We start from the raw sequence: 72089 nt of genomic DNA, 5'->3' as shown, positions 1-72089 counted from the left end.
CGCAGCTTTTTCAGTCCATTTGATAACAAAACCTTCATTTAATTTAGCGGATACAACATTTTAGGCGTAGAATTTCATTTAAAAGAAATGCAGTTCAGTCATTTAATTTAGAGTATCAGGCACTGGAATATGCACTTTTATCATTTAAATTAATTTCTACAGGCGCGTGTGCCACGATTTATTTAAATTTATTGGCAATTGCCGAAAGGTTAACTCAGGCATTCAAATTTGCGAATAGGCAGTCGATTTGGTAACATGTTCATTCAAATTATCATGGTTACTGTTTATGTAGGCATAAACATGTCTTTTCTCGATTCCCTTAAATGTAATGATTTATATTCATTCAGTTCCATTGTCAATATCGGACGCACTTTGTGATATATATGTTAAATTTCCCTTTCTTCTTCACTTCTCATAACTAAATAAGGGGCGGGGGGAGAGGGAGGAGCTCAATCGAATTGGCAAAGTTGCAAAATTGGCAGGGAAAATGTACAATATCAAGAAATCTTTGGAAGCGCCTTTGGACATTTTATCATAATGTGATATGCGCAATTCAAGAACGGTTTACTCCGTGTGCCTATATCATGTTTTAACTAATTGACAATTACAAATAACACACACATTTTGGTTTCCTAACATTTCCATCGAAAAGATTACAGGGAAAGAGCGGGACTATTCCTTGCTCAATTAAGAACTTTGTATAAAGTTTACATTCCACTTTTCAATTGAAATGGCTCTCACCATGTGTGCATTTGAAAAGTTATTGTGATCATTAATTAGCCAATGGTTTCTTAGTAACAAAAGTAATCTGATAGGTTCATTGAAATAGATAAAATTTCGGTTCACATTACATGTTGAAATATCCCCCCCCCTCTCTCTCTCTCTCTCTGCTGTCTCCCCCCCCCCCCCCCATTGTTGTCGCTCGCTCCCTCTTACTATTTCCCTCTTTTTCATCTTAGTTTGCAATGTAAATGCAGCAGTTCTACTCACTCTGTCTCAGCTTGTGTATCTGACATTGCCATCATATTTTGCAGGAACGGATATCGGGTTATTCGCTCACAAACACACACATAAATAGTAATAATAATATTTTTTTTTAAAAGAATCACTCCCGCAGTTGTAGCCAATAAATATCTTCGGGTTTCGACATTCAGGGGCGGATGTCGCGGGGGTGCCCTAGTTTTAACCCGTTTAAGAGATAGAGAGAGAGAGCGAGAGAGAGAGAGAGAGAGAGAGAGAGAGAGAGAGAGAGAGAGAGAGAGAGTGGGGGAGGGGGAGGGGGAGGAAGGGAGAGAGAGAGAGAGAGAGAGAGAGAGAGAGAGAGAGAGAGAGAGAGAGAGAGGTGGGATGGACAAAACACAAAAACGGGGCAGAATCACAACCTATCAAATCCGCTAGATGACGCTGTTCATGAAATCATGACGCCCCCGTTCACTTTTCCTACAACATGTTGGTATAATCTTGAACGTATATGCAGCAAAGCTAGTTCAACGCCAATCCAACCTATAGGTATATATAGTTATAGTTATTAGTATACAAGCAGAAAAATAACATAAATTGAATGTCAACAGTTTGAAATAATTTGGATAGATAATAAGAAAGTTAGGAATGTCTGAAAATATGAGATCACTTTATATATTCGAATCTTAAATAGACCGGTTGGGGTCAGTGGATTGTGATGTTTGTCGTTTAAAAAAAAATCATGATATTTGCTTAAAGGTAAAGACCAGTTATGGTCATGCGATTGCATTGTGAAAGAAACGTTGTGGAATCGATCAGAAAATGTTGATCATCTAGCATCTAGCATCTACAAGGTTCTGGAATCATCAAAATAATAAGAAATTTGGCCCATTCTTCGTAAAGTTACAAGCACTATACACAGAAAGATGTATATGGGACTACCCTATATCTCTCACAGACCATGAGAGAAACACATTTACCAATTATATGAATTAGTAGGCGGTTTCCCGGCAAATTTTTTATCATCATGTATAGGATTTCCCGGCCAAATTCGCGTGTTTGTCATTCGAATTCATTTACTTTGCATTTAAGTTAGCGCAGATCGGCTTTGCCATGCCAATTATCATTCAATTTCCCAGTTTTTGTTTTTAATTTAGGATTTTGGTCAAAGGGTTTCATAGATCTGTCATTCAATTTAGAAACTGCTCAACTAGCATTCAAATTAATATTCACTTGTCGAAGCGTAATTTTTATCATTCAAATTAACACCTGTCATTCGTATTCGAAATATTTTTATTCAAGTTAGGAATGTTAGGGGGAAGAATTGCAACAAACTTTTACAATTTTTAAATAATGCAGTTAAAATGCATGATTTGCTATTGGGGTCTAAGCTGTTATTCCATTTATTTATTTTCAGGACAATGCAGATGGGTGTAGTCAGACATAAAGTAAAGAAGGGGCGAAATCAAGGGATATGGCATTTCTGCACGGACATGTTCATAAACATGTACCCGGGAAAGGTGGGGGTACCCTCGATCGCCCCTTTTTACTACAGACTCGGAATTTTACGAAAGTAATTCACATCGTCTCTTATACCCAGGACACCCCTCTGTTTTTCTTAAAGAGTTTCATAGTTTGCTTGCCCGCCGGCAGATCGATGGCTAAAGACATGGCTAAATAATGAATCATGTTCAAATTGTTGACTCTAGTCTCTACCCCAGTCACAATATTGTACCCTTCTTCCATAATGAAATTATGATGAAATTATGATAGATTTATGATGAAACATAAGAGAAACAACTTCCTTACATGAACATTTACAAATATACTGAGACCATCAGGTCCGTAGATGCAAGTCGTTTTTTCCTCTTAACAATCAAACTTAAATGCTGATGAATATCAAATAAATATAATAAGTATAGGGGATAAATGCAAGTAAATAAAATATGATGAACAAAAATTAATACACATGACAAAACAATCTTGAAAGAAAAAGAATCTTGAAAGAAAAAGAATGAGCTATAAAAAGTGTGTAATAAACGAGAAATGTATATTGACCATCAATCTAAGTGCACAAAGTGCTAATTTAAATGCTACAAATGAAATAGAATGCTAAAAGTACACCGTCGTGTTGTCAGAAAATCGTGTTGCGCCAAATCGAATGACCAAATAGCGAAAGAAGCACTTTGTTCATTAATTTGAATGAAACATACGTAGATTCTAACGAAAATTCCATAGATTTGAAAACTAGAAAAGGAAATATGAACCCGAGATATACCTGACTGCACTAAAACCGTCGAATTTGAACGCAATACAAATTAATTTGAATGACAAACTCGCGAATTTGGCCGGGAAATCCTATATTAGTCAAAACAAATATTGACCCGATTCCCTTTCGCCCAAGGGGCGTGACCCGATTCCCGAAAGATCCGGGCCGACGCCTCCGCTCTCTCCGCTCTTCTCTCTCTAGGATTTCACTGTCTCTCTCTCTCTCTCTCTCTCTCTCTCTCTCTCTCTCTCTCTCTCTCTCTCATTCTCTCTGTCCCACTGGCTGTCTGTCTGTCAGTCTCCCCCTCTCTTTCTCTCTAAATTCTTTCTCTCTATGCCATCACCATATTTCATACTTCTCCTTGAATTGAATGTTTTTCTATTACATATTACCTGTTTCATTTTTCTTCTTCCTCTTCTTCTTCTTCTTCTTCTTCCACTGGCTGTCTGTCTGTCAGTCTCCCCCTCTCTTTCTCTCTAAATTCTTTCTCTCTATGCCATCACCATATTTCATACTTCTCCTTGAATTGAATGTTTTTCTATTACATATTACCTGTTTCATTTTTCTTCTTCCTCTTCTTCTTCTTCTTCTTCTTCTTCTTCTTCTTCTTTTTCTTCTTCTTCTTCTTCTTCTTCTTCTTCTTCTTCTTCTTCTTCTTCTTCTTTCTTCTTCTTCTTCTTCTTCTTCTTCTTCTTCTTCTTCTTCTTCTTCTTCTTCTTCTTCTTATATCCCTTCATCTTCCCCTTTCATTACTACTTCTTCTTCCTATTCTTATATCTCTTCATCTTCCATTCTTTTGTGTTCGTCTTTTCATTCTTCTCATTTTTTTTCTCCTTCGGCTTCTATTTCATTTTTTATCGGGGTTCATGTTCATTTGTTTTACATTATCAAACAAATTTGAATACAATATAAAACGACTATATATTTGCACAAGATGGAAGATAATGTAATTATATGTGGTAAAGGTCATTAACGTTCAATAATAATGATAATGTTTGCAAAGGAGATGAAGTAGGTAAAGAAAGCTTATCAACACATGAGGATCTTATCATAAAACCGGTAGATACCAAACCCATTAAAATTAAACTTTATCATTTCTATAAATTGACGAATATAACAAACACAACAAAATGTCATCCCGCAATTTGTCCTGTTTTCAACTCTGTGTTTTCAGGTTTCACGTGCCACAGGCAAACAAAGTATAAAATATTAATGTTTTCAAATATAAAGAGACTATTCCAATACAATAAAACAATGTAAACACGGATGTAAAATTTGTCATAATTTTGTTATTTTGCTGACTCGGTTTAAGGTGTTAAGGTGAGGCACTAGGGGTTAACTTAATAAAGCCAGGGTAGCATAAGTTTCCCCCGCCAATTTCGCAGCTTTTTCAGTTCATTTGATAACAAAACCTTCATTTAATTTAGCGGATACAACATTTTAGGCGTAGACTTTCATTTAAAAGAAATGCAGTTCAGTCATTTAATTTAGAGTATCAGGCACTGGAATATGCACTTTTATCATATAAATTAATTTCTACAGGCGCGTGTGCCACGATTTTTTAAAATTTATTGGCAATTGCCGAAAGGTTAACTCAGGCATTCAAATTTGCGAATAGGCAGTCGATTTGGTAACATGTTCATTCAAATTATCATGGTTACTGTTTATGTAGGCATAAACATGTCTTTTCTCGATTCCCTTAAATGTAATGATTTATATTCATTCAGTTCCATTGTCAATATCGGACGCACTTTGTGATATATATGTTAAATTTCCCTTTCTTCTTCACTTCTCATAACTAAATAAGGGGCGGGGGGAGAGGGAGGAGCTCAATCGAATTGGCAAAGTTGCAAAATTGGCAGGGAAAATGTACAATATCAAGAAATCTTTGGAAGCGCCTTTGGACATTTTATCATAATGTGATATGCGCAATTCAAGAACGGTTTACTCCGTGTGCCTATATCATGTTTTAACTAATTGACAATTACAAATAACACACACATTTTGGTTTCCTAACATTTCCATCGAAAAGATTACAGAAAGAGCGGGACTATTCCTTGCTCAATTAAGAACTTTGTATAAAGTTTACATTCCACTTTTCAATTGAAATGGCTCTCACCATGTGTGCATTTGAAAAGTTATTGTGATCATTAATTAGCCAATGGTTTCTTAGTAACAAAAGTAATCTGATAGGTTCATTGAAATAGATAAAATTTTGGTTCACATTACATGTTGAAATATCCCCCCCCCTCTCTCTCTCTTTCTCTGCTGTCTCCCCCCCCCCCCCTTGTCGCTCGCTCCCTCTTACTATTTCCCTCTTTTTCATCTTAGTTTGCAATGTAAATGCAGCAGTTCTACTCACTCTGTCTCAGCTTGTGTATCTGACATTGCCATCATATTTTGCAGGAACGGATATCGGGTTATTCGCTCACAAACACACACATAAATAGTAATAATAATATTTAAAAAAAAAGAATCACTCCCGCAGTTGTAGCCAATAAATATCTTCGGGTTTCGACATTCAGGGGCGGATGTCGCGGGGGTGCCCCAGTTTTAACCCGTCTAAGAGATAGAGAGAGAGAGAGAGGGGGAGAGAGAGAGAGAGAGTGGGGGAGGGGGAGGGGGAGGAAGGGAGAGAGAGAGAGAGAGAGAGAGAGAGAGAGAGAGAGAGAGAGAGGTGGGATGGACAAAACACAAAAACGGGGCAGAATCACAACCTATCAAATCCGCTAGATGACGCTGTTCATGAAATCATGCCGCCCCCGTTCACTTTTCCTACAACATGTTGGTATAATCTTGAACGTATATGCAGCAAAGCTAGTTTAACGCCAATCCAACCTATAGTTATATATAGTTATAGTTATTAGTATACAAGCAGAAAAATAACATAAATTGAATGTCAACAGTTTGAAATAATTTGGATAGATAATAAGAAAGTTAGGAATGTCTGAAAATATGAGATCACTTTATATATACGAATATTAAATAGACCGGTTGGGGTCAGTGGATTGTGATGTTTGTCGTTTAAAAAAAAATCATGATATTTGCTTAAAGGTAAAGACCAGTTATGGTCATGCGATTGCATTGTGAAAGAAACGTTGTGGAATCGATCAGAAAAGGTTGATAATCTAGCATTTAGCATCTGCAAGGTTCTGGAATCATCAAAATAATAAGAAATTTGGCCCATTCTTCGTAAAGTTACAAGAACTATACACAGAAAGATGTATATGGGACTACCCTATATCTCTCACAGACCATGAGAGAAACAAATTTACCAATTATATGAATTAGTAGGCGGTTTCCCGGCAAATTTTTTATCATCATGTATTAGTCAAAACATATTCTTTCACATGATTGGTAATGAGAGCTTCCATTTCATTTTTTGAAATTGCGGCGTTTCCAATACTGGTCTTTACCTATAAGCCTAGCTAAGTGTCTTTTACACCAGGGTACTACTAAACATATATTATGGATAGCCTTTTATTATAGAAAGTTGATTTTTTTTTTTCTTCCTCCTTGAAAATTAATCATGTTATATATCGGTGATTCATCACATATTATTGTGTCATTTCCATTATGAAGTTATACAGATGTTTTCTCTAGATATCACATAAAGTTGGGCACCTCGATTCTATGTATGTATGTTGCTGAACATTGTACATATAATAGCACTCAAAGTTCTCAAAGTCTATTTTGAAATAGCGCCACCATTTGCCGGACTCATCATGTGAAGAAATGGGACTGATCTCAGGCGCGGATCCAGGATTTTCCAATAAGGGGGGGGGCTCGGAAATTCGAAATTCGCGCAGACCGTTATTTAAACTTACCAATACTGACAAGGTCATATTAGAAGCACTGTACTTTAATAGTGTACTGGTACCTACAAACGGGCACAATTATTTTGAAAAGGGGACATGCTCACGTCACATCTCTTGTCCGATATCAACATTCCCCGTTTTCAAGTTATGCTCGCGCGCAATTTTTTTGACATTTCCATCAGTGGGGGCTGAAGCCTCTTGCCCCAATATTTATTTCCTGGTTTAATAATTTGGCGAGTGAGCGAAGCGAGTGAGCCGAAATTTGAGCTTTTGTATGTTGTGAAAAGTGTTAATTGTCACCAAAATATACGAGATAAGATATAACAAATGCATATTGGTAGTTTTTAAATTTTTCGAGGAAAGAGAGGCTGCAACCCCATCCCGCATTAACTGCAGGTGTTTTGAAATGAAATCAGACTCCCAAAAAAAGTATTAACCAAAACGCACGAATCCAGTTTCAAAAATCCGAAAAATGTCAGCTTCAGAGGGGGGCACATCACCCCTCAGACTCCCTCTAAAAGTATTAACCGAATCGCACAAATCCAGGTTTTAAAAAAAAATCAGCTTCAGAGCTAGAGAGGACCCTCCCCGCCCCCCCCCCCCACACACACACCCTGTGCGCGCACGCGTGAAATTAACGCTGGCGCTAATGCGTAAGCAGGGGGCGGCGGAGCTATTTCCAAAGTGGAAAGCACCAACAAAAAAGGGCACCTACAAAGCGAAATCTCAAAGCGAAAATATACATTTTTTTAGACATTGGTATATACCCTTTCATTGTGATTCCATTATCAGGGACGATTTCAATATTTGATTTTCTTTACATAAATAATCATACAAGATATTGCTTAAGCATCACACTTTGGGCTGGGTGTGATTGTCTGAATATTCTTTTGCGAGAGAGCAAAGCGAGCGGGAAAAAATGTAAGATCTGTGAGGTTGCAGAGTGAAAAATTACATCTTATAAAGAGGAAAAAACCAAATCATGATGGGGTTACAGTGTATAAGCATCACGGAAGACTGAAAAAAACATTTGTTTTAAAGTGACATGTAATTGTATCATCTATAAATGCGATCGAGCGAGCGAGCTTTAGGGGAAATTACTCTTAGTCGCTTTAAATTAGGTGCAAGACTAATGATGAGCAGGTTAGGAGGGCACGTGCCCCCCCCCCCCCCCCGTGCCTACGTGCCTGATGATGAGAGGTTAAGGGGACACATATCGAAAGGGATAAAGACACTTATTAGAAAAGAGAAGGAGCATGTGTCAAGGTACAAAGAGTAATTATCAAATTATCTTCTTACACCTGAAAGGGGGCACTCACCAGAAATGAGATAGGGCACTTATGAGTATGGGAAATGGGCATTTGTCGACGGAAAAGGGGCATCCATCAGAAATTGATTTATCAGAGGTGAACAGGGGCATTTATGAAAAGGGGATAGGTCCCTTATTAGAAAGGAAAAGGGGCACGATTCAAAATAAAAGGGCAGTTAGCAAAGGTGAAAATGGGCACCCATCATACATGTAGATGAAAAGAGTACTTATCAGGAGGGGAAGGGGTACTTTTCAAAGTAAAACGAGCATCTCTCAGATTTGAATAGGGGCAATTATCGGAGGTGAAGAGCGCACTGAAGTGAAAAGAATTAACTTCTCATATATGAAAATGGTCATTTACCAGAGATGAAAAGGGATACTTTTTATTTATGAAGGGCCTCATTTTTCTAAATAGCCCTTATCAGATAGGAAAGGGGCATATGTGTTGATGAAATGTGCGCTTATCCGAGTTAAAAAGGGGAAGGGGCACTTATTTACAAAGTAAAAGTGGCCCTTTTTTTTGGGGGGGGGGGGTACTTGAAGAGTGGGGTGAACTTTGTCCCCTACCCCTGCCACCCGCCCCATCATCTGAAAATCCAAAATAATGTTGTAGGGGCCGGGCGCGGCTTTATCATGAGTGATTTTATGTGAACCTCTTTTTTATAAATATATTATGCTGGATTCCGACCCAGATTGCACACTCTAAAATGATAGTATGATCATCCCCAATACGCTTGTAGTTCACGTATGCACCCCTTCCTCCTAATCCGTCGTTACCGTCACTGCCATTTACGTATGGCCGGCCGGCGTATTTTTTATTTACACGCTAGCGAGGGGAATTTCTCGATTAATTCCAATGAAACCGCTGAAAATTCCAATGAAACCGCTCGCGAAGAGTCTAGCCTGGATCGGAGAGCTCGCTAGTGCTATACGCTAGTGTGAATTAACATCCAGGATAAAGTTGCTTAACTTTTTCTTGAAACACTTGAACGGTTATGGAAACTGTTTGTGTTTCTAATCTCCAAATATTGATATTGTTCTGCATTAAATATAAAACATTGATTTCTACTGTGATATGTAAAGGCACGAACTTACGTTAATACATACACATATTTTTTTTTGTAACCAAGAAGGTACACCATGGTAATACATTTTAACATACACATCAACATGTTACCTAGACAACTCATCACCATAGCCATTGTAAAACCATATATTAATGATACATGTAAAATATAGATTGAAGCAATTCTCGTCAATTGGCTGTATCCTGAGTGTGATTTATATAATGGATTTTGAGTAACATTTGCATCTACCTGTAGTTGAAGAATAGATACAGTGTATAACAACAATTAAGTTGGAGTTCAATTGGAAGGAAGTAACGGGGAATATTAAAGCAAGGTAGACTGGGAGATGAGGAAAGCAGGAAGTTAGAAATTGAGAGATTACTCGCGAGATAGCCTTGCATTAATGAATCCTTTATATAAAGTTGTCTTGAGAGAAAGTAGACGATTTTTTTTAAATTGGAGATTAGTGCAAGTATTGAATATATTGGAAATAGAATTAATGAGAAAGTTATTTTTTATCGAGATCAATACATGGGGGGGGGCACCATAAAAAAGGGCACTTTCTGAAATATAAGGTGCACCTACAAAGGGAAACATCAAAATATAAATCTACCATATTAAGACATTGATAGACGTACGCGTAACGCATGTCACACACAGAAAAATGAGAAGAAAAGAAAGAATAATGTTTTTAAAAAAAGAAGATCGAGGAAAAGGAGAGAAACAGAGAGAGGGAGAGAAAGAAAGAAAGAAAGAAAAAAGGAAGAACATGAAACTTAACTTTACACTTACGCCTACATATTACATTTCCGACTGAGTTGGCTCGACATGTGCTTAAGTAGTCTGCGGACGAAAGTACAACAATACGAAAACAGAAGTTATATGAAATTGTCTTTAAGAAAGAAAGAGAGGTTAAATTCTAAAATGAAATGAAAGGGGTTATGTGATTCTCAAGGAGGAAATTACAATTTTTATCGCTCATGACGACTATTTGGAATTTCCTAATTTTTTTTTAAAGTTCAAGAACTTCCTTGGGCTCCGCCTCATGCAAGACACCCGGCAACAGCAAATTATTTACACAATTTCTTGCTGTCTGCTGCCTCGAGATCACTGGAGCGAAGAAAGGTTACATATAGCAAGAATCCCTATTCAGTGAAGGATTTATCCCTTTTATTATTAAAGACTCCCGACAAAGGCTCTCCCCCTGCAAAATTGGAGAGAGTTTTATGTAGTTTAAGCTTCTAACAACCACGCCCGTGGACCTTTTATTATTTACACAAAGGTAAAAGTGTATAGCAAGAATCCCTATTCAGTGAAGGATTCATCCTTTTTATGCAGATGCTTCTTCTACCATTCTTGACCAGAAGTGCGTTTCAAACTCATCATCCCATTGAATGTTGTATTCGGTGTTACGGGTTTGTTTTGCTACTTGCTGCCTAATCTGAGGGCTCTGTTGTGCTCTTTAAAAAGAGGACACAATAGGGGCAGCGCAATTTAAATATATCAAGGAATGTATTAGAGTTTATTTCTTAAATGAAATGAAAGGGCTATTTGACTTTCAAGAGCGATATTTACACGCTAGCGAGGGGAATTTCTCGATTAATTCCAATGAAACCGCTGAAAATTCCAATGAAACCGCTCGCGAAGAGTCTAGCCTGGATCGGAGAGCTCGCTAGTGCTATACGCTAGTGTGAATTAACATCCAGGATAAAGTTGCTTAACTTTTTCTTGAAACACTTGAACGGTTATGGAAACTGTTTGTGTTTCTAATCTCCAAATATTGATATTGTTCTGCATTAAATATAAAACATTGATTTCTACTGTGATATGTAAAGGCACGAACTTACGTTAATACATACACATATTTTTTTTTGTAACCAAGAAGGTACACCATGGTAATACATTTTAACATACACATCAACATGTTACCTAGACAACTCATCACCATAGCCATTGTAAAACCATATATTAATGATACATGTAAAATATAGATTGAAGCAATTCTCGTCAATTGGCTGTATCCTGAGTGTGATTTATATAATGGATTTTGAGTAACATTTGCATCTACCTGTAGTTGAAGAATAGATACAGTGTATAACAACAATTAAGTTGGAGTTCAATTGGAAGGAAGTAACGGGGAATATTAAAGCAAGGTAGACTGGGAGATGAGGAAAGCAGGAAGTTAGAAATTGAGAGATTACTCGCGAGATAGCCTTGCATTAATGAATCCTTTATATAAAGTTGTCTTGAGAGAAAGTAGACGATTTTTTTTAAATTGGAGATTAGTGCAAGTATTGAATATATTGGAAATAGAATTAATGAGAAAGTTATTTTTTATCGAGATCAATACATGGGGGGGGGCACCATAAAAAAGGGCACTTTCTGAAATATAAGGTGCACCTACAAAGGGAAACATCAAAATATAAATCTACCATATTAAGACATTGATAGACGTACGCGTAACGCATGTCACACACAGAAAAATGAGAAGAAAAGAAAGAATAATGTTTTTAAAAAAAGAAGATCGAGGAAAAGGAGAGAAACAGAGAGAGGGAGAGAAAGAAAGAAAGAAAGAAAAAAGGAAGAACATGAAACTTAACTTTACACTTACGCCTACATATTACATTTCCGACTGAGTTGGCTCGACATGTGCTTAAGTAGTCTGCGGACGAAAGTACAACAATACGAAAACAGAAGTTATATGAAATTGTCTTTAAGAAAGAAAGAGAGGTTAAATTCTAAAATGAAATGAAAGGGGTTATGTGATTCTCAAGGAGGAAATTACAATTTTTATCGCTCATGACGACTATTTGGAATTTCCTAATTTTTTTTAAAAGTTCAAGAACTTCCTTGGGCTCCGCCTCATGCAAGACACCCGGCAACAGCAAATTATTTACACAATTTCTTGCTGTCTGCTGCCTCGAGATCACTGGAGCGAAGAAAGGTTACATATAGCAAGAATCCCTATTCAGTGAAGGATTTATCCCTTTTATTATTAAAGACTCCCGACAAAGGCTCTCCCCCTGCAAAATTGGAGAGAGTTTTATGTAGTTTAAGCTTCTAACAACCACGCCCGTGGACCTTTTATTATTTACACAAAGGTAAAAGTGTATAGCAAGAATCCCTATTCAGTGAAGGATTCATCCTTTTTATGCAGATGCTTCTTCTACCATTCTTGACCAGAAGTGCGTTTCAAACTCATCATCCCATTGAATGTTGTATTCGGTGTTACGGGTTTGTTTTGCTACTTGCTGCCTAATCTGAGGGCTCTGTTGTGCTCTTTAAAAAGAGGACACAATAGGGGCAGCGCAATTTAAATATATCAAGGAATGTATTAGAGTTTATTTCTTAAATGAAATGAAAGGGCTATTTGACTTTCAAGAGCGATATTTACACGCTAGCTAGGGGAATTTCTCGATTAATTCCAATGAAACCGCTGAAAATTCCAATGAAACCGCTCGCGAAGAGTCTAGCCTGGATCGGAGAGCTCGCTAGTGCTATACGCTAGTGTGAATTAACATCCAGGATAAAGTTGCTTAACTTTTTCTTGAAACACTTGAACGGTTATGGAAACTGTTTGTGTTTCTAATCTCCAAATATTGATATTGTTCTGCATTAAATATAAAACATTGATTTCTACTGTGATATGTAAAGGCACGAACTTACGTTAATACATACACATATTTTTTTTTGTAACCAAGAAGGTACACCATGGTAATACATTTTAACATACACATCAACATGTTACCTAGACAACTCATCACCATAGCCATTGTAAAACCATATATTAATGATACATGTAAAATATAGATTGAAGCAATTCTCGTCAATTGGCTGTATCCTGAGTGTGATTTATATAATGGATTTTGAGTAACATTTGCATCTACCTGTAGTTGAAGAATAGATACAGTGTATAACAACAATTAAGTTGGAGTTCAATTGGAAGGAAGTAACGGGGAATATTAAAGCAAGGTAGACTGGGAGATGAGGAAAGCAGGAAGTTAGAAATTGAGAGATTACTCGCGAGATAGCCTTGCATTAATGAATCCTTTATATAAAGTTGTCTTGAGAGAAAGTAGACGATTTTTTTTAAATTGGAGATTAGTGCAAGTATTGAATATATTGGAAATAGAATTAATGAGAAAGTTATTTTTTATCGAGATCAATACATGGGGGGGGGGGGGCACCATAAAAAGGGCACTTTCTGAAATATAAGGTGCACCTACAAAGGGAAACATCAAAATATAAATCTACCATATTAAGACATTGATGGACGTACGCGTAACGCATGTCACACACAGAAAAATGAGAAGAAAAGAAAGAATAATGTTTTTAAAAAAGAAGATCGAGGAAAAGGAGAGAAACAGAGAGAGGGAGAGAAAGAAAGAAAGAAAGAAAAAAGGAAGAACATGAAACTTAACTTTACACTTACGCCTACATATTACATTTCCGACTGAGTTGGCTCGACATGTGCTTAAGTAGTCTGCGGACGAAAGTACAACAATACGAAAACAGAAGTTATATGAAATTGTCTTTAAGAAAGAAAGAGAGGTTAAATTCTAAAATGAAATGAAAGGGGTTATGTGATTCTCAAGGAGGAAATTACAATTTTTATCGCTCATGACGACTATTTGGAATTTCCTAATTTTTTTTTAAAGTTCAAGAACTTCCTTGGGCTCCGCCTCATGCAAGACACCCGGCAACAGCAAATTATTTACACAATTTCTTGCTGTCTGCTGCCTCGAGATCACTGGAGCGAAGAAAGGTTACATATAGCAAGAATCCCTATTCAGTGAAGGATTTATCCCTTTTATTATTAAAGACTCCCGACAAAGGCTCTCCCCCTGCAAAATTGGAGAGAGTTTTATGTAGTTTAAGCTTCTAACAACCACGCCCGTGGACCTTTTATTATTTACACAAAGGTAAAAGTGTATAGCAAGAATCCCTATTCAGTGAAGGATTCATCCTTTTTATGCAGATGCTTCTTCTACCATTCTTGACCAGAAGTGCGTTTCAAACTCATCATCCCATTGAATGTTGTATTCGGTGTTACGGGTTTGTTTTGCTACTTGCTGCCTAATCTGAGGGCTCTGTTGTGCTCTTTAAAAAGAGGACACAATAGGGGCAGCGCAATTTAAATATATCAAGGAATGTATTAGAGTTTATTTCTTAAATGAAATGAAAGGGCTATTTGACTTTCAAGAGCGATAAAAACTCTAATCCATCCGTTGGAATTTAAATTGCACTGCCCCCATTCATTGTGCTATTTTCAAAGAGCACAAAAAGGCTTCAGATTGAAAATTCCATCTCATAAAATTGTCTATAAGAGAGAAAGAGAGTTTATTTCGAGAGAAAAAATGAAATGAAAGGGCTTTTTGACAAGAGCCCTTTCATTTCATTTTAGAAATAACCTCTCTTCCTGTCTTATAGACAATTTTCTCTCTTGAAAGTTAATAACCCTTTCATTTCATTTTAGAAATAACCTCTTTTTTTCTCCTAAAGACAATTTCTCTCTTGAAAAGGCTCTGCCAGGCCCCTCAAGCTCTGCCATGTTGTATGGATCCATTAGAAAGCAAAATAAGCCCACTCAATAATTGATATATATGAAAACGTCATAGCGATTCATCCAAATAAAAAATCCACTTAAGAGGCATTTTGAAAGTTTTAAGAAAATTCCTTCAAATTCCAGGATATTGGGTGTTATTTTTCAGGAAACTCTATTTAAACGAGTGGAAGCACTGGCGGTTCTGTTTTTTTAAACTGTAACAATTCTCCTTGGATCAGATATAGACCAAAAACAAGCCTCATTATCTTCAGTATACAAGTGTCATTTCGGACCTTACAGCTTTCATAGAAATCGCTTCTGGACCGTCAAAGAAAAAGTTTGAGAACCCCTTGTCTACCCATTATACACATCAGGACCAACTTGACAACTTGACAAAAATTTGAGGGGGGTTCGACCCCCCCCCCCCTGCGTACGCGCCTGCATGTGCATCCCTTCCTCCTTATTCCCTTATCCATCGTTACCGTCACTACCATTTGAGTAGGGCCGGCCCCCTCCTTAATAACGACTCCCAAGCCATCAAGAATGACCCCATAATTATAGATTACCATTCTGCCGTTCTTTGGAGGGGCCGGGCGCGGCCTTTTCAGAAGTGTTTCTACACTAACCTTTTCATGCACTACGGCTTAACATAAAAAAGCATGCTAAGGTTTTTTTTAAAAGAAGCATAATTTCGACTCAGTTTCGCATAACCTAAAAATAAGAATACGGCCAGTCACCCCCCCCCCCCTCCCCTCAATGCATCCGCCTTCACGCACCCCCTTCCCCTTGTCTTTCCCCTATTCGTCGTTACTGTCACTAATTTTTAGAGCCATTTCGTTGTCTTTCTTTCTCCCCGGCTCCTCTCTTCTTTTTCTTTCCTCTTTGAACTCTCTCTCTTTTCTTTACTTTTTTGTTCTCTTTTCTTTTATCTTCTCCTCCCCCCTTTTTTTTCTTCTTTTTTTTTCTTCCTCTTTTTTCCTTCTCAATTTTTTTGCGCCGCCAATAGGGGGGCCGCGGCCGTTTCGGCCCACACCTGGATCCGCCACTGGATCTGAGGACAGAATTGCCCAAATTCCAAGGAATCCTGGAAACCTGGTACTATAATTTAGTGCATGAATGATGCAAATAAGTTAGTTAATTACATGAATGATGTTAAATGATAACCTGTTCTGTATGCCATAACATTTAAAGATGATAATAAATGTATATGAAATTGCCATGTATAAGAGGTAGATTTATAATAGTTGGAAATCATGATTTAAATGAGTACAGAAGATTCAGGTTTTGTTTATTGAAGAGTAAAGTTGTATGTATGTCAAGTTGAATGACAAGGTCGCATTATGTAGGTCAGCTGCATGTATAATTTAAGCACATCCATGCAGTCCTTTTTTTAAAAAACTTAAAATAGTGTTGATAGCGGATATGTTGATTAATGTCAAGCTGCTGGGTAGTATTTCATGTATTCAAATGTTTATGACAAGAAATTTTGGTTTAGCTCTCCGATCGAGCCTGGGTTTCTATAAAATGTCAGAAAGTCTTAACATATCGAATATTACTACCTAAAAGGGGAGAATTGGTGCATCCATGTTTTTTGTTAATACTTTATCAATGTGTATACAGTAAATACAGAAAAAGTGAAGCTGATGTTTGGATAGATTAATAGTGATGTTAGTGTCAACATTATACTTATGGTGTTTTCATTTGCGCTTATTAATATAGTTTTCACGGAGTGAAATGAACGGAACACCTGATGCAAGAATAAATGTTCAATAACGGATACTCTCTGAAGACTGAGGATTGGAAATTCAAATTTTATAAGTCATGTAGCCAATAAAAGAGTATTATTATTATTATATTACCTAAACTTTGCTTGAATTAATTTAAGGGTTCATACACTATTGCATTGTCTTTATCTTTATTAATATTATTATGCTCGGATTAAGCCTGGGTAATGTGTCATAATATTGCAATCAATTTTGTTTACCCAGGGAAGCCACATGAGCCCCACGGATGCTGTTCTTTCTGATGGCCCTGCAAACTTTATCATTGCCCCAGCAATTGCCAGTATTGGCAAATGGGGAATAATGTCTTGCCAAAACACATTAGTGTCGAGCTGGGAAGATATTGGAACCATCGATCAGTGGATTGAGAGTCAAGTGAATGAACCACTGCACCACCTCACCGCATTGCAATGTTGACAGATTTCAGTAGGTGAAGCACATGTGCTGCTATTGAAATTGGCCATACGCTTTATTTTTCACTTGAAGTCCCTGCGATTGTGTTGATTATGATAGGTAGTTCCTTTCATTCTAAATCGAGTGGAATCCACTCCAAAACAGTGGTAAAAAAAAACTCGTTGGACAAAGAATTCTTCTATGAGCGCGGATTTCCACTTTCCGACTTGAAGAGAAATTTCTGAATTAAATATGACTTTTCCACAAAAAAAAAGTACTGATATTTTGAGATTGGAGCTCCTGAGCTGACGCTTTTAGGGACGTTTAGATTCGCACGAAGACAACGGGGATTGCTACGATCGACGTCCTTTTACTGCACTGCCTTGAATGGACGTCACACGTATCAGTCGACCCAAATCTAAAAGTCCCTATTAACACGGTGTTAACCACATGATCAAGTATCGGTAAAGAAAAATCATCAAGAGGATGAGACCTAGATGAATTCACCCCTTCCTCTTCGCCCCCCCCCCCCTCCCCAAATCCAGCCCTCCCATTCCCATCCCATTCATTGAGATCCGTAATCTTCTCGACTGCACTGAGAAGGACGGCGGGACTTATTGTCTATCACAATGGATTCCAATGAATAAGGTCTGTAATGGATTCCAATAAGGTCACAACGGATTCCAATGAATAAGGTCTGCGCCTCTATTCGGATCAATGCGAACGCTTTCATTCTTAAGCCCTGTCTGGCTTCTAAGGTAATGCTCTTTCCTTGGGTGATTACGAACAAATGATTGATCTTTACACATTTTCCTTCGCTCAAAAATGTCGTGGGTCGAAATGCTTTTTGATAATTATTACAAAAACGGGTGGAACTTTATTGAAATTTATATTTCTATCACGATAATGTTAGCGATAACAGATATATTTATGGCAATTTTTTTTACATTCCCGAAAGTATTTTGAATAAATTAACCTCAAGTTAATTGAGCGAATCTCTACGAACAGGGTAAATATAACTAGAGAGAATGTAATTAAAACCGAATTTGACTCATATTTCTGTTTAATAGGAATATGTGTACAAGGTCGAAACAATTACCTATAATAATGGTGAAGGTATCGTTAACATTAAGAAATAACTCAATCCTCCTCACCCATTAACAAACTCTTTGAAGGACTGGTTCTTAATTCTAATGTTAGCTCACAGGACAGAATCAAATATAGTTTCTTAGTGACAAATATACAAATAGATTGGTTGGTTATCACAGCTTAACCCAAGAGTATTTGATGAAATCAGAACTAAACTTATGAAATCTTTTAGAAATTTGAAATATACTTACAGACAGTGTCATGTTCGTATCATGTGTTCCTGAAAAGCAGGTTGCATTTTGTCATATTTTACGTATCGTGTTACTCTTGACTTCCAATGACTCTTCAATTATTTGTAAATATTTTATTGATTCAATGAAACATACCCCCCCCCTTCAAAAAAGAGAAGAATGCAGTGATTTATTATCATAGCTGCAGACATCGAGAGATGATTGACTAAATAATGTGTTTACTCTTGACAGTCATAACTATATAAAAAACCGGATTATTATTATTATTATATCCATAATCATTGTAATGCAAGGAAATATTTGGTTTCCCGTCACAATCTTTTAACAATATGAGGTGATCTCTCTACAACTGCAAAGTGCAAACCATGTTCACCGTACCCGAATTACTTTCTATAATTTATTCACATATGGTCCCTGCTTTTCACTTTGCCCTTTCACCGTAAAGGTCAACTCCTCCAGGGCAGCCTTTCGCAGACAACCCAGTAAAATGCATGCATTATTTTTTAAACACGTATTTCCATGGGATTTCTGTGAATTTGTACTTGTGACGGTTTTACGAAACGATGCCCTGGTTTCTAAATCACTGAATGACCTGAAGTTTTATCCCAGTCCAACTGTGTTTTTGTTTTCACATAATTAAATCCGGTATGACACGAACAGTTTTGTTTTCTGCAGCCAACACAACATGTAATTAGGGAGAGTGTAACCATATACTCGCAAGATCACATGGGAACAAGGTACGATGAACCCGATCGAGCCACTTTTTGAAAACTTGATATATTATGGCGATGTTGTTGTGGTTGTTGTTGTTGGCGTTTAGTCAAATTTGACCTTTTACGCCTAGTCCAGTCGAATCGTGATAATTGTATATACATGATGTAGTCGCAAGCTTGGGAACTCTGTGTGCCTATGCTTCGCTGGTCAACTACTGAGGATGTATGGACCCGGCCCGAATTCACAAAGGAGGTTTGAGCTCAGACCAAGGTTTTCGTACGTCATATGACGCGTTTTACGCATTTTTTACAAACCTGGTTTGTAAAGAACAAAAGGAGGTTTAGCGAAACAAAAGGAGGTTTGAGCTTAAACCTTGCTTTGTGAATTTGGCCCGTCATGTACACAGATCGACGTCTACAATTATTGTTATATTCAATGAATATGCCACCGAAAATCCCGGGGTCTGTGCGTGCTTTTGACAGAGTGCCGTGCCATGCATAGGTAGACCGTACCAGGGAGTTTCATGTTCAGATATCGTTCATAAGTTAATGCAAGTGTGACAGTACTTCATTCACAATTGCAAGCGACAAGACTTGGTGGGCTAGAGGTAGTTGGTCAGCGTTCGTGTACTGGTGAGTTTTTGTACTGCAAAATAATTGTGTGGTGTTGCAATCATTGATATTAAAGGTTAGTATTAAATGGAGAGGGTGTTCAGTGTGACTGTTAGCACAGGCGCGGATCCAGGATTTTCCAATGGGGGGGGGGGGGGCATAATTATTTTGAAAAGGGGACATGCTCACGTCACATCTCTTGTCCGATATCAACATTCCCCGTTTTCAAGTTATGCTCGCGCGCAATTTTTTTGACATTTCCATCAGTGGGGGCTGAAGCCTCTTGCCCCAATATCTATTTCCTGGTTTAATAATTTGGCGAGTGAGCGAAGCGAGTGAGCGGAAATTTGAGCTTATGTATGTTGTGAAAAGTGTTAATTGTCACCAAAATATACGAGATGTTGTTAAATCATGCCTTTATTTCATATAAAAGGAAGACACGTTTACATTCACACCGGCCGGCGTATTTTTTATTTACACGCTAGCGAGGGGAATTTCTCGATTAATTCCAATGAAACCGCTCGCGAAGAGTCTAGCCTGGATCGGAGAGCTCGCTAGTGCTATACGCTAGTGTGAATTTACATCCAGGAGAAAGTTTGCTTAACTTTTTCTTGAAACACTTGAACGGTTATGGAAACTGTTTGTGTTTCTAATCTCCAAATATTAATATTATTCTGCATCAAATATAAAACATTGATTTCTACTGTGATATGTAAAGGCACGAACTTACGTTTAATACATACACATATTTTTTTTGTAACCAAGAAGGTGCACCATGGTAATACATTTTAACAAACACATCAACATGTTACCTATACCCCATTCACAGTGGCCTCAAACACCGCGACAGCAGCGGGACTGTCCCGCTGCTGTCGCGGTGTTGTCTTCAGTGTGAAGGCTCGGACCCGTTATAAACTATCGCGGGATAACACCGCCTAGCGATAACGCCGACACAAACTATCGCTAGGGACGCCTAGCTACAGCAGCGGGACAGTCCCGCTGCTGTCGCGGTGTTTACTCAGTGTGAAGGCTCTCCGCTATAACACCGCGACAAACACGTGTGATTTGTATACTTACCTATCACTGACCTCTTTTCTACAGCAATGGGGAACATAAAGTGAAATAGAAATAAAGTAACCAGTGGATTCAAATTGATTTTATTATTATGTAGGTATTATAATTATCCAAATAAAAATATTTCACACTTCAAAAAATTAAAATATTCTGACTGGAAGCAATAAAAATGCTAGTTTTTTAAAAAGTAATATGATCGAGGATACAAAAAGCAACTTGACATGTTTACCGCGCAATTTCAAGCAAGTATTTCCGGTCATATCGGGGTCACTCGCGGGTCATGAGCCATGCATACACGTGTTTGTTACGGAGGTAATAAAAATCACCCGCTGCAGCGTGAATGGGTACATGATATTTATCCCGCTGCTGCAGCGGGATAACTTTTCTACTGTGAATGCATTTGTAGCGGTGTTATGGCGGTGTCGCCGCTCCGCTACAACGCCGCTACAAATTTCAAAACCACTGTGAATGGGGTACTAGACAACTCATCACCATAGCCATTGTAAAACCATATATTAATGATACATGTAAAATATAGATTGAAGCAATTCTCGTCAATTGGCTGTATCCTGAGTGTGATTTATATAATGGATTTTGAGTAACATTTGCATCTACCTGTAGTTGAACAGTGGCGGATCCAGGGGTGGGCCGAAACGGCCGCGGCCCCCCCTATTGGCGAAGCAAAAAAAAATTGAGAAGGAAAAAAGAGAAAGAAAAAAAGAAGGAAAAAAAAGGGGGAAAAAGGAGAAGATAAAAGAAAAGAGAACAAAAAAGTAAAGAAAAGAGAGAGAGTTCAAAAAAGAGGAAAGAAAAAGAAGAGAGGAGCCGGGGAGAAAGAAAGACAACGAAATGGCACTAAAATTTAGTGACAGTAACGACGAATAAGGGAAAGACAAGGGGAAGGGGGGTGCGTGAAGGCGGATGCATTGAGGGGGGGGGGGGGGGGGAGGGGTGACTGGCTGTATTCTTATTTTTAGGTTATGCGAAACTGAGTCGAAATTATGCTTCTTTTCAAAACAATCTTAGCATGCTTGTTTATGTTAAGCCGGAGTGCATGAAAAGGTTAGTGTAGAAACACTTCTGAAAAGGCCGCGCCCGGCCCCTCCAAAGAACGGCAGAATGGTAATCTATAAATTATGGGGTCATTCTTGATGGCTTTGGAGTCGTTATTAAGGAGGGGGCCGGCCCTACTCAAATGGTAGTGACCGTAACGATGGATAAGGAAATAAGGAGGAAGGGATGCACATGCAGGCGCGTACGCAGGGGGAGGGGGAGGGGGGAGGGGGAGGGGGAGGGGGAGGGGGGAGGGGGGAGGGGGAGGGGGAGGGGGAGGGGGAGGGGGGGGGGTCGAACCCCCCTCAAATTTTTGTCAAGTTGTCAAGTTGGTCCTGATGTGTATAATGCGTAGACCAGGGGTTCTCAAACTTTTTCTTTGACGGTCCAGAAGCGATTTCTATGAAAGCTGTAAGGTCCGAAATGACACTTGTATACTGAAGATAATGAGGCATGTTTTTGGTCTATATCTGATCCAAGGAGAATTGTTACAGTTTAAAAAACAGAACCGCCAGTGCTTCCACTCGTTTAAATAGAGTTTCCTGAAAAAGAACACCCAATATCCTGGAATTCGAAAGAATTTTCTTAAAACTTTCAAAATGCCTCTTACTTGGATTTCTTATTTGGATGAATCGCTATGACCAGCGCTCAAAATACACGGGGGCGGTGGGAGATTCGCCCCCGTGAGCTACATAATCGCCCCCGTCAGGTTGCTCACGGGGGCGATTGCAAAATTAAAAATCGCCCCCGTGGAATTATAAAATAAAGATTTTCTTTTCTGTTATAACTTTAACACAATATTGAGTTTCAATTTTCAAATGAAATGGAACTTAGATTAGCGTGCAAGATTTCTTGTTTTATGATTATTACCGATTCAGCTCACAGTGCAGTGCCGCCGTCAGCAGTGGTTATAGGCCTACTGCGCCCTTAGTAGCGGTACGTGTGCACGCTGCCGCGCTATGTCTGCTGGAGCTGGAGGCGATCGCGCAAGGGCAGAAACATGGTCATGGAGAAGTTTTTCGTTGTGAAAGCGTTAACCCGCTGAAATCTGGTGATTTCAAATGACTAGCAAATAATGAACCTCGACCAGTAAATCAATATTAGGGACCTTTAGATTTGCATGATGGGAACGTGGACTGAAACGTGTGACCTCCTTTTAAGGCAGTGCCAGTGCTTAAAAGGACGTGACATGTGACTGCCAGTGCCTTAAAAGGACGTAACACGTCCACGTCCACGCAAATCTAAAAGTCCCTATTGAGAAGAAGAGGAAGACCAAGATGTCGTGGAATGATATGGTAACATGGGCAGATATACGGGGGGGGGGGGGGGTTAGGGGTTTAACCCCTCCTCCCACCCCCTTGGGCTGCCAAGTGAAAATGTGATATTAAAGCGGGGGGGGGGGGGGTGCTGGAGAGGAGGACTACTAATCTATTTTATTTTTTTCATGGGGGGGGGGGGAGTGAAGCGCCGTTTTAGCATGACTTTCTTTTTAACTCTTACTTTCACCTATCTCAGATAACCCTAAGTTTTTGGTTGCTGCTTTATATGTAGTTGATAATGCATGATTAAAGTAAAGAGAGAGAGAGAGAGAGAGAGAGAACCACCATCATTTTGCAATGGTTCAGGGTTCGTGTTATGTATATTTGAAACCATTTCTTAGCGTCTCAACCCTAACAAAATGGCAAAACTATTTTTGAGGAAAAGCATTATACTGAATTAAATAAAGACAATGTGGTATTTGTATAGAGGTATTCCAAAATGACATTCTGATAATCAACATTTGTTCTGGTATCATAATGTATATACGCATAATACAACTGATCTTTATGATTTCTTAACGTGACATAGCTTCTTTTTCCCCTGCAAACAAAAAAGAAAACAAGGTTATTTAATAAAAGGATCATGCGACAAATAATCCTTGTGATTCAAATTGATGCAAGGATTTTTTTTGAATAAGCAATGCTTTTCACCAGAATCTTCTTTGTAAAAACGACTTTTACAAATCTCAGCCATGCAAATCTGCCACTGTGTTGTAAGATCACTTTCAGATTAGGAGAAGTGTATTCTTTAATGAGTATTTTACATTGAATGGAACGTCTCAACTCAGTAAGCATGACTGACACCCCATTCACAGTGGCCTCAAACACCGCGACAGCAGCGGGACTGTCCCGCTGCTGTCGCGGTGTTGTCTTCAGTGTGAAGGCTCGGACCCGTTATAAACTATCGCGGGATAACACCGCCTCGCGATAACGCCGCGACAAACTATCGCTAGGCTCGCCTAGCTACAGCAGCGGGACAGTCCCGCTGCTGTCGCGGTGTTTACTCAGTGTGAAGGCTCTCCGCTATAACACCGCGACAAACACGTGTGATTTGTTTACTTACCTATCACTGACCTCTTTTCTCCAGCAATGGGGAACATAAAGTGAAATAGAAATAAAGTAACCAGTGGATTCAAATTGATTTTATTATTTTGTAGATTTATAATTATCCAAATAAAAATATTTCACACTTCAAAAAATTAAAATATTCTGACTGGAAGCAATAAAAATGCTAGTTTTTTAAAAAGTAATATGATCGAGGATACAAAAAGCAACTTGACATGTTTACCCTAAAACCCCGCGCTGAAGTATTTCCGGGGTCACTCGCGGGTCATGAGCCATGCATACACGTGTTTGTTACGGAGGTAATAAAAATCACCCGCTGCAGCGTGAATGGGTACATGATATTTATCCCGCTGCTGCAGCGGGATAACTTTTCTACTGTGAATGCATTTGTAGCGGTGTTATGGCGGTGTCGCCGCTCCGCTACAACGCCGCTACAAATTTCAAAACCACTGTGAATGGGGTATAAGATTTGTAAAAGTTGTTTTTACAAAGAAGATTCGGGTGAATAGCAGTGCTTATTCAAACAAATATTCGCATCAATTTGAATCACAATCATTATTTGTCGCTTAATCCCTTTTAATGACCTTGTTTTCTTTCTCGTTTGCAAGGGGAGAAGAAGATATGTCACGTTAAAGACATCATAAAGATCAGTGTTGTATGTGTATATATTATATACACAGGCCAGTAACAGCTATGTAGCTTGTAAATTTGTAAGAGGGAAAATGCTGATTGGAATGATAATGATGAAATAGCAAATAATTGAGGAGTATCATAGGTACCAATTCAATGGATATTTGTATAAAAAAGAGCCCCCGTTAGTACTAAAAGAGCCCCCGTGAGAAGGCTCACGGGGGCTCTTTTTTGGGGGGAAGAGCCCCCGTGGACAAAAAATTAATTTGAGCCCTGCTCTCGAGTTAATTTGACTTTAAAGAGCAAGTGTTTCTAAGATATAAAGAGAGATTATTTCTTCAATGAAGTGAAAGGACTCTTGAAAATAAAATAGCCCTTTCATTTTAGAAATAAACTCTAATCCATCCCTTGATATTTAAATTGCACTGCTCCTACTTCGTGCTTTGTTCACACTCTCCCTGTTCTATAAAGGGTGTTTTCTCTATTTGATCATCAACAGAAGCAAAATGCTAGGCCACGAACTTTTCGAAGCGTGACCAGATTCTAAGTATGCTTAAATGGGGGCATTGATGTATGTAGAAAAAACAGGATTAAGATCCCATGCAACGCTTCGAAATTTAAAAGAAGAATAAGAAAAATAAATGTGAGATTTCACCTTTATGTCTAGACGTTGCATAATGCAATTCGTTTTGGTATTTTAATTCCATCTCAGAGTGATTATTTCTTAAATGAAGTGAAAGGACTCTTGAAAATAAAATAGCCCTTTCAGTTTCATTTCATTTTAGAAATAAACTCTAATCCATCCTTTGATATTTAAACTGCACTACTCCTACCAGGAAGCTGTAATGAATGGAGATACCGTCTCGAGAGAATTTCCCGAGGAAAAGATATTCAAGATTAACTTGGCTTAACAAAGAGAAATGTAACCCTCTCCAGCCATTAAATATATCAACATCTGTCCTTATCAATGCACAGTTCCTCTTTGGTATTCCAAATATTACGAAATGTTACGCAACGCCGTCTGCTTCCCGAAGTTCTCCATTCACTCGGTCGTAAAAATATGCAGGCATCGAGCTTTGAAGACATGCGTGGCACCGACAATTAGGTCATGTTCAGTGAAGATGTATTTTAGCTATAAACATATAAATTACAGAATTCCCGACTTATGACCAATGTAACTTAATAACGACTACCAAATGCTTTTTTCGTGCTCGGATGGCTGTACTGAAGACAAAACCATTTCAACCAGCAAAATCGACAAAGGAAATCGTGAGTTAGAGCGAATGTAAGGTTTTCATCATCATGATTTTCTCATCTATTATTGACATTTCCCGAAAATTTCCGAAATTTGTATATAGCTAGGAAGGTAGTCCAAAGGTGTATCTCCCTAAGGAACTAAATGAAATTGTGTTATATATTTGCGCATTTGTTGGACGAGGGTTAGAAGTTTTCAATTCATCACCACTTTTCACCCAAATGAGGGCCGGTAACGCATAAGCCGCCGGACTCGCTGGCCTGGGCTGTGGGTGGAACGGGAGGACTTAGAGCCACTAGGGAGCTGTATGGTCTCGGAGAGGGATTAATGGGATTACGGTAGGGGAAACAAAAGACGCGCGGTGCCACGGATGGCTTCAAAGGGGCCTCTTGGACGGGATCTCCATTCATTACAGCTTCCTGCTCCTACTGTGTGCTTTTTCACACTCTCCCTGATCTATAATTTATAAAGACTGCTTTCTTTATTTGGTCATCAACAGAAGCGAAAGGCTAGGCCACGAACTTTTCGAAGCGTGACCAGATTCCAAGTATGCTTAAATGGGGGCATTAATGTATGTAGAAAAAAAACAGGATTAAGATCCCATGCAACGTTTCGAAATTTAAAAGAAGAATAAGAAAAATAAAGTTGAGATTCAACCTTTATGTCTAGACGTTGCATAATGCAATTCGTTTTGGTATTTTATTCCATCTCAGAGTGATTATAGAAGTTATTTTTTAAGGATAATAAAGATAAAGCTGTCCGGGTTTTTTTAAAGATAATGCGTCAAAACAAATCGAACAAGCTGTTTATTTCTTTATTCATGGTCTGTTTCTACTGTTTATCTTTTTCCTTGCCAATCCTCGAAAACGAATATATTATGCATTTCACAGAGGAAAGTTTGCATTTTGATGAAACATATGGGCGCAGGCCAAGATTTAAACCCACTCAAGTGTGAATTTGGCGCATCTTCACTGATCTTCTTCAACTAGGAAATGGACTTCATTGTAGCCTTAGGACAGGATGGTGAAATAAAATTTTATAAAAGAACATCATAATCAGATTATCCGACCCCGGAAACCCCATGAATTCATCAACTTTTATCATACTGGTCCTTTTCCTTTTGAAACTACGCTTGACCTTTAACTCGGATGGCAGCCATTTTTTATTTGGCCAATATGGCCAGCATGACAGCCCCAAGGAGACCTGCAATATTGATACAAGCAACATCATAATCAGATTCCCTGACCCAGAAAACCCCCTTACTATATAATTTTTTTTTATCTCTTTTAGCTTTTTTAGCTCTTTTCCTTTTGGAACTACTATTGATCTGTAACTATCAAATGGCGGCCATTTTGGATTTGACCAATATTACCAGTATGACCCGAGGAGATCTCAAATCGATGAAAGAATATCATAATCAGATTCTCTGACCCCGAAAACCCCATAAATATATAAACTTGTATCATACTAGCCCATTTTCTTTCGTAACTACACTTGACCTGTAACTATCAGATGGCGGCCATTTTGGATTTGACCAATATGACCAGTATGGCAGCCCCAAGGAGATCTTAAATTGATGAAAGAATATCATAATCAGATTCTCTGACCCCCCAAACCCCATAAATATATAAACTATTATCATACAACCGCTTTTCCTTTTGGAACTACGCTTGACCTTTAACTCAGATGGCGGCCATTTTGGATTTACCCAATATGGCATACCCAGAGGGAAGAAGAAATCGTCCGGAAGAAATCGTAAAAGTATGGTATAATCTACCTCTGGGCCGAATTTGGTGCTTTTAGAAGAATCTGCACCAAACAACCCCTATTTAGCCCTAACAGCCTCCACTATATTGACTATGTATATATGCGGACTAGAGTACGGACATTCGGTGCGGCAGGCGGACTATTGGTGCGAGACCTCTTCCGCACGGATTGTTCGTCAGACATTTGAGGCGCGCACGGAATGTCCGACACGGACATTCTGCGCGGATAAAATCCGCACCGATCGTCCGCTCTCGATCAATCTCTAATAGTCGGACGATCGGTGCGGGTTACATTCTACGCGGTCACACCGGCCATACGTAAATGGCAGTGACGGTAACGACGAATTAGGAGGAAGGGGTGCATTGGGGATGATCATACTATCATTTTAGAGTGTGCAATCTGGGTCAGAATCCAGCATAATATATTTATAAAAAAAGAGGTTCACATAAAAGCACTTATGATAAAGCCGCGCCCGGCCCCTACAACATCATTTTGGATTTTCAGATGATGGGGCGGGTGGCAGGGGTAGGGGGCAAAGTTCGCCCCACTCTTCAAGTACCCCCCCCCCCCCAAAGGGCCACTTTCACTTTGTAAAGAAGTGCCCCTTCCCCTTTTTAACTCGGATAAGCGCACATTTCATCAACACAATCATGTGCCCCTTTCCTATCTGATAAGGGCTATTTAGAAAAATGAGGCCCTTCATAAATAAAAAGTGTCCCTTTTCATCTCTGGTAAATGACCATTTTCATATATATGAAGTTAATTCGTTTCACTTCAGTGCGCTCTTCACTTCCGATAATTGCCCCTATTCGAATCTGAGAGATGCTCATTTTACTTTGAAAAGTACCCCTTCCCCTCCTGATAAGTACTCTTTTCATCTATGATGGGTGCCCATTTTCACCTTTGCTAACTGCCCTTTAATTTTGAATCGTGCCCCTTTTCCTTTCTATATAGGGACCTATCCCCTTTTCATAAATGCCCCTTTTCACCTCTGATAAATCAATTTCTGATGGATGCCCCTTTTCCGTCGACAAATGCCCGTTTCCCATACTCATAAGTGCCCTATCTCATTTCTGGTGAGTGCCTCCTTTCAGGTGTAAGAAGTGCCCAGTTTGAACCTTTGATAATTACTCTTTGTACCTTGACACATGCTCCTTTTCTTTTCTAATAAGTGTCTTTATCCCTTTCGATATGTGTCCCCTTAACCTCTCATCATCGAAGGGGGGGGGGGCACGGGGGGGGGGGGCACGTGCCCCCCTAACCTGCTCATCATTAGTCTTGCACCTAATTTAAAGCGACTAAGAGTAATTTCCCCTAAAGCTCGCTCGCTCGCTCGCATTTATAGATGATACAATTATATGTCACTTTAAAGGTAATACAAAGTTTTGGTATGGGGTCATGAATTTGGTTCAAATGAACATATTGGATGCATATGCGATCCTACAATATTCAGTGATCTTTGTCGAGGTCTAAATGGACTCTAAATTTATGAAATTGTAAATAATAAACACATTATGTTGTATAGCTCCCTCTCGAGGTCAAGATATTAATTAGGATATAAAACAATGTTTCTTGACTAAAAATCGACCGATTATATATTCCCGTTCGGAAAGTATAAAGCACAACTACATATTCTGAGATTTTCATGGTCGCAGCTACTATTGTACGGCCGTAGGAGCTATTTGAAATTTATCAAAATTTACCGGGAGCACCGGTAAATCTTTATATTCAATATTTCTCGAAAGCAGAAGTGTTTTAGGGGCTAACATTTCTAGTGCTTTTAATACATCCACAGGGGCATCCAAATATATCAAAATTGTAAAGATTCACTATCCACCCATTTTTTTAGATTTACCAAAACTTTGTAATACCTTTAAAACAAATGTTTTTTCAGTCTTCCGTGATGCTTATAACCCCATCATGATTTGTTTTTTTTCCTCTTTATAAGATGTAATTTTTCACTCTACGACCTCACAGATCTTACATTTTTTTCTCGCTCGCTTTGCTCGCTCGCAAATGAATATTCAGATAATCACACTTAGCCGAAAGTGTGATGCTTAAGCAATAACTTGTATGATATATAAAGAAAAACAAATATTGAAATCGTCCCTGATAATGGGATCACAATGAAAGGGTATATACCAATGTCTAAAAACATGTATATTTTCGCTTTGAGATTTCGCTTTGTAGGTGCCCTTTTTTGTTGGTGCTTTCCACTTTGGAAATAGCTCCTCCGCCCCTGCTTACGCATTAGCGCCAGCGTTAATTTCACGCTTGCGCGCACAGGGTGTGTGTGTGTGTGTGTGGGGGGGGGGTTCCTCTCTAGCTCTGAAGCTGATTTTTTTGTTTTACCTAGATTCGTGCGATTCGGTTAATACTTTTAGAGGGAGTCTGAGGGGTGATGTGCCCCCCTCTGAAGCTGACATTTTTTTGGATTTTTGAAACTGGATTCGTGCGTTTTGGTTAACAATTTTTTTGGGGAGTCTGATTTGATTTCAAAACACCTGCAGTTAATGCGTGATGGTGTTGCAGCCTCTCTTTCCCCGAAAATTTAAAAATTACCAATATGCATTTGTTATATCTTATCTCGTATATTTTGGTGACAATTAACACTTTTCACAACATACATAAGCTCAAATTTCTGCTCACTCGTCAAATTATTAAACCAGGAAATAGATATTGGGGCAAGAGGCTTCAGCCCCCACTGATGGAAATGTCAAAAAAAAATTGCGCGCGAGCATAACTTGAAAACGGGGAATGTTGATATCGGACAAGAGATGTGGCGTGAGCATGTCCCCTTTCCAAAATAATTGTGCCCGTTTGTAGGTACCAATACACTATTAAAGTACAGTGCTTCTAATATGACCTTGTCAGTATTGGTAAGTTTATATAACGGTCTGCGCGAATTTCGAATTTCCGGCCCCCCCTATTGGAAAATCCTGGATCCGCGCCTGGTTGAAGAATAGATACAGTGTATAACAACAATTAAGTTGGAGTTCAATTGGAAGGAAGTAACGGGGAATATTAAAGCAAGGGAGACTGGGAGATGAGGAAAGCAGGAAGTTAGAAATTGAGAGATTACTCGCGAGATAGCCTTGCATTAATGAATCCTTTATATAAAGTTGTATTGAGAGAAAGTAGACGATTTTTGTTTTAATTGGAGATTAGTGCAAGTATTAAATATATTGGAAATAGAATTAATGAGAAATTTATTTTTTATCGAATTCAATACATGGGGGGGGGGGGGCACCATAAAAAAGGGCACTTTCTGAAATATAAGGTGCACCTACAAAGGGAAACATCAAAATATAAATCTACCATATTAAGACATTGATAGACGTACGCGTAACGCATGTCACACACAGAAAAATGAGAAGAAAAGAAAGAATAATGTTTTTAAAAAAGAAGATCGAGGAAAAGGAGAGAAACAGAGAGAGGGAGAGAAAGAAAGAAAGAAAGAAAAAATGAAGAACATGAAACTTAACTTTACACTTACGCCTACATATTACATTTCCGACTGAGTTGGCTCGACATGTGCTTAAGTAGTCTGCGGACGAAAGTACAACAATACGAAAACAGAAGTTATATGAAATTGTCTTTAAGAGAGAAAGAGAGGTTAAATTCTAAAATGAAATGAAAGGGGTTATGTGATTCTCAAGGAGGAAATTACAATTTTTATCGCTCATGACGACTATTTGGAATTTCCTAATTTTTTTTTAAAGTTCAAGAACTTCCTTGGGCTCCGCCTCATGCAAGACACCCGGCAACAGCAAATTATTTACACAATTTCTTGCTGTCTGCTGCCTCGAGATCACTGGAGCGAAGAAAGGTTACATTATAGCAAGAATCCCTATTCAGTGAAGGATTTATCCCTTTTATTATTAAGCTCCTCAAGCTCTGCCATGTTGCATGGATCCATTAGAAAGCAAAATAAGCCCACTCAATAATTAATATATATATATAAAAAAAGAAATTCATCCAAATAAGAAATCCACTTAAGAGGCATTTTGAAAGTTTTAAGAAAATTCCTTCAAATTCCAGGATATTGGGTGTTATTTTTCGGGAAACTCTATTTAAACGAGTGGAAGCACTGGCGGTTCTGTTTTTTTAAACTGTAACAATTCTCCTTGGATCAGATATAGACCAAAAACAAGCCTCATTATCTTCAGTATACAAGTGTCATTTCGGACCTTACAGCTTTCATAGAAATCGCTTCTGGACCGTCAAAGAAAAAATGTGAGAACCCCTGGTCTACGCATTATACACATCAGGACCAACTTGACAACTTGACAAAAATTTGAGGGGGGTTCGACCCCCCCCCCTGCGTACGCGCCTGCATGTGCATCCCTTCCTCCTTATTCCCTTATCCATCGTTACCGTCACTACCATTTGAGTAGGGCCGGCCCCCTCCTTAATAACGACTCCCAAGCCATCAAGAATGACCCCATAATTTATAGATTACCATTCTGCCGTTCTTTGGAGGGGCCGGGCGCGGCCTTTTCAGAAGTGTTTCTACACTAACCTTTTCATGCACTACGGCTTAACATAAACAAGCATGCTAAGATTTTTTTTAAAAGAAGCATAATTTCGACTCAGTTTCGCATAACCTAAAAATAAGAATACGGCCAGTCACCCCCCCCCCCCCCCCCCCCTCCCCTCAATGCATCCGCCTTCACGCACCCCCTTCCCCTTGTCTTTCCCTTATTCGTCGTTACTGTCACTAATTTTTAGTGCCATTTCGTTGTCTTTCTTTCTCCCCGGCTCCTCTTCTTTTTCTTTCCTCTTTGAACTCTCTCTCTTTTCTTTACTTTTTTGTTCTCTTTTCTTTTATCTTCTCCTTCCCCCCCCCCTCCCTTTATTTTTTTTCTTCCTCTTTTTTCCTTCTCAATTTTTTTGCGCCGCCAATAGGGGGGGGGGGGCGCGGCCGTTTCGGCCCACCCCTGGATCCGCCACTGTGTTAGCAGACTGCGCAGAATGCTGACCGATTGATCGACTTTAATCCGACTTAATTGGGTATTGGGGTATAACTATAAGTGAATCACATACTGCAGTTGCCACCGTTGTGCTTAGTTACGCCAATACCTCTACAGGAAACCAGTTTCTCAGCACGACATGGGCGTCGCCACTTTCTTGATAACGTGGCGAACTACGTGAAGATGTTTATCAAGTAAATGTAAAATGTAAATTTATGGATGCTCCCTTCCCAGGCACACATAGGAGCATCACTATCCTGGCTGTGTAGTAAAAGCTGTGCTTTTGATTCTCATCATTTCAAACACCACTGTACAAAACTCAACTGATTTCACTCAAAATCGGTACTTTAGTGACAATTTATGACACCTAAATAGGAGTAAAATACATTTTTTCAACTTACTGATGTTAAAAAGAATAATTTGAAAATCAAAATTGTAAGTCTAGTGTCAAACTTTGCTTACAGCTGCATCGACTGATTGTGTAGAGTCTATGCGATATTGTGTGGTGTGTATATTTGTGTATAGACTTCTAGGTCCCTGCCTCACAGCGTGTATGCAGTGCTAGCAATACGCATTAGCATTGACTCTCTATACTTTGCTGGAGTGTTCCCAGGTGTGTGTGGTAATGAAGCACAAGCGCGTACACACTTAAAATAGTTGGGCAAAAAAATGCCCAACTTTTAACCAACACTGAGCAACATACGGTCCACACAACTATTGGTTAAAATCTGCCCAACTGATGTTGGGTAATCAGTTTGCTATGTGGTTGGGCAAATCAAATTGCCCATCAGTTGGTGACCCATCATATTTTACCCAACTCTACAATTGCCTAACAGTTGGTTATATTTTCAGTTGGGTAATTTCTTGCCCAACCAATTTTACCCAGTTAGATATTGCCCAACCTTCTATTTGCCCAACTTTTGAGTAAGTTTAATGTTGGTTAATTAAATGCCCAACCAGTTTTTACCCAACTCCCAGTCTGCCCAACTATCAAAACACCCATCTATTGGGTAATAATTGCTCAACAATTTCTCTGCAACATCCATTTGCCCAACTCTCAAAACACCCATATATTGAGTAATAATTGCTCAACAATTTCTCCACAATATCCATTTGCCCAACTATCAAAACACCCATCTATTGGGTAATAATTGCTCAACTATTTCTCCACAATATCCATTTGCCCAACTATCAAAACACCCATCTATTGGGTAATAATTGCTCAACTATTTCTCCACAATATCCATTTGCCCAACTCTCAAAACACCCATCTATTGGGTAATAATTGCTCAACAATTTCTTCGCAATATCCAGTTGCCCAACTCTCAAAACACCCATCTATTGGGTAATAATTGCTCAACAATTTCTCCGCAATATCCATTTGCCCAACTCTCAAAACACCCATCTATTGGGTAATAATTGCTCAACAATTTCTCCGCAATATCCATTTGCCCAACTCTCAAAACACCCATCTATTGGGTAATAATTGCTCAACTATTTCTCCACAATATCCATTTGCCCAACTCTCAAAACACCCATCTATTGGGTAATAATTGCTCAACTATTTCTCCACAATATCCATTTGCCCAACTCTCAAAACACCCATCTATTGGGTAATAATTGCTCAACTATTTCTCCACAATATCCATTTGCCCAACTATCAAAACACCCATCTATTGGGTAATAATTGCTCAACTATTTCTCCACAATATCCATTTGCCCAACTATCAAAACAACCATCTATTGGGTAATAATTGCTCAACTATTTCTCCACAATATCCATTTGCCCAACTTTTTAATTCGTCTGTTGGATAATCATTGCTCAACATTTTTTCCATAACATCTATTTGCTCAACTCTTTTTCTCATCTAAAGGGTAATAATTGCTTAACTGAAACACAAATAACATACACAGTAAACACATGTTGTTGTTTTCATCAGAAACGTAAAAACAAAACTTGTTGACATCAACTACAACATTACAATTTTTGGTGAAAAAAATACAACCTTTTAAAAAAAGTAAATGCAAATATAGCCCCTGTTTGGTGCAGCATGCCAACTTTGATGTACACTGTATGTATCCCATGTACTCTGATTTCATACATGAATATGTGCATCATATATATTTTGTGGGTGTGGCATAGTGTTCATTTATCCTGACACACCAATACTCTGCCTTAGAGTGTTACACATGCACACATTTTTTTGAAGTGAAAAAAAAAGAGGAAATAAATTCAAATCCCTCTAGATTATTTGACATGTGCAGAAGTACCACATGAAAGTTTGGCTATCTGTGATGGTGAACAGGTACTGATCAAATAACAAGGATACACACTGCCTACTATAACTTTTTGATTAGATTAAAGACAACAAAAATCAATTGACCCTACCTGCTATACTCAGTTTGATTGATTTTATTGATATTATCAATAATATCAATACAATTTTGCAAAATGTAGATGAAAATGTTGACTTCTCTACTTCTGCTTTGCGCGATGTAAATTAATGCATGCAGTCCATTCAGCAGAGAGTTCAGCGTAGGGTCAATGGACGATACACATTACATGAAAATTAATGGTATATGTAATTTACAATCATATACCCCACTTGCTGTTTTAAACGCAGAAAATATCATAGCTCATGTTTTATGAAGAAATATATCATTTTGATGTACGAGTTATGAAACAGTACTCTTGGGATTAAGACCAAACACGATAAGCATTTGTATACGCCAGTGCAAAAGATTTATAGCCAATAATATGTTTTGTATTTATACTTGGCATATATTCATTTGTTTTCTTAAACTTTCAAGGTGGGGATGTTAAGCAATGATTGGGATAAAACAATTAGGCCTTTATCATTTTTAAAATGTACACAAAGACTTCTGCTGTGTATAAATTCACTCTTTTTTTTATATTATTCAGCGATCCTCACCCCACCCTCAAATCTTCAGTCTTACACAAACATGTCTAAATTATGTAAAATAATGTGCTGAATCCAACTCATAACAGTTTGTCTTTAAGGTTATTTTGTCCAAAATAATACTTTTTTCCAGTTTTTTTTCTCCCAAAATAAACTGGTTCAAGTAGCCAAAATGTGCTAAACGATGATGTGTCAGTTTCATCTGTAGGAAATATATCACCAGTAATCATCCTTGGCGTGAACACATCATGATGGCTTATGGCATGTTCATGAAGGCTCGGACCTCCCGCAGCTTTGGTGTAAGATGCTCCCCATCGGTAAACTGGAACACCACAATCTGGAGAAATTTCCAAACAGAACAGCTTTGCGGCTGATATTCGATATCCATCACATAAAGTGCCTTAAAGCACAAGTCGACTGCTTTAAGCAGTGTTGCAGCAGGAAGTATCCTCCTCTCTACTACGACGTACGCCTGTATTGGTGTGAGAATGTTCCCACGCACAACAACAAATGGCTGTGACCTGACTGCTTCATCAATGTTATCAACATAAGTCTGGATGTCGAGAACCTCCTGTAGTCCAAAGAGAAATCAAGAAGAAATCATTTGTAATTATATGGATTGATATATATATATTTGATGCTTGTCGAATGCTTCTGCTTATGAATCCACAATCACCTACAGGACACCCAAATTTGTTTATGCATGTTCATCCCTGTCCCATCAAAACATTACTGGGTATTCTTACATATCCCTGCGGCAAAGGTCAACTGTACCCAAACTGGTCACGTTCAGAGCATTACATCAACTAAGCTGGAAGGCATATACAGCCTGTTAATATAAGCATGCATTTTTCACATGTCATTTGCAGGTTAAAGGACTTGCTTGCATTCATGAGTGAAATGCGATGTGATGACAAATCTGAGGCCATTTGTAGTTGTACCACAGATAATGACGAACTGACTTATTAAGATTAAAGCGCCTAGTGTTGCCCCTGCAGGGCCTCCTTGGGGACCAGCGTGCCCATTACTAGGAACTTGAAAATGGTTGCTTTTCAAGTTTTACACAAATAAAATGTTATGGCAATGCCTTATCTGGTAAGAACATAGGTATTGCATTTCAACCTCAATTTCATCAGTTGTCCTAGGTTTGAAACTCTTAACAAATTAACTATTGAATTTGTTTGTAATGAAATATGATTACTATGGCAAGATTTTAAACACAAACCAAAATATATGCCTTACATGTCATTACTTTACCACCTCCCCAGCACATATACTTACTGGTTGAACGTCAATGAAGGACGACAATGTTTCTGCAGTGGTGTACGTTCCTCTCTTGGAATCTTTCCTTCCTCGGAACAAGACTGGGAGCATGCATGTAGAATCCAAGATTGCTCTTTTCCTCTAAAAAGAGGGAAACAATGAAAGAGTTAAGTAATTAAGTCCCAATTACATATGAAGAAAAGGTGCAACAGCAAACAGGTCAATTATGGAACATCTTACAAAATGTACAGTTATATACAGCAAATTAAAAATAACGGTCGAATACAACAATTATTTTCTACAAATATGGGTAAAATCACTCAACGTAAATGTCAGTCAGTAATTTGGAGCTCAGCTTTCTGAGTAAAGAAAATCAAAATTGCACAAACTTCAGCATAGCCTTCCCAATGAGCTTTAAACCACCATCCCCACCCCAAAAAGCAAACAAACAAAACAAGCAAGTAAAAGTATGCTTAACCTTTGTCATGGAATCATGTTTTTATCATATGTTGTACATGTATTATATGTTTCAGAGCACTTTTATTTATTTCAGTTCAATTCCTTACAGGGGGGATATTAGACTCAATGTTTGGTCCTGGCCACAAAAATAAACATCATATAGTGTAATTGAAATAAATTCTTTTGACTTTCTCTCAAGTCATTTTCACTAATACTGTCAAATGTGTGTTCTGACACCACATACCAAGACTGAGTTTCCCAGGGTCATGAATGTTTTCGAATTCGGCTCTTGCACTTCTCCAGTTGCCAGTTTTCTCGGTGAAGTCCACTACTTTGTTACAGAATGTGGGCCACTTCTGGTACAGTGCGTTTGCTTTCTCTGGGAACAATTCTGCAAAATCTCCTTCAATCTGTAATTGTTAGGATAGTTATAGAAGCCAGATTAAAGGTAGGATATCTTTCATTTGCATCTTCTCTTTACCATTTTGCAAGGATTTGAATGGTACACACTAACAATTATCGGTTCAATAGGGATGCACGATTTCTGGAGGACCGTGTATCTCAGATTGTTAAACGATCCCTTTAAGGAGACTGCTAAAGTAAACCTGCCCATGCAACCAAAAAACAAAAAAGTTACTTCTCAAAACATGCGACTCTAGTTTAATTTAATGTCCTTTCTTGTCACATGCAGAAGAAAAATCAAGGTCCACATACCATTCCAGCATCGAGAAGTCTGGGATATGTGGTAAGAATGTTCTTCACACAACAGTCACTTCTCTTGATCCAGTCATGTCTTTTTGTTGCTGTTTGTTTCATGTAGTCCTTCACCATGTCCTCTGGCTCCTTGTTGTTACGCAGCCATTCTTCCATTGTCGTGATGTTATCATCGTTCACAGACTCAAGATCAGTATCTCCTGGATATAATGCAACAGAACAATCAACAATTAGCATGTATCAACAAGTTTTTGATGATTGTATTGGAAGGGGGGTTTTAGTTGACATTGCTCATGCCCCACCAGTTTGTTATGGCACAGCATGACTTCATCAGCCGGATCTGAATAACTCATAACTTTAACTATATGAAAAAGTAGCCAGAATACCTTGCTTTTGAGACTCTGCCTCGTCTTCAGCTACTGGTACCCTCAGGGACTTCTCCTTTTTTCTGACATACCTCAGATGCTCCTCCAGGTAGCCTGTTGCTGGCCGTCCCTTGGCCCCCACGCAGTACCAGGCCTCCTGCTCAAATAAATTAAAATTCCTTCATAATTCAACTTCAAAAACAGTAATGCTCAACAACATTTGTTAAACATTAATAATAATCAAATAAAAGCACAATAAAATTCCAGTGTAAACTGTACATTTACATATTTTGTTACATATGTCAGTGTTTGCAATAACAAGGTTTGTCCTCTTAAGTACCTATTTCTAACTGCACACTGTTATATTCCAGCAATGTCATCAGGTCATTGCAAAAACAAAGTGAATGATGGATAATTCTGTGAATATCCATTACTCAATGGCATGCAGACAAAAGTCTAAATATTAAGAGATGTGTCATTACTGGATAATATAACTTATAAACAAGTGGTAAAAATAAACAAAAATATTGCACGATTTAGTGATTGATGCCATATTAGCTTTTCATTATTTGTAAGCTTTTCAGGCCTGTCTACTGTCAAATTTACTATTGCCAGAGATGCTCTTATAATGCTTGTGATAATGTGATACAACATGCAATTGATTGAGCATCTCCAATATAATAAATACAAGAATAAAAAAATTGAGGAAGCTTCATAGCAAGTTACACAAAATAATATGATCCAGTATTCCAAAAGTTATTGCATAAACACATAATTTATTTGATTTAGACCTTAAAGTAGCTTATTGCTTCTGGCTCAAACAGAAACTTCTCATAAAATTTCACTTTCTTGTAAATGGGGTCTGTGGGGTAGGGACAGATGGAGGTATGGATGGACAACCTAAGAATTAAGGCACCTCCAAGTAATAAATGCCCGCTGTGGTAAGAATCAATCCATAAATCAGTCCAGAAAAAAGTGGTGATCTGAGCCATACCTGAGGTCACATATATTAAGGAAAGCAATTCATGGACAGGACTTACATAGCCAAGTGGAGATTCTGGATCTTTTAAGAAAGGAAAGCTTGTCACAAGGGCATGGGCCATTGATGCCTTCACAAATGAGCTTGGCTTGGTACCATACTCCCGTATCAGGTACTGAGTCAACATATCCACAACAGTATGCCGGTCCCTTTTGCTGCAGAGATTTGTAGCATTGATGTTCCTTAATGCTGCTCTTCCCATGGTGGTCTCTCTCAATATACAAGCAATGTTCTGCAACAGATAAAGGATTTTTTTTTTAAAGATCAGTAAATTCAGAATAAACAAGTGAAATGTGACAGCATGCAGACGGTGGGTATATCTCTGGCTGTCCGACCTCCTACAATAAGCCCATCATAAATCACTCACTGGGCATTCCTTGCAAACTTTGTTCTGATAAAAAATTTCAATGAAACCTTGAAACTGACCTTAGACTAGCTTAAAACCCATAACCCCAACCAAACATTTTCCATAACATTCCTTTATTCATTCATACCAAAATGTACCTACCAAATCATATCACTAGCCATTCTGCAGATGTAGAAATAAAATGGTATTTTTAGTAAAAACTTGAATAACCTTTGAACTGACCTTTCACCTTTGAGCCCTGCTGCTTGTCAGAAATACTGACAGACAGATAACTCCAAGACATAATGCCTCCGGCACCCTTATGTGTGGGAGGCATAAAAACTGATGAATGATGGTGACTCGACATGCCCACTCTTCAATTGTATCAGCCCACTATATACATAAACTTACGAAATGCACTTTCTTGACCCGTTTCAGGGGAGGATGTTGATCAGGACTCTTGGATTCTGGGGAGTCGTAAAGTGGCGTATCCAAACTGGGCTGGGAAGGGCTTTGTCTGGGACTCCACTCACTTCCTGTTACACAAGAGAGATCTGAGCAGTCATCTAAGGAGAACACTGATGGGCTTCTTGTCGACGTTGATGCTTGTTCCATGCTTTGTTGATTTGCAGCATGATACTACAATAAATAAATGAAAAATAATTGAACTTTCAATGTACATGTAAATGACTGATTATTCTTTACATTATTAATGACACAAACAGCCCCAGGTTAGACTTTAGTATCAAGTTTATTCCTTGAAGGGGAAAATCATTCTCACTGTTTCTGTACCCTTGTCCTGTTTAAAGCAAACCCATAATTGAAAAGTGGTCACTCATGAGCCGAAGCTTCTTCAGTACATCTATAATATAATAATATCCAGTTAGGAACTTTCACTTTAGGCAGGAACATGCATTGGTAAAAAATAGCACATTTCCGGGGCCTCAATGAAGTACATATGCTAGAAAAACTTGGCATGAGTCATGGTACATTTAAGAAATTACAACATAATATGAATGAATGCAAATATAACAGACACATTTTCAGATACAGAAACAATGAAGTTAATAACGAGTTAAAAAATTCAAACCAGATATTTACTGTAAAATTTTCATTGGAATAATCAAAATTTGTTAGCAAGTCAGTACAGATCGATCAAGGTTAGCTTCTTAGCTATTTTTTCAATCAAAATATGTAGAATGATACACTAAGAACTGATTCATAGATATAATTGTAATTGGAATAACAGTTTCTTTCTTTTGCTTTGTTTTGGTTCTGTTCTCTAAGACAAAATTTGCAAGTGCACCTGTAATGTCTAGTTGTAAAAATATATCACTTGCTTGCAACGTGTTGCCTACACGTACCTTCTTGTTCCTAGATGAATGAATGGTGCACCACAATATACAAGCAGCGCCCTCTTCCACTATAGGACTGGACAGCATTGACTGGCCTGTGATCAAACAGGTCACACCATTCAACAGCAGCTTGTGCTTCCTCTCTGCCCACCTGTACTGCAAATGCTTCAACATGTCTGTTGAAGTACAAGGTCTGATACAGCCGAAGGTGCAGATACAACTTTTCTTGCACCACTACAATATGCTGAACACGTCCAAACGTGGGTCCATCATCATCAGTCCAATATAGAAGTACATCAACACCTGCCCGGAACTCATATCCATGAATGTCCACTTTCCCAGCAACTGTAACTTCGGTTCCCCTTCCACAGTTAATTTTTTTGCAAAGTGCCTCATCATCAAGTAGATCACCAAGCATTGCTGCAGCTTGCTGTGACACATTGATATCTTGGCTATCCAGTGACTGATTTGATACTGACCTGTAGCACCGTGCCATTTGGTATCTGTTAGCCAATGTTTTGACAATGTTTTGGTAGTTGCAAGATACACTGGCAATCTGCTTGAAAGGTCTGTGCATTGCTTCAAAACGCAATGCTGAATACTGGGTCAGTGGCCCAAGGTGTTTCAGTGCACGTGGGTAATGCACAAGAAAGTGCTGCTTCGGAGTTAGACTAGCTTCAGGGAAGAGCTGCATGAAGAGCCTGTGGTGATCATCAATCATTGCCTTCAGGACATAGATGGCAGACTTACTGATACTGGGACTCATAATGATTTTGAAGATGTCAATGATTGACAGTAAGAGTTCCCACTCATCACACATCTCATCAATCTTGTCTCCTATCATGAGAGGGATGTTGTATGCAAGGCACGTCATCTGTGCTGATGTCTGTCCACTGGCAGAATATGGATTCTTCAGTGATGCCTGCCTGATTGGGCTTGGTCTGTTTTTGCGGTCCACAAAGCCAAAATTGAATGAGGATATTCTACTGTTCACCTCATCCAGTGTTATGAAACCCTTCTGAACAAGTTTACTCAAAACAAGGTGCATTTCCAGGGGCAAGACTCCCTCTGTAAAATCATGCATTACATCTGGACATAAGTTTTGGGTGGAATGGTAGTAAGGCAATTCATTCAAAACTGTTGCATGCTTCAAGCCAGATTCTGACAAGGGCTTTTGAAGATCTGTATCATAGTTTATTTCATCACGGAGATATTGGGCATCCTCTTTTGGCTGTTTCTGAAGCAACGAGCGATGCCCTCTACAGAATCTACAGTAATAGTTGGCACGGAAACAGGTTGTACATCCCAGCATGGCATGAATGCCAAGATTGTCCCCTACAACTTGGAATAAGTAGGGTTTGACCCTACCCTCAAACTCTTTGCACTTGATAGTGAGTCCATCAGTCCACATCTGCTGCAGATCATCCTTGATTACCTTCAAAACTTCTGAGATGCCATATTTACTCAAAAGCGGAGATGTGATCATAGCTGTGAGCATGATATTTTCCAGCCTAGCCTGGTATTTCCTGGGAAGGGATAACACACTTGTATAAAAGGCACTTACCTTGTGTTTGCCGCGTTTTGACCCAAGCGGATTGGCTGTCTCAAACTCATCATTGTACAACAACAGAGGCACTAAGAATTCACAGTCTTGTCTAGCAGTAGCTTCCTGCCTTTTATAATAGTGACCATCTTTGAATGAATACAAAACATCATTATCTTTTGATCCTTTTTGAGACAGTATGGCGTTCATTACTCCTGGTCGCTCTAAGTATTGTTTAATAGTGTCAGCTAGTGGTATATATTGAAAGGTTTCTTTTTGTGTGCTTTGCAGTGGATCACCTGTCTTTTGATCAATTTTTGGTTTTAAGCAAGTTCCCAACAACACCTCACAAGGCTGAATGAAATCACCTTTCTCAGAGAAATATTTTTTCTGTTGAGTATCTGACATGAGCTCTGAAAATGGATTCTTTGAATTCTCGAATACATCTTGTATATCAGATCTCAGCTCACTGTTAGCTGCATATTGTGGCTCACTTAAGATATCCATCACATCCTGTTGCACAGTTTGTAACACAGAAATAACCAAATCTTGTGCGGTTTGAATGACCTTGTTGGTGTGTGAAGCAGGCACATTAGTCCTTGCCCTGAGTTCTGCTACAAACTTTGCTGCAATATCAGGTAGTCTCTCTGTTTGCGTTTCAAAAGAGACATCTTCCTGCTCACTGCTTTCTCCAACAAACAATGCCTTTTCCTGGTGCAGTTGTTCCAAATTCCCTTCAGTGTTGTTATTCTTTCCTACATGTAGAACAGATCCTTCATAACAGGTTTCACTTTGGTGATCTGGAACTGCTTTTGTAGTTGTGCTTGACGTCTTTATCCGTGCAGCGTGCTTTGAAATGAGATGTTTTCTATATCCCGATAATGTACGAAATGTTAGTCTACATGCCCCTTGCATGCATGTTATACTTACATTTTTTCCCCTGGTTGTTGTATGTGTGTATTTTAAATGATGGAATAGGCAAGAAATATCCCCCCTAATTAAATCAAGACACTGAAAGCATCTGTAACTATCCATAGTGAGATATTGTGCCACATCTAGGGCCTACCTCTGCACGCCACCCAGCGAGAAACTTCAATCGAGGTCCAATCTTGGGTATGAAGGATGTGATTATACTTTCACTTAGAAGGGGAAGGGTTTCCACATCAACTTCATTTTCTGGAGAAGAAGAGGGAGAGATTGATAAATAAGGCTTAGTGCAGCATAAACTGATTGTTTTCATATAATACCACAAACACACGTATGGTTGCGCAAATTAAACAAAAGTATATGTTTTAGATAATGATAAGCTGTAAACATTTGCTCATGTTCCAGCTAAAATATCTTCCATTTTGAATAAATCGCATAATCAATGTTTTCTTATTCCACAAGGGTCTATGAAAATCTGAATTTTCAAATGCGATTTTCTCGAAAATTTGGTCTTCGTATAGAAAACTTACTTTTAGATCATACTAGCGAATTGTATCAACTAATTGCTATTTATTTTCAGGTGATGTTACTAACATCCACACAATCAAATTAAGAATGGAAACCTTTTCTAAAGTCATACTAGTAATCACATTAGTTTAGTCAAATTGTGCCTAATTTTTAACAATGTTGGGGCCTATTTAAAGTATAAAGATTAGTTGCATCAGCAATGAATTTGATTTCAAAGAAAGTCATTCAACTTACCAAATGAATCAGAATGATTTGAGAGTTAGCATAGAGGTCAATGTATGCTGATTGGTTAATTAACATTACTAATTCATTGATAATCATATGTGTCTTCTCCATGTGCACTGTCATGCCTATTACTTCAACTTTAAACTGCCATACCGTTAATTGTTTTTTTCAACCTTTTGCGGCTGCCATGATATTGTCTGCATTAGTAGCCATGTTTCTCAGCTTTAGTATGACAAATAACCTAGCTTTATCTGACCAGGGTTTCTCAAAAAGTCTAGCACTCAAGCCTTTCACAGGCCACTTACAGTACCATACAACCATATATAAATTATAGTGTGTTACCTTGAATAGAGGCAACTGACAATTGTTTATCCTAGAAAAGATAATTTGTGGTGTTTAATAATTCTTTTGTACAGCTTATTGTTCAGTGGTGTGAAACATTAAAAAAAATGCATGTGCTGGAACATTTCACTGATATGAAGCAAAATAGGACAGTTAATCCTGTACTAACGAATGTCCTTCCTCCATGTGCACCTCCATCCCAAAATCGAATCAGTTCGTTGGCTTTGCAACTTGCAAGATACATGTACATGTCCCAAGTTTGGATGGTAATCCGTCCATCGGTTCTAATGATTTCATTGAAATCTGGACATGTAGTAAAATAGTGTACAATTTTGTCGGCATAATTTGGTGGCTTAAGCATCTGTAATTTTTCCATATTTAAAAATTATTTTCAGAAAAAGATTTTTTTAAATGAGAAAAAATGTACCCATGTTAAAAATTGTGCCCATTCGTGTACTACAGCGAGGTCACTGCAATTTCGAAAACCACCACAGCCTCTTGGTTTTGAATTAGGCTATTAATATGGGCTAAAATGTGGGTCAACTGCCTTTTAGTTGTGACAAGGAATATCGCAATAGCACATAATTAATAGCCCCATTTAAAACCAAGAGGATGTAGAGTCTATGCTCTGTAAAACAAAGTTAGGCAGATGTTACTGGGCAAATCAAAGTTTGGCGCGTTTTTGTCAAATAATTTCTCCCAACCATTTACTGTATGAAGTTACCTAATAAAAGGTCAGAAATAAGTTGGGTAGGTGTTACTTGGTAAAACTGACGTTGGGCAAATTTTGTCCAACAATTGGGTTATTTTCTACCAACCATGTAGTTACCGATGAAATAATTGGGTAATATTTTTGGGCAAATTAAAGTTGGTCATTTTTGTCCAATAATTGGGTTATTTTCTATCAACCATGTAGTTACTGATGAAATAATTTGCCCAACTAGTGTCGAATATACTACACATTATGGTGAGAATTGGGTGAATTTCCTATTGGGGTAAATTTTGTTGGTTAAAAGTTGAGTATTTTCTTTTCATCCAACACTGGGTAAATCATGCAAAATCTTTAATTTACCCAATAGTTAGTCGGACACATAAGTGCCCTCATGTTGGGTAAAAATTGGGCACTTGCCCAACATTTTTTTAGAGTGTTTGGATTTTAAAGTCCTGTAGAAAATGAAAGGGCAAAATCCTTAACATGGCAATGGGCAAGACAAATTGTCTCACTTTTTGAAATCTAGACTTCTAGATCTACAGGAAAATGAAAGATCATAAGATGATCTTCCACAAAATAATGTTCATAAAATTGTACATTATTTGACAACTTCAATTTTCTGATGAATCATTCAGTTCAGTGTTGATTATTAAATATAAGTAGGCCTAGATCTAGATCTAGACCTAGACTAGATCTAGTATAGTAATACCAATTTCAGATAACAGAGATAATTGTTCAAAATTACACCAGTCCCACGTACTGTAATACTATCTGGGTACACACCTACAAGTATGTGGTCCAATGTATTGGACCCACAGAACTCTTAAATACGTATTTAAGAGTTCTGTGATTGGACCCCATACAACCCATGATCCATAGAAAATGGAGGGTATTGTGTTATGTATGTATTGTAGCAGGAAACAGCACAGAAATCCGGGTTTTGGCCTGGCTTTGGGTTTTGTAAAATCTTGAACAAAATATTTTTAAATATTCATTTGTGATCTAAAATTCATGGAAACAGTACAATTTGAATTTGATATCTATATCAATCAAATATTAGTTTGGATTAGTAACACATGCATTAAAAGAGCAAATTTGAGGCAAAGTTTAATAGACCAATTGAATTGAAGCGTATTCATTAACCATTGCTGAGGCATATAGAACTAGTCTACATGTTGCCCATGTGTTATGGATATGGGAACAAGTCTACAGCAAGTACCTGTTGATCATGTTCTAAACTTCTAATCTCAATAAGATGTGAACGTACCTTCTAGTATCTTTAACACTGACGGACATCCCCACCTTTGAACGATTTTGGTGAGAGGGTCTATGAACCCATCTTCACTTGAACTATCTCCGCAGCAGTTGTCGAGCTCCATTTTTAGACCTTCAGGCTCTAGCATGCAAGACTCCGATATGATGCGTATGTACGTACGACGTACGTACAGGCTGCTAGTTACGTTGGTGTATCATATAGCTCGAGCTCCCGGGCCGGGACGGCCGCGCCGGCTAGTATACGAGTAAATAGAAATAGTACTGCGCATGGCATGCTGATCGCGAGCGACCAGGCCATGTGCGCGCTACCCCAAGACCAATACCAGGCAAACTTTACCCAAGTCTGGTTAAACGTAAGTCTAGTCCCCATTGAAGGTTTCCACTGCCATTTACGCATGCGCGTAATTGACGATGATAGTGTGTACGTTCCATGATCATTACTTACGTAGATTAACTCTATAGGCCTACATGGTTAAGATGGCTCAGTTTTCACAAAAGATAAATCTTGGACTCTTTCAGCATCAAACTCGCACAAATTCATCGTCGCTTCAACACTCTGTTATTATAATTTTAAAATAGAAGTAAATGGTTACAATTACAGGAGAGATAATTTCAATTTTTCATAGCAATATTTACACAGCATATTGTGAGCTAAAGAAAATTGAGCTAAATATATTTGGTAAAAGTCGGTGGTCAATTACTACCCTATATAAGCAAACAAAAAAAGGCGCAAAGTGAAATTGGGTAACAGGCGTTGGTCAAATCAGTACCCAATGTATGAGCAAACAAAAATTGAGCAAAGTAAAATTCGGTAAGTGGTGATGGGTAATTATTACTCAGCATATGAGCAAACAAAAATATGGGCAAAATAAATTGGGTAAGGGGCGGTGGTCAATTATTACCCAATTATGAGCAAACAAAAATTGAGCAAAGTAAAATTCGGTAAGTGGTGATGGGTAATTATTACTCAGCATATGAGCAAACAAAAATATGGGCAAAATAAATTGGGTAAGGGGCGGTGGTCAATTATTACCCAATTATGAGCAAACAAAAATTTGAGCAAAGTAAAATCGGGTAAGTGGTGATGGGTAAATATTACTCAGCATATGAGCAAACAAAAATATGGGCAAAATAAATTGGGTAAGAGGCGGTGGTCATTTATTACCCAATATATGAGCAAACACAAATTTGAGCAAAGTAAAATTGGGTAAGAGGCGGTGGTCAATTATTACCCAATTATGCGCAAACACAATTTGAGCAAAGTAAAATTGGGTAAGTGGTGATGGGTAATTATTACTCAGCATATGAGCAAACAAAAATTTGGGCAAAGTAAAATTGGGTAAGAGGCGGTGGTCATTTATTACCCAATATATGAGCAAACAAAAATTTGAGCAAAGTGAAATTGGGTAAGAGGCGGTGGTCATTTATTACCCAATATATGAGCAAACAAAAATTTGAGCAAAGTAAAATTGGGTAAGTGGTGATGGGTAATTATTACTCAGCATAAGAGCAAACAAAAATTTGGGCAAAGTAAAATTGGGTTACAGGCGGTGGTCATTTATTACCCAATATATGAGCAAACAAAAATTTGAGCAAAGTGAAATTGGGTAAGAGGCGGTGGTCATTTATTACCCAATATATGAGCAAACAAAAATTTGAGCAAAGTAAAATTGGGTAAGTGGTGATGGGTAATTATTACTCAGCATAATTATGAGCAAACAAAAATTTGAGCAAGGTAAAATTGGGTAAGAGGCGGTGGTCAATTATTACTCAATATATGAGCAAACAAAAATTTGAGCAAAGTGAAATTGGGTAAGAGGCGGTGGTCATTTATTACCCAATATATGAGCAAACAAAAATTTGAGCAAAGTAAAATTGGGTAAGAGGCGGTGGTCAATTATTACCCAAATATGAGCAAACAAAATTTGAGCAAAGTCAAATTGGGTAAGTGGTGATGAGTAATATTCCTCAGCATCTAACAATTACCCAACTACTTGGTAAATTGCTCTCAACTCCTTGGAACGATGTTGTTGCTAAATGTATAATAATTGGGTAAATATAATGCCCTGAAATAGATTGGGATAAAAATTACCCAACTTTGGAAACGATTTCTCGACCAACCATCAGTTGCCCAACGAAATTTACCCAACTCGCAGTGGGAATGTGCCAAAATTACACAACTACAGGCAAAAATTACTCAATCCTAATTTGCAAAATAATGTTGGTAAATTTCTAGGCGAATTTCTACCCAACCATCAGTTGCCCAACAAAATTTACCCAACTCGCAAAGGAAATGTGGCAAAATTACACAACTACGGGGCAACTGGTTCCCAACCCTCATTTACCAATACTGTTGGTAAATATCCGCCCAATAATTAAGTAAAAATAATTGCCCAATATTGGTTAAAACACTTAAATGCTTAAATGGGTAATAATAGCCCAGAATAACGAATTTTTTTAACCAACCAACAATTACCCAACTAAATTTACCCAACATTTTAAGAGTGTAGCTAGGATTTTATTTTAGGGGGCGGTAGTGAGCACGCGGAGTGCGCTCCCTAGGCGGGTGGGTGCAGGGAGGGGGGGGGGTTCCTCACGCGCGAAGCGCGGAAGCCTTGACGTTGGCTCAGAGGAGGCGAGTTGGCTCAGTCGGTAAAGCGTCTGCCTGTCGAACCAAAGATCCCGGGTTCGACTCCCACCCAGGCGGATGACTGAAGCCTGCGTTGTGTGTTAACGTGCCCCTTCCCTTGTTCATAGATGTAGGTTATGTCAAGTGGAAAACACTCCGTCCCTCGGATAGGACGTTAAATGGAGGCCCCGTGCACAGGAGAGTCACAACCCTTGCACGTTAAGAACCCATTGCACTATTCGTATAAGAGTAGGGGGAAACCCCGGTGTAATGGTCCACCTGCATACCCCAACTAGGCCGAGTATAATACGGCATCTGCAAGGATCTTCAGTATTGTAGGAGGCAGATTATCTCGAAGAAGAAGAAGAAGAAGAAAAACTTATTAGAGAAAGAAGACGATTTTTTGTACCGTTAACGATTTTTAATTCTTGTCTGAACTCAGGTTCCCCCTTCCCGCGTGAGGGCGCAAAAGCTTTGACGTGTCATCAAATTATTAGAAAAAGATTATGATTTGCTGTACCGTTCTCGACTCTTAATGCTTGTCTGAAATCATTATCCGTCCCCTCACGCGAAGCGAAGCGCGGAAGCCTTGACGTTGGCTCAGAGGAGGCGAGTTGGCTCAGTCGGTAAAGCGTCTGCCTGTCGAACCAAAGATCCCGGGTTCGACTCCCACCCAGGCGGATGACTGAAGCCTGCGTTGTGTGTTAACGTGCCCCTTCCCTTGTTCATAGATGCAGGTTATGTCAAGTGGAAAACACTCCGTCCCTCGGATAGGACGTTAAATGGAGGCCCCGTGTACAGGAGAGTCACAACCCTTGCACGTTAAGAACCCATTGCACTATTCGTATAAGAGTAGGGGGGAAACCCCGGTGTAATGGTCCACCTGCATACCCCAACCAGGCCGAGTATAATACGGCATCTGCAAGGATCTTCAGTATTGAAGGAGGCAGATTATCTCGAAGAAGAAGAAGAAGAAGAAAAACTTATTAGAGAAAGGAGACGATTTTTTGTACCGTTAACGATTTTTAATTCTTGTCTGAACTCAGTTTCCCCCTTCCCGCGTGAGGGCGCAAAAGCTTTGACGTGTCATCAAATTATTAGAAAAAGATTATGATTCGCTGTACCGTTCTCGACTCTTAATGCTTGTCTGAAATCATTATCCGTCCCCTCACGCGAAGCGAAGCGCGGAAGCCTTGACGTTGGCTCAGAGGAGGCGAGTTGGCTCAGTCGGTAAAGCGTCTGCCTGTCGAACCAAAGATCCCGGGTTCGACTCCCACCCAGGCGGATGACTGAAGGCTGCGTTGTGTGTTAACGTGCCCCTTCCCTTGTTAATAGATGCAGGTTATGTCAAGTGGAAAACACTCCGTCCCTCGGATAGGACGTTAAATGGAGGCCCCGTGTACAGGAGAGTCACAACCCTTGCACGTTAAGAACCCATTGCACTATTCGTATAAGAGTAGGGGGAAACCCCGGTGTAATGGTCCACCTGCATACCCCAACCAGGCCGAGTATAATACGGCATCTGCAATGATCTTCAGTATTGAAGGAGGCAGATTATCTCGAAGAAGAAGAAGAAGAAGAAAAACTTATTAGAGAAAGGAGACGATTTTTTGTACCGTTAACGATTTTTAATTCTTGTCTGAACTCAGTTTCCCCCTTCCCGCGTGAGGGCGCAAAAGCTTTGACGTGTCATCAAATTATTAGAAAAAGATTATGATTCGCTGTACCGTTCTCGACTCTTAATGCTTGTCTGAAATCATTATCCGTCCCCTCACGCGAAGCGAAGCGCGGAAGCCTTGACGTTGGCTCAGAGGAGGCGAGTTGGCTCAGTCGGTAAAGCGTCTGCCTGTCGAACCAAAGATCCCGGGTTCGACTCCCACCCAGGCGGATGACTGAAGCCTGCGTTGTGTGTTAACGTGCCCCTTCCCTTGTTCATAGATGCAGGTTATGTCAAGTGGAAAACACTCCGTCCCTCGGATAGGACGTTAAATGGAGGCCCCGTGTACAGGAGAGTCACAACCCTTGCACGTTAAGAACCCATTGCACTATTCGTATAAGAGTAGGGGGAAACCCCGGTGTAATGGTCCACCTGCATACCCCAACCAGGCCGAGTATAATACGGCATCTGCAATGATCTTCAGTATTGAAGGAGGCAGATTATCTCGAAGAAGAAGAAGAAGAAGAAAAACTTATTAGAGAAAGGAGACGATTTTTTGTACCGTTAACGATTTTTAATTCTTGTCTGAACTCAGTTTCCCCCTTCCCGCGTGAGGGCGCAAAAGCTTTGACGTGTCATCAAATTATTAGAAAAAGATTATGATTCGCTGTACCGTTCTCGACTCTTAATGCTTGTCTGAAATCATTATCCGTCCCCTCACGCGAAGCGAAGCGCGGAAGCCTTGACGTTGGCTCAGAGGAGGCGAGTTGGCTCAGTCGGTAAAGCGTCTGCCTGTCGAACCAAAGATCCCGGGTTCGACTCCCACCCAGGCGGATGACTGAAGCCTGCGTTGTGTGTTAACGTGCCCCTTCCCTTGTTCATAGATGCAGGTTATGTCAAGTGGAAAACACTCCGTCCCTCGGATAGGACGTTAAATGGAGGCCCCGTGTACAGGAGAGTCACAACCCTTGCACGTTAAGAACCCATTGCACTATTCGTATAAGAGTAGGGGGAAACCCCGGTGTAATGGTCCACCTGCATACCCCAACCAGGCCGAGTATAATACGGCATCTGCAAGGATCTTCAGTATTGAAGGAGGCAGATTATCTCGAAGAAGAAGAAGAAGAAAAACTTATTAGAGAAAGGAGACGATTTTTTGTACCGTTAACGATTTTTAATTCTTGTCTGAACTCAGGTTCCCCCTTCCCGCGTGAGGGCGCAAAAGCTTTGACGTGTCATCAAATTATTAGAAAAAGATTATGATTCGCTGTACCGTTCTCGACTCTTAATGCTTGTCTGAAATCATTATCCGTCCCCTCCCGCGCAGAACGGGGTAGCTTGGACATTTCATTATATTATTAGAGAAAGAAGACGATTCGTTTTACTGTTCTCGGCTCTTAATCCTTTTCTGAATTTCATAAAGTTTTTCAATGGCTGATTCCTTTCTCTTCTCTCCCTTTTTTTCTTATCTTTTATCTCTTTTATTTCCTTCTTTTCTCTTCTCCCTCTTTTTTGAAATTTATTTCTCTTCTCTCTCTTTGTTTTTTTGGCCGGCGTTTTTTTTTGTCTTGTTTTGGGGGCGACCGCCCCCACCGCCCCTTGGCTACGCGCCTGATTAGGCATTTCATTCCTCGGCTACTATCCTTTTTACTACAATTACCAGAACGCAAATTGCTTAAATAAGTTGATGCTTTTCTTTTTTTTAAGCCAAGTTAATCTTGAATATCTTTCCATCAGTAATTTATGTAATCATTATTCATTTATGTACCATGCAACAGTACATTTAATAGAATGCAGGTAGAAGTTTTCTTCTCAAGAGGACAAACAAAAAAGGATTTAAGTACGCGCCTCTAAAATGGACAAAGTGGGACTTCTCCATGTGGATATTTGGTGTCATTTGTAACACTCTAAAAACTGAAATGTTAAATCACCATTTAAAAGGGCCGAGGAGTGACCACTCTTTCAAAATGGTAGATTAACACTTTGAAACGTGCTGGATCCAACACTATAAAGGTTGAATCTAGCAGGTTAAAAGAAACAATCTGACATTTTGAAAGAGTGGTCACTCCTCGGCCCTTTTAAATTGACATTTAACATTTCAGTTTTTAGAGTGTACCATGTGGTAATTACAAACCGGTCTATTGCAAAATTGTCATACCTAAACATCTGAATACGTGAACGTTCCTCCCCTAATCCTTATCATCCTCCTTTCCCTTCTTCTTCTTTTCCTTCTTATCTTTCTTTCATGCTGCTGTCTAACGTTTCAGTCTTAATATTATATAAAACCATGACAACTATATGTTTTATCCTCTTCCTATACAGTGTTTGCTTTACCTCAAACAAAATATGACGGCTTGATGCTTGAGAAGGGTCATTATGTCTGGTGGATTTATTCTTGCGATTTTCATCAGGAGCTATGGGATAGCTGAGGACATACTGATAAACCCGATGATTGGGAAAGGGAGCAATTTCTACCTATCAGCGGCCATTGGGGAACAGCTCGTCCACCAGGGGCTTCCTCTTTAAATACCTCAATCACAATCCTTTGAGAAATACGTACATCGCCACACATCAAAAATTCTTGTTTCAATGATAATATTTTTTTTGATAGAAAATATAATTACACACCAGGATAGGTCATTAAAAATTGTTTTGTATTATTCATTTTTTTCCACAGAATCACAACAGCCTAGATGATCCGATGGCGCAGCCACGAAATGTACTCCTGGGTAGTTTAATCATTGTCATGTTTGTCATCAGCTACACTTCGGCAAATAACATACTAGTAAACCCAATGATTGGGAAAGGGAGCCATTTCTACACATCAGCAGCAATCGGGGAACAGCTCATTCACCGGGGCTACAACGTCACCTTTCTCCTCGGTAGTGCGTTTGAGAATCATGCCAGAAGCAGCCGGTATGGTCACATGTTTCATTGGGAAGTCTTTAAGCATCCAATTCCGACGCAAGCAGTCCACGACATGTTCGCTAACTTGAGTAAACTGATATCCGATTCGGCAAGAGACGTCACATATGAGTTGCCAGTACAATCTGTGTTGCAAGAGGCTCGACTAAATGACTGCAGGGCTTTACTGGAGGACGAAGCCTTAATTGGACGTCTTCGGGCTGCCAATTTCTCAGCAGTATTGTTCGACTATACGTGGGTGTGCGGTGCAATGGTCGGCGAGTTGCTTGATCTACCATACTTTGTGTTTTTTATATTCCCTTATTCCTGCCATGTAACATCAATTGAGGGATCATCTTTTCACCCAGCGTATATACCAAGCATGATGACATCTTACTCTAACAAGATGAACTTCAAGGAACGAGTCATAAACTCGTTGGTTTACACACTTTTAGAAAAAATTTTAGGTCCAAACTTAGTTGCTCCATACAAAGAGTTGACATTGAGGTTTGGCATACCAGATCCATTGGAGCTTCTGACAAACTCTAAACTGTGGTTAGTCAATAGCGATTTTGTCGGAGAGTTCCCATGCGCTTTCGCCCCGAACGTCATACAGGTTGGGGGTCTTACAACAAGGGCAGCAGAAGAACTTCCTGCAGACATAGAGGACTTTATCCAAGGGTCAGGCGACGACGGAATCATCATCTGTGCATTTGGAACTTTCCTTATCCTAGACGATTCTAATCTCCATGTGATTAGGATATTTGCAGAAGCGTTCGATAGATTGCCACAAAGAGTCATCTGGCTTCTGAAGACCCCACCTCCATTTCCGATTCCTGCAAACATCAAGATCTTACCCTGGTTGCCCCAGAACGATATCCTAGGCCATCCCCAAACAAGAGCTCTCTTTTTCCATGGAGGTCAAAATAGTTATTATGAAGCCATCTATCACGGTGTTCCAGTAGTTGTAATGCCTATATTTGGTGACCAGAATGACGTTGCAACAAGAATCGTGCACCACGGTTTGGGCTTGAAATTGGACAAAGGTTTTATGAATGCAGAAAATCTGTATGACGCGCTGCATGAAGTTACGACCAACGCAACCTATACGAAAACAGCAAAACGGATGTCATCCGCTTTCCAAGATCGACCAATGAGACCAGCTGAGAGGGCAGCATTTTGGATTGATCACGCAATTAAACATGGCACGAACAATCTTGAGATACCTGTACACACCTTAAACCCCTTTCAGTATTACCTTATAGATGTAATTTCTTTCATTTTAGTTGTTGTGTTCTTCTTTTTTTATATTGTATTTAAATGTTGCATGCTGATTTGTTCCAAGGCTTGTAATTGTTATATAAAATCAAAAATTGATTAGTTCGGAAAATTGCTGGGTATCCTTCATATGTAAAACGTATTATAGTATGAATAACCAACCTCTCTATTAGTCATTGTCATAGAATATCTTCACTTTTTCATATAAGGAAAACGGATCCTTTAAGTTTAGGTTCATTTCAGAGGGATTTATCTGTTTTAGAATGGAATGAATTATTTTTTGTGTGATGTAGATGAAGCCTATAATTCATTTTAAACACATTTAAAACTGTGTATGATCATAACTTTGATGTTCGTAAAGTGAAGAAAAGAAAACTGCCACGAAAACCTTGGATAACCTCTTCACTGGTAAAAAAAAAAGAAGAAGATTAACACAAAGTATAGATTGTATAATACATTTTGTCAGAAAAGAAACGACAGCAGTGAATGTAGATTTTAAAAATGTAGAAATAAATTAAACTAAATGTTACAGTCTGTAAGAAAAATATATTGTTGTGATTTATTACAGAAGAATAGATATAATATTTCTAAAACTTGGGATTGTAATAATGAAAAAGGAAAATGTCAATATCCTAATTATTTTCTTAAGGGTAAGAACAATTTAACTGATCGTCAACTGATTGTAAATGAATTTAAATCTTATTATTCTAATATTGCTACAAATCTAAAATATGAACATATTCAAAATACTAAGTCCAATTTTAGTTCATTATTACGAGATCCTTATAGCAAATCAATATTTTTTCATCCTACCAATGAAACAGAAATTTTGAATAATGTCAAAATGCTCAATTATACTAAGAGCACATATTTTGAAGGAATAGGTCAATACATTATTAAACATGTTATACATTTTATTGTTAAATCTATTGTTTTTATATGTAACCTCTCCTTCTTGTCAGGAAAAGTCCCCAAGAATTTTAAAGGAAATATCATACCCATATTTAAAAAAGGGTGATCCCCACATATTCTTTAATTATCTACCAATATCATTACTCCCCTGTCTTTCTAAGATACTGGAGAAATTAATTTAAAATAGGCTCTTTAATCATATTAATACAAATAATTTTCTGAATGTTTCTCAATATGGTTTTAGAAACAAAATCATCATGTGGACATGCTCTAATTGACCTTTATGATCACATTCTCAATAAATTAAATTAAAATTGCATACGTTAGGCATGTTTCTTGATTTGTCAAAAGCTTTCGATGTCATTAACCACGATATTCTCCTCACTAAATTACAGTATTTTGGTATACGTGGAATTGCTTGGGAATGGTTCAGGGACTATTTATTAAAGTGATCGTATTCAATTCACATCATACAACAGCTTTATTTCTGACAGAGAGAGGATCCAGTATGGAGTCCCACAGGTCTCCATGCTGGGTCCTCTCCTATTTTTAATTTACATGAATGACCTTTGTTCTGCTTCATCTTTTTTTCATTTTGTCTTATTTGCTGACGACATAAACCTGATTGTATCTCATAATTTTTTTGATAAATAAACGTCGGAAGTAAAGAAAGAATTAGTAGAGGTTGCTGAATGGTTTAATGCTATTAATTGTTTATAAATTATGACAAAACAATTGTACTTTATTTTCATAAAAAACTAATCCTTGCAATATTAATGATGTACAAATATTCATAAACAATATAAATTTGAGCGTGTGCTCTTCTGTTAAATTCCTTGGTATCCTTTTGGATGACACGTTATCTTTTCAGGATCATCGATTGTATATAACTAACAAAATATCTAAAATCATTGGTGATGTTTGTAAATTACGTGTACTGTCTGCCTGAAAAAGGATTTTTTTATGTAGTATAATTGTTTAATTTTGCATTATTTACATTACTGTAATATCACCTAGGCCGGTGTGGGGACAACTAACCTAGAACCCCTTTATAAACTTCAAAAGAAAGCTTTAAGAATTTGTAGACTTCCCTGTCAGACACTATCGAGTGACTGATTGACATATTTTTTTCTTTGTTAATAACGTAAAATGAGCTGTAATGCTATGGTCACATTACCAAAAAGAAGCCTGCTCGGCGGCTGAGCGCCGAGTTTTTAACCAATTCTGCCCGGCGGCTGCCCGGCCACCGAGCGGCGGCCGCCCAGGCACCGCTCGTTTTTAGGGCATCGCTCGGTCGCCGCTGAAGTTTTAGCGCGGAGTTAAAATTTGGGCGGCGCCTGCTCACTTTTCACTCGCCGCCCAAAATACGCTCGGTGCCTGGGCGATGCCTAATTCCAGCAGCGACCGAGCTACTGATCGGTCGGTCGCAGCTCTGATTTGTGACCATCTTAACACGTACATGAGCACATGTGTCTACATCATCAATTTCTTCTTTTTTCTTTTATTAATTTCTTTCCACTTTTTATTCAGATACTTTCTGAACAAAATCTTTATATGTGACTCTCTATTCCCCTACATTCTCCTAAAACAGCGCCATGTAACCCCCCCCCCCCCTTCCCGGCTGCTATCGACTTAAGCTTCCTTGCTTATGATAGTTGGCCTCTGCATCTTGATAATTTTACTTACCTCCATACTTTCAAGCTTTCAATTATGCATTTTTTAAAAATATTTTATTTTGTGTGTATTAAGTTGTCACTCTTGATGTAAATCAATTATATTATATTCTATTATTGTTATTTGAATGTTTTATATTTGATTTATCAATAAATGCAGAAACATCCGCTAAAAAAAAAAAAATAGCCCACGACTTGTACTGGCCAACATTAAACTGATTGAATCTTTGTGCAGCAGAAAATGTACGACCATTCGGTACAAGGGTTTGAAAATCAGAATATAACTTAGGTGATTGAAATCACTTATGTCGAGTATGTCGATTCGACAACTAATGGTCGTTATTTTCCCACAAGAAAAGCTTTTTCAAACCCTTTCGTTTTGAGGGAAGTTCTAAATAATTGATTGTCTTTCAAACGTCGTTGTAATTTACCCTTTTCATTATTTTGACCTGCAAATGGGATAGTACCGTTAATGAACAGGGTAATTTTCCGGGGGGGGGGGGTAATTATTGTCCTAGGGGGAAATTTTCCGCGATGTAATTGTCCTCGGGGGGGGGGGGGGAGGTGGTTGTCCTTCGGGGGGGGGGGCGGGGCGCGGTGATTGTCCTGATACGGCTGTGTAGTAACTCCTTGCAATAATTACCCCTCCGCATCTAGCGACCCCACTACATAGGTTCAGATTTGCACCAAGTTAATATTCCGCTTTGTATGCAAAGAGCTAAGGGAATGATAAAGATAGCCTTCCTGCGTATCTTTCTCTTATGTTTCATGATAACAATATCAAATGTTGACCATATAGAATATGTACTTTTCTTATCTTTTTGAATCCATGACAGGATTTCTGCCGACCAAATGTTGACCATATAGAATATGCAATTTTTGGTTTTAATTCCTCAAGGTTTATAATTATGATTGTAGCATTAGCTAAATCCAGGTTTATTTTAAGAATATAAGGCAAATTTACCCAATCCCTAAAAAGGCATTGGGTATCTTTGTTTCTGATTCTGTAACAAAATCCTGGATTTAGCTCATGCTAAAATTCACCGGTGCTCCCGGTAAATTTTGATAAATTTCAAATAGCGCCTACGGCCGTACAATAGTAGCTGCGACCTTGAAAATCTCTGAATATGTAGTTTTGATATATAATTTCCAAACGGGAATAGCTAGTCGGTCGATTTTAGTCAAGAAACATTGTTTTATAGCTTAATTAATATCTTGACCCTGAGAGGGAGCTATATAGCATAAAGAGTTAATTATTTATAATTTCATAACTTTAGACTCGATTTCAACCGCGACAACGATCACTAAATATTGTAGGATCGCATATGCTTCCAATATGTTCATTTGAACCAAATTCATGACCCTATATCAAAATTGTGTATTACCTTTAACAAGACCATGTTGAAAAAGAGAATGCTGAACATATTATCCTGTATAAAGATGCTTTAATAAATAAATAAATAATTCTCTTCATGCTTCAGACTGAAACTCATGACTTTTACCTGGATCTAGATCTTGTTTTATGTATCACTCAACCGACATCGTGCACCTCTTTTCAACACGCACCACACCCTTCACAACATATTGCCCCCATCACAAAATTGATCTTGCTTTCAATTGAGAGGGGGCATTTAATGGGAGGTAGGGGGTATGGTGAAAGCTTTGAACCGCACCATGCACTTTGGTTTAGTCAGCTAATCATGTCTGTCACTTTGAATCAGGTCTTATTTTATGTATTATTGACCGCTACCCTAATTTCGTTTTTTTGAGAACACATTATATATCAGTTGCTTCATCCTAGATGAATTCACCCCTTCCTCTTCGCCCCACCCCAATCCAGCCCTTCCCATTCCCACCTCATTCATTGAGATCCGTATAATAATCTACTATCTCCTCGACTGCACTGAGAAGTAGTCCAGTAGACGGTACCATATACCATGTACATGACCTGGAAAAGTACAAGGTTTTTTTGTTGATTTGTGTTCTAGATGGGTATTGAAGTAAATTCAGCTTGGTTGCCAGCTTGCCAACCTTGGGCAACTTTTTTAATAGCCATATTAGCATAATCCTCTAATTAGCATATGTGCAATTTGTAATAATGTTGCGAATCTCAATCCAGGAAGCCTGAAAACATGGGTAATACGACTTTTCAAGGGTTTCATATGACAAGGAATTCATTTATGACACCAATTTTTATTTTTAAGTAATACAATTGTCTTAAATAGCATAATTAGCATAATATGTACAATATATAGACTTCAGTGTCATTGTTTATCTATAAAGCCTAAAAATGGTGCAATGCAACATTGTAAATAACTTTTGAAAGATTAATCAAGAATTAATTAGAAGATATTCTATGTATATGTAGTATAATTAGCCTAATTAGCATAATCATCTAATTAGCATATATGTACAGTATGCAATAATGTTGCTAATCTTAATCCAGGAAGCCTGAAAACATAGATAATGTGACTTTTCAAGGATTTTTTATGACGAGGAATTCGTTTATGACACCAGTATTTATTTTTGAGTAATGCAATTGTCTTAAATAGCATGATGAGCTAATTAGCATATGTACGATAAATGGACTTTATTGCCATTGTTTATCTATAAAGCCTAAAAATGGTGCAATGCAACATTGTAAATGACCTTTTGAAAGATTACACATCAATTCATTAGAAGATATTCCAAGTAGATGTAGTTGTGACACCATTCTTTATTTCTAAGTAATGCAATTGGCTTAATATGTAATTATTGTGCTAATAATCCTAATTAGCATATATGTAGAATGTCAATTATTTGGGACTCCAATGTAGTGGTTATTTTGGTTGCAAGGCAATGTTGTCGAACCTCATGAAATGTGTACGCATTGAAGGTTGGGCTTCAGTAATTGTATTTAGAGAGACCGTCGGAAACACACTGAAGATGGTTAAAGCAGATGATAATGATGGAATTGATAATGTGGTGAGACAGGTACGTACATAGGCCAGGGAAGTTGAATACAACAGTGCGAACTATGATTCGTCTATGTTTTACCAAAGCCAGAGTACAAGCCCGACGCTGCTCAAGCTTGTGGCAGAGTTCTTGGAAAAGTCATATTATCCATGTTTTCAGGCTTCCTGAATTAAGATTAGCATCATTATTACATATTGCACATATCTGCTATTTAGGCTAATTGTACTACATCTACATGGAATATCTTTTCATGAATTAATGACTAGTCTTTCAAAAGTAATTTACAGTGTTGCATTGCACCATTTTTAGGCTTTATAGATAAACAATGACAATGAAGTCCATATTATATTGTACACATGCTTATTAGCTCATTATGCTCATTGTGATATTTAAGACAATTACATTACTTGGAATAAAAAAAATGGTGTTATACATTAATTCCTCGTCATAGAAAACCCTTGAAGAGTCGTATTATCCATGCTTTCAGGCTGCCTGGATTGAGATTAGCAACATTATTACATATTGCACACCTAGCGTATGTGCTAATTAGGCTAATTATACGACATCTACATGAAATATCTTCTAATGAATTGATGTGTAATCTTTTAAAAGGTCATTTACAATGTTGCATTGCACCATTTTTAGGCTTTATAGATAAACAATGACAATGAAGTCTAAATATTGTACATATTATGCTAATTATGCTATTTAAGACAATTTTATTACTTAAAAATAAGAATTGGTATAATAAATGAATTCCTTGTCATATCAAACCCTTGAAAAGTCGTGTTACCCATGTTTTCAGGCTTCCTGGATTGAGATTAGCAACATTGTTACAAATTGCACATATGCTAATTAGAGGATTATGCTAATATGGCTATTAAAACAGTTGCCCAAGGTTGTCAAGCTGGCAACCAAGCTGAATTTACTTCAATACCCATCTAGAACACAAATCAACAAAAAAACCTTGTACTTATCAACTTTTCCAGGTCCGAAAAACTTCTACAGGACTAAAGGACGGCGGGGCTTATTGTCCATGACAATGGATTCTATAAATGAATAGAAACTGTACCTCTATTCGGATTAATGCGAACGCAATCATTCTGAAGCCCCTCCTGTACATACCGTGGTAATTCTTTTTCTTTGGGTGTTTACGAACGGATGATTGATCTTTACACATTTTCTTTAGCACAACAATATCAAGGGGTCGAAATGCTTCTTGAAAATAATTACAAAAGCGTGTGGAACTTTATTGAAAATTATGTGGCTATCACGGATGATGTTAGGGAAATCAGATATATTTATGGAAAGTTTACGCTTCCGAGAGTATTTTAAATAAATTAACCTCAAATCAATTGAGCGGATTTCTCCGAGCATGATCAATATAACTAGAGAGAATTTCATTAAAACTGAATTGGACTCATCTTTTTGTTTAATAAGAATATTTGTTCAAGGTCGAAACAATATTACCTACAATACCGGTTATTAAAATGAACTTACTTAATCCTCCTCACCCAAACAAACTCTTTGAAGAACGTGTTTATAATTAAATTATTAGCCCAGAGAACAAAAGCAAATATAGGATTTCCCGGCCAAATTCGCGAGTTTGTCATTACAATTAATTTGTCTTGCGTTCAAATTCGACGGTTTTAGTGCTGTCGGGTTTATCTCGGGTTTATGTTCCTTTTCGTAGATTTCAAATCTATGAAGTTTTCGTTAGAATCTATGTATGTTTCATTCAGATTAATGAACAAAGTGCTTCTTTCGCTATTTGGTCGTTTGATTTGGCACGACACGATTTTCTGACATCGCGACGGTGTACTGCTAGCATTCTAAATCATTCGTTGCATTCAAATTAGTACTTTATGCACTTAAATTGATGGTCAATATATAGTTCTCGTTTCTTACACAGTTTTTATAGCTCTTTTTTTCAAGATTTTTTTGTTCACGCGTATTTCATCATTTTATTTTATGGCATTTATACACTTACACTTATTATATTTGTCTGATATTCATCATCATTTAAGTTTGATTGTTAAGAAGAAAAAAACGGCATACATCTACGGACTTGATGGTTTCAATATTTTTGTAAATTTTCATGTAAGGAAGTTGTTTGTTTTTTGTGTTTCGTCATAAATTTATCACAATTTCATTATGGAGGAAGAGTACACTATTGAGAATCGGGTAGGTATTTTTGTATCCCCACTTTTCCGGGGTATATGAACATGTCCTTGCAAAAATGCAATATCCCTTGATTGCGCCCCTTCTTTACCTAATGACTAACTACACCCATATGCATTGTCCTCAAAATTAATAAATGGAATAACAGAAAAGACCCTAATGGCAAATCATGCATTTAATTGCATTTTTTTAAAACTGTAAACGTGTGTGACAAGTGACGATTAATTTGAATGCTAGTTGAGCAGTTTCTAAATTAAATGACAGATCTATGAAACCCTTCGACCAAGATCCTAATTTAAATACCAAAACGGGAAAATTGAATGATAATTGGCATGGCAAAGCCGATCTGCGCTAACTTAAATGCAAACTCGCGAATTTGGCCGGGAAATCCTATAATTATACGCCTAGTCCAGTCGAATCGTAATAAATATACATGTAGTCACTAGCTTGAAAACTCTGTATGCTAAAGCTATGGTATCAACTCAGAGCGGCGACCGACCGGAATTTAGGCATCGCCCAATGGTTTTTGGAGAAGTAGAGTAGGCTGTAGAGCCCCAGCGATGCCTGGGCGGTGCCTTGTCGGTTTCCCGTCGGTCGCCGGTCGATTTTAGGTCAAAACTGGCGAAATCGGAAGCTTCTCCGAACGGCGTCCCGGTGTGACCGACTGATGACCCACCGATTCCCGAGCGGTTTCCAAACGGCCACCGACTGATATGCAAGAAATTGCCCGGGCGATCGCCGCCCGGGCATCAACCTAGACGAGCATGCACCGTCCAGCGATTTAGGTCAAAAAATCGAAGCCGCTAGGTCTAAGGCTGCCGACCGATTTTTAACTCGTCGCCCCGTGACCGACTGATCTCCCAGCAGCGACCGGGGGGCGTCCGGGCGGCGACCGCTCGTCACCCTTGACCTAGCAGCTCTGACTTTTGACCTATATCGCTCAACGGCGAACGCTCGATTAGGTCGGTGCCTGGGCGGCGAGGGCAAGGGCACCGAACGTATTTAGGGCGGCGAGTGGATAGTGAGCAGGCGCCGCCGAATTTTAAATCCGCGCTCAAACTTAAGCGTCGACCAAGCGATGCCCTAAAAACAAGCAATGCCCGGGCGGCCGCCCCTCGTTGTCTGGGCGTAATTGGCTAAAAACTCGTCGCCCGGCCGCCGACCAGGCTACTTTTGGGGGGTTGTGACCATAGCTTTAAGCCTCGCTGGTCAACTACTGAGGAGGTATTGACCCGGTCAACCATGATTTGTACGCATACGTCTAATATGCCCCCCCCCCCCAAAAAAAAAAAAAAAAAAAAAAATCCCAGGGTATGTGCATGCGTTTGACCATGGACTTAATACGGATGGACATTCAACGTGATTCTTTCTTTGATCCAATCATAGTCGCCGCCTTCTGATTATGTGCATCTTAATGAGAACATTCAGCTGTTTCAACAGTAACGACTGCGTAAGTTTTTTCGGTCATTGACAAAGGAGCAGTTTCCCTCTCTTGGGTTTTGTTTGGATGGTGTGTCTTAAATAGAAGCATCCCCAATGGGGAGCAGCAAAGTTGAAAGGCAGACGATTTTGGTGATATGAAATGTATTATTACTGATTCGCAAACTTTCGCACACACCTATGACCTTATAAAACAATTAGAAGGCCATGATCTGTATTAGCCCTGTGCGTTGTAACTCTGGAATATTATGAGGAAATAGGGGGAAACGGGATTTTAAATCACAACCCAAAAATCCAAAAATAACCTCTATCTGGTAATATCAACATGTTTTTCAAAAAAAAAAAAAGAAGGTACAGTACACGGAACAACAATTTCCGAACTGCACATCTATTTTCCATGATTTAGGGAAGTAATTCTCTTCTGCGCATGTAGATTAACATGTGTAAAATCACTTGTAGAATCTTGATTCTGTCCCGGCTTTTTTCCGGCGACCATGATGAGACCAAAGGGAAGAAACATGTACGGAATGTTATTGAGACGACATTGACTGAGACAATCACAATGAATGTCCATCCGTAATAGGTCCATGGTTTGACAGAGTGCCGTGCCATAGGGAGACCAGGGAGTTGGAATGAAGACACATTTTCATCTTCAGATATCGTTCGTATAGTAAATGCAAGGGTGAGAGTACTCCATTCACTATTGTAAGCGGCAAGACTTGGTGGGCTAGAGTTAATTGGTCAGCGTTCGTGTTTTGGTGAGTTATTGTATTGCAGAATAATTGTGTGATTTTGCATGTTGCACTGATTGACACCAACATTTTAGTATTAAATGGGGAGGGGGGTTGAGTGGGAGACTTTTTCTATTTCTATAGCGAAAGACTGCCGCTTGTTACATTATACATGACACTAAACACTTTCAGCACACAGCAATATTATAAGTAAAGTTTTTACAAACTGTCCTTCCAGCGGAGGTGCGACATTCGTCGACGATGTCCTACTCGAATTTAGTTTGAAGAAACAATTGGTAGCTAAGCCTACTCGCTATGGTAGATCATAAATGACGTCGGTAATCATAATACAGTTAAAAAATGAATGATGAATGAAAGCCAAGAGTCGGAAATGTCGATCGGATGTGAAGTCCATGTATGGCGATGGTGAAGCTTGGTAGAGTTCGACGTCGACGGTGATCGAAAGTCGATAAATTCATCATTATCCGAAGTCAGGATCAGACTTGCAAACGACGAAACGCAAATCGAAGACGAAGAAGGTAAACAGGAGGTTCTTACCTTCGATCAAAGTTCGACATCGACGGTGTTCAAAGACAGAACAAAAGTCGATAATGCCAATGTCCTATTCAATATTAGAGTTCCCATTAAACTTCAAAATGCAAACGCCAAAACGGAGGTCAACGACGAAATCATGATGATGGTGGCGATGATGTATTGGTCAAGATGATGATAAAGAACGACGTCGATATGGAAACTACTCATTTGTCATGTTGCATATCTGTAATTTAAAAAAGACAATTTTGAATTAGAGTCTATAACAAAATCAAATATGAATATCAACAACTGTCAACATTAAATCACACATGCAGTCACAGAGGAGAGACAGACATCAATTAGCTTTATTCGTTAATTTGCTGGATTTTTAGGCAGTATTCTATTTTTTCTTCTAAAAAGAATAAAACATTTCAATCCTGCGAACGATGACACTATACTGTATACTAACAGTATAGTTAATGACAATGTGTATGTAAATGGACAAACTTTGCTTTGAATGATATGCCTCATAAACCCATCACGATACTACAACAAATTGCGTACATGGGATCATACATGTTCAATCTTAACTGTTATCCTGTCGAAGGTCTCGGTGTTTTAAGTCCCAGTTGACAATGTCATACAAAACTAGACATTGACTAGATCTATGTGCATATTGTAAATAAAGTAGATGATTCTTAAACTTACCCATACTGTTGTAGATTAGCCGGGGAAAACAGAATTCATGATTTTGCAGATAAAAAAGACCAAGAACACATGAGGCATGAAGCTGGATTGTGAATAGTGCACGTATATGCCTACTAGCTAGCTGCATGTACTGCAATGTATACAGTATGATACAGCGATCCGTCAGCACATTGCCAAAATCATTCATAAATGCGGGGATGCACACATCGGCTGCAAGGACTGTTGTGTGTATACCTGTAGCTGTGCGGGTTGGGGTTGTAGGTATATAATCTCGACATGTGCAGACCTTCTTTATGATATTTCAAGCTGTTGCACAATTTCTACATTTACACACTATTGATTAATGGCCAAATGAAAGTTGAATTTTCCACTCCTGTTTTCCCGTAATAAAAATTGCACAAGTCTTAAACTACATTAATGTATTTCTTAATATAACAAATTTTAGACAGATTCCTAGCTGTAGGCCTACTTTTTTAATTGTCAGTTTTTCATATTTTTTTTATGATTCCTCTAACTATTATTTTTTTTAAACAATTGTATTTTTTTCTTCATTATTTTTTCTATCTTGTTCCTTATGATTCTTAATTGTTTTTAAAAATGTATTATTCTTAGATGTTTTGTTACAATTTGATTTCATGCGACCGGTAAAATGATTTCATGCGTTCTGTAATTTTTTATTTTTTTTGGTTTAAAAAAATTGCAAACGATTCCTACCGAACGATTCATACCTGCACATTAACTGTATACTAAATATGGTTATTGTATAATATTATTAGGCATTATTATCTATGTAATACTTATGTCAACATGTATAACCTCTTATTTGTTATTTGAACGCAGAAACAAAATCAATCAGACACACAAAACAAACACAACATATTTGTTTCCTCTTAATGGATATGTGAATTACTGCAAAGAAAAGGAGAACAATACATGTACCATGCTATAACAATACAGTCATGGTACTGAACCAAGGTAAGAAACATACAACTGCCAATTAAGTACCACAATGTACCATGTACACATTCGGAAGTACCATGGTATAGCATGGTATTTGTCATATAACCGTGGTAATACCATGGTTCTTCCATGGTAGAACCATGGTTAGAGACGAGTACAAGGTACCATGGTGGTACCATGGTTTTACCATGGTTTTACCATGGTTACTATGGTTCCTTTTTATAAGGGAAGGCAAGTTAATTTTGAATATGCAGGTAGAAGTTTTCTTCTCAAGAGGACAAACAAAAATGACTAAAGTAAGCGCCTCTAAGATGGACAAAGGGGGACTTTTCCATGTGGATATTCGGGGTCATATGTACCATGTGGTAATTACGAACTTGTCTATTGCAAAATTTCCATACCCTAATACCTGAATATGTGAACGTTCCTCCTCATCCTCCACATCCTCCTTCCCCTTATCGTGTTTTCATACTGCTGTAAAACGTTTGTGTCTTAATATTATATGAAACCATGACGATTATATGTTTTATCTTCTTCCAATACAGTGTTTGCTTTACCTCAAACAAAATATGACGGCTTGTTGCTTGAGAAGGGTCATCTTTTCCGGTGGATTTTTTCTTGTGATTTTCATCAGCGGCTATGGGGTAGCTGAGAAAATATTGATAAACCCGATGATTGGGAAAGGGAGCCATTTTTACCTATCAGCGGCCATTGGAGAACAGCTCATTCACCGGGGCTACAACGTCACCTTTCTCCTCGGTAGTGCGTTTGAGAATCATGCCAGAAGCAGCCGCTATGGTCACATGTTTAATTGGGAAGTCGTCAAGCATCCAATTCCGACGCAAGCAGTCCACGACATGTCCACCAACTTGAGTAAACTGATATCGGTTAGTGACGTCAAACTTGAATTGTCAATACATTCCGTGTTTAATTAAACAAGGCATTGTGCGCAGATGAGTACGCATTACAGCTTTTCTCACCAACAAATGACACAACAAATAAAATTAGGATGTAAGATTTCATTTATGCATCCTCTGTAACATTTTTAATCAGCTGATCGTGTATTTTCTTTGTATCTATACTGGGCCCTCATCCGTGATAAAAAATTAAGGTTTTCTTCTCGTTATCTTTATATATTTCTGTTGTCATGCTGAAGTGTAATATGGTTTCTTGTACGGTAATTTTTTTAGAATAGAAATTGCCTTCAAGTTTAAATGTACGGTGCCGTGTCAAAAGAAAATAAATATCCGCTCTCTGGTAATTCATCATCATTTTAAAGATAATATAGTGTCTTTCTTCTTCGCTCGTTGACAATATTTTGACAGTAAGGTGCCCGAATATATATTCTATCTTTTATTTCGTGATTACATTGTTACCACACTCATTACATTGAAAAAAAATGATAAATGAGGGCAACGAGAGGCCCGAATATCATCATATTCGTGTATCAAGGTAATGATCGAATATCTCATTTTTTATTCATGTACGTTCGGCGGCAAGGTGCGCGTATACAGACATTGATCTACATTTGCCACTCTCCACCCAGGTGTTAAATGGGTACCCGGTAGGATGCGAAAGTAAATGTGGTTTGATTAGCAAGTGGCGCTTGTAAAATGGAGACTGGCTGGAATGCTCCCCAGGGAGTGGATAATGTGCATACATTGTGTGCGAGTAATAATAACCGGGGTAATATATAATATATCTCGGTATTAAAGCGCATTGAGAGGGCCTGCGGTCCTCAAATACGCTATTTTTATACGGACGAATTATTATTATTGTTATTTAAATATAGGATTTCCCGGCCAAATTCGCGAGTTTGTCAGTAAAATTAATTTGTCTTGCGTTCAAATTCGACGGTTTTAGTGCTGTCGGGTATATCTCGGGTTTATATTCCTTTTTCTAGATTTCAAATCTATGAAGTTTTCGTTAGAATCTATGTATGTTTCATTCAAATTAATGAACAAAGTGCTTCTTCCGCTATTTGGTCATTTGATTTAGCGCAACACGATTTTCTGACATCGCGACGGTGTACTTTTAGCATTCTAATTCATTTGTAGCATTCAAATTAGCACTTTGTGCACTAAAATTAATGGTCAATATACATTTCTATATCATTTTATAGCTCGTTCTTTTTCTTTCAAGATCGTTTTTCATGTGTATTTCATCCTATTTCATTTTCTTGCATTTATAATCTTTATAAGCTTTTAGATTTATCAGATATTCATCAGCCTTTAAATTTGATTGCTTAAAAAAAAGACTTACATCTACGGACTTGATAGTCTCAATATTTGTGTAAATTTTCATGTAAGGAAGTTGTTTGTCTTGTGTTTCATCATAAATTTATCACAATTTCATTATGATGGAAGGGTATAATATTGTGACTGGGGTAGGTGTTTTTGTATCCCTACTTTTCCGGGGTATATTAACATGTCCATTCAAAGATGCCATTTCCCTTGATTTCACCCCTTCTTTACCTAATGTCTGACTACAAACATATGGTTTTTCCTCAAAATTAATAAATTGCATAACAGAAAAGACCCCAATGGCAAATCATGTATTTAATTGCATTTTTAAAAAAAACTGTAAATGTGTGTTGCATTTCTTCCCCCTAACATTCATAACTTGAATAAACATAATTCGAATACGAATGACAGGTGTTAATTTGAATGATAAAAATGACGCCTCGACAAGTGACGATTAATTTGAATGCTAGTTGAGCAGTTTCTAAATTGAATGACAGATCTATGAAATCCTTCGACCAAAAACCTAAATTACATACAAAATCGGAAAAATTGAATGATAATTGGCATGGCAAAGCTGATCTGCGCTATCTTAAATGCAAAGTAAATGAATTCGAATGACAAACTCGCGAATTTGGCCGGAAAATCCTATATTTTCTAGTGTGTTGATTACAAACTAACTTTTTTACCATTTTAAAAATGTCTTCTCCCTTTTTATTCTTAAATGTGTCCATACGTGTGTATATTGTACTTGCCGAGTGCCAGAGTCATGCGAACAAAAAATAGTCTGTGAAGACTTTGGGATTTGGGAGAAACTTCTTAAGAGGGAACCGTGACTAACAAAAGGTAAAAATAATGCTGCTCTATGCATTTTAAGAAGCGCTGGACAATTACCTAAATTGTATTGTATTGTATTGGTTTATTGAGATAAAAATCATTGGACATGCAGCTAAAAGCTGAAATTGTTCAATTTACAGAGTAAAAAGTACATGGCATAACATTGCATTGATAACACATTAAAATATATAGAACACTTAACAAATATTGTGTATATTTAAGTACGATTTACAATTTCATTGATGATATAAGATTGTCATTGGTTTTACATGAGATAGAAAGTTGATAATTAACAATTTACAAGTTTATTGCAACAGTGATACGTAGGTGGGATAATATTTAGATGTTTATACAGATAAAATACGATAAAAAATAAAATATTAAAGCTAAGTTTCAATATTGGTTAAACAAGGTGATGTTCCTGAATTAAGCGAAATTGGCAAATTTGTGAAAGTGAAAAAACCTTAAATGAATTAAATGTAGTGATGATGAAGATGTAATGTTGACATCGACAAAGATAAATATTAACAAGGTGATGGTCCTGAATTCAGCGAAATTGGCAACTTAATATTACATCAGAGAGTATAAAGTGAAGAAACCTTGAACGAATTAAATATAGTAATGATAAAGATGTAATGCTGACATCGACAAAGTTAAATATTAACAAGTAAATAGGCTACTTCACATCGATTGACAAATTCTCAAGTTCTGTTATTAATTGATATTGCACATAGAAGAAGAGATACGAAAGTAGCAATCAGTAGATGAAAATGCATGTTGGAATATAATCAAATACATTTTTTTGTTGACTCGATCATTGTTAGTTTTAGTTCAAAGATTCAAGGTGAATTAAGCAGTCTAACAATAGTAGGTATCGTTGAAGAATAATACCGGGTAGTCCGACAGAAGGGGTATTGAGAAGATGTGAAGAGCGTAGGCGACGAGAGGACATATCGCTACGTAAGGGAGGGAGAAGATCACGATGCCGGGGAGATTTCAACAGACTTCGAGCAAAGGAATCCAGTAGTTGTTCATGACGCTCCGACATACGACAGATGGAGAGGTGCTCTAGAGCATGGTCGTAAGAAACATACTGGTCCTTCATAATGATGCGGCAGACACGTTTCTGGATTTTCTCAATATCATTGTACTGATTTGCAGTGATGCTTGGGGACCAAAGGGGAGATGAATACTCCAAAATAGGACGTATGTAGGATGAGTAGATGTTGACTAAGTCACAACTTGGGATGGATGCCTTTCGAAGACGACTTATCATAAATACTCGCTTTCCCGCTCTTGATACCATATCACCAACTTGTTTGTCCCACTTGAGATTGGATTGTAAGTGCACGCCCAGTATTTTCTGGGATTCCGTTGTTTTCAGAGGCTCATCATTGAGACGCAAACAAGGAGTGTTGATGGTACGTTTCGTGAAGTTGACAGACATGGCATTGCTCTTGGTGGTATTGAATTTCATGTCATTGTCTTTACTC

The 72089-nt window shown here is 38.3% G+C and overlaps 3 protein-coding genes across 3 annotated transcripts in view; 1 reads left to right on the top strand and 2 right to left on the bottom strand.

Moving 5' to 3' along the window:
• Positions 1-36120: 36120 nt before the first annotated feature.
• On the bottom strand, positions 36121-47093 carry LOC115920681. Its single transcript, XM_030977083.1, has 9 exons — positions 46950-47093; positions 44015-44124; positions 40462-40689; positions 39706-39936; positions 38687-38822; positions 38301-38500; positions 37831-37996; positions 37192-37268; positions 36121-36435 (listed from the first exon to the last, which is right to left on the bottom strand). Exons 1-9 carry the CDS (start codon positions 47083-47085, stop codon positions 36121-36123), a joined length of 1599 nt encoding a protein of 532 aa, XP_030832943.1. The 5' UTR covers positions 47086-47093.
• A 6796-nt stretch (positions 47094-53889) lies between these two features.
• Positions 53890-57012, top strand: LOC575220 (UDP-glucuronosyltransferase). The gene has a single exon (XM_011681411.2). The coding sequence runs from the start codon at positions 53945-53947 to the stop codon at positions 55526-55528; it is 1584 nt and encodes a 527-aa protein (XP_011679713.2). The 5' UTR covers positions 53890-53944; the 3' UTR covers positions 55529-57012.
• An 11208-nt stretch (positions 57013-68220) lies between these two features.
• The window catches only part of LOC115920680, a 4009-nt gene continuing 140 nt past the window's right edge, over positions 68221-72089 (bottom strand). The window contains exons 1-2 of the mRNA XM_030977082.1: positions 71602-72089; positions 68221-68312 (exon numbers count right to left, since the gene is read on the bottom strand). The exon at positions 71602-72089 is cut by the window's right edge and continues 140 nt beyond it. Of these exons, the coding sequence (XP_030832942.1) occupies positions 68221-68312; positions 71602-72089 (580 nt within the window). The remainder of the gene's footprint in view (positions 68313-71601) is intronic.

Source organism: Strongylocentrotus purpuratus, unplaced genomic scaffold (assembly GCF_000002235.5).
Source record: "Strongylocentrotus purpuratus isolate Spur 01 unplaced genomic scaffold, Spur_5.0 spur5_scaffold_9, whole genome shotgun sequence".
Classification (NCBI taxonomy): domain Eukaryota; kingdom Metazoa; phylum Echinodermata; class Echinoidea; order Camarodonta; family Strongylocentrotidae; genus Strongylocentrotus; species Strongylocentrotus purpuratus.
This window is presented reverse-complemented; position numbering and strand designations above follow the sequence as displayed.

What these genes read in the sequence shown, in the direction of transcription:
- LOC115920681 (XM_030977083.1), bottom strand. Translation starts at nt 47,085, where the DNA reads ATGCTAGAGCCTGAAGGTCTAAAAATGGAGCTCGACAACTGCTGCGGA. An exon ending in CAGAATCTCCACTTGGCTAT is followed by an intron (nt 38,823 to 39,705) that starts GTAAGTCCTGTC and finishes TTATTTGAGCAG; the next exon opens with GAGGCCTGGTACTGCGTGGG. An exon ending in AAAGATTCCAAGAGAGGAAC is followed by an intron (nt 36,436 to 37,191) that starts GTACACCACTGC and finishes TTTGGACTACAG; the next exon opens with GAGGTTCTCGACATCCAGAC.
- LOC575220 (XM_011681411.2), top strand. Translation starts at nt 53,945, where the DNA reads ATGGCGCAGCCACGAAATGTACTCCTGGGTAGTTTAATCATTGTCATG.